This window comes from Lycorma delicatula, chromosome 9, assembly GCF_047948215.1.
Source record: "Lycorma delicatula isolate Av1 chromosome 9, ASM4794821v1, whole genome shotgun sequence".
In the NCBI taxonomy this organism is placed as follows: domain Eukaryota; kingdom Metazoa; phylum Arthropoda; class Insecta; order Hemiptera; family Fulgoridae; genus Lycorma; species Lycorma delicatula.
The window spans coordinates 34,110,063-34,175,758 of NC_134463.1; the positions used below are offsets into that span (position 1 = coordinate 34,110,063).

At 28.8% G+C, this 65,696-nt stretch overlaps 1 protein-coding gene across 1 annotated transcript; it reads left to right on the forward strand.

Moving 5' to 3' along the window:
* Positions 1-9,725: 9,725 nt before the first annotated feature.
* LOC142330453 (katanin-interacting protein-like) lies at positions 9,726-60,743 on the forward strand. The gene is made up of 15 exons (XM_075375694.1): positions 9,726-9,868; positions 14,315-14,511; positions 18,382-18,720; positions 21,203-21,423; positions 26,530-26,727; positions 27,796-27,933; positions 35,504-35,644; positions 40,526-40,761; positions 43,903-44,065; positions 44,848-45,064; positions 46,106-46,264; positions 50,749-50,888; positions 52,346-52,447; positions 54,822-54,970; positions 60,566-60,743. The coding sequence occupies exons 1-15, from the start codon at positions 9,726-9,728 to the stop codon at positions 60,741-60,743; spliced, it is 2,721 nt and encodes a 906-aa protein (XP_075231809.1).
* Positions 60,744-65,696: the final 4,953 nt, after the last annotated feature.

Sequence of the window (65,696 nt, forward strand, 5' to 3'; positions counted from 1 at the left end):
TCATTCATATACTAGAGTCTGTTATTTGTAAAATGACTCAACGTAACACATGTGCGATTTTCTGTTAGATCCTCAGCCACATTAAAATTTCCAACAATTTACGCTCTGATCGTGCGGAAAAAGAGGCTTGTTTGCTGACTCCTTTCATTTCTGAAGATCTTGTTTGTTTCCTGAAGAGAGTGGTTTGTGATGAGTGACAGACTGAATGGTATGCTACCATCAATAATAAACTTCAACCAGTTAAGGACAGTGTGTCACTGTGGGGCTTTTTTATCCGGGTGTAACCGACGTGAGGAAATTATTATTTGCCGTTTGCGAAAAGGGCACACTAGACTCGCTCATGGGATCTCATGACTCGGACAGATTCACTTGTTCAACTAACGGTACACCACATGCTTGTGGACTGTGTCTGTTATGCGGCATTGGATCGGAAATTAAAAATTGGGGCTAAGTCAGCAGTATTTTAGGAAACAATAAGGCTATTTTATCAAAAGCCTTACTGTTTCTCAAGGTCGTGCATTTGTCACTTCCACATCATGTGTTCTATATTAATAACAACCATAAGAAAGATTAGAGTTGATTGCCAGGTTACGTGAACAGGCGCTACTGCTTCTGGTGGGAAGAAGAAAAATCCTCCTTTGACTATGCAGAAGTTAAATATATTCTTCTGTATATTAAGAGTGTGAATCATACAAAATTTACTATAATTAAAAATTATATTCATTTAAATGTTTGTTCCATGGTAGTTTGCTAAAATGCATCTTTATTGAGTTAACACAGAGTACTTTTCAGTAGAAGAGTATCAAAAGCCCAATTAGACGTAGAATGTTGAAATTTTGTATTTAGGACTGTTGTAACATCTAATTGTGCACCTCCCCTTTTAATTGCAATCGACTGGTCCAAAAACGTCGAAAAAGCCAAAAATCCGAAACATTTGGATTTTGTACTTTTCCTTAACTGCAGTAATAAGCCCTCGTTGATACCATTTCAACGATATATTCAACGTATAATAAGTGGTACTTATTTTTATTGGTTCCAGAGTTACAGGCGAATAAAATTTTAATTAATGAAATATTTGGATCTTACTAGGGGAAGGCACATCGGTTCGAATCAGACTTCATCTCTTTTTCTTTTTTTTAACTTTTTTTATTGTTTTTAATTTAAATATATTGATTTAATAACTATTATTAAACCGTGATTGTAAAAAAATTTTACAATAAATAATAATTCAACAATAATAATTAATAATAAAAATATGAAATAAATCAGAAGTTATTAGTGAAATAAAATTTTATGTACTTTTAAAAGTTTGTATATGTAATTTAATAGGCATTATTACATATGTGTATATGTAATAGATTTGGTGAAACTTTTGATTATGTAATATTAATTGAAAATTATAATTTAGAATCGTATTATTTTTGGATTTTCTAGTTTAATTTTATTTAATTATTCTGGAATTTCTGTTTAACTTTATCTTCATTAAAGTTAACTTCAGAGTGACTGAAAAATAGACTCTCACAAGAACATACTCGTATATACTGAGGCATACATGCCCGATCTTTAATAAATTACAAAAATTTATTTTTTAGTTCATTACTCCTCTGATGTTGTCGGACAATATTCTTCCTAAGTCGGGGTTGATCATCATTTCGTTTAATTGTTTTTTGTTGCCAATCATTTAATCGCTCTTTGGTTTCATATAATTCTTCTGATCATAATTTGTGTACTCGTTCTCTAGTTTTCAAATTTTCTCTCTCTTTATATTCATCATCCTCTTTTAATCTTTTTATTCTTTCCTTGGTTTTAACGTCTTCTTTCTCCTTATATTTATCATTTTCTCTTAATCTTTTTATTCTTTCTTTGGTTTTAGCATTTTCTTTCTCTTTATATTTGTCATCTTCTCTTAATGTTTTTATTCTTTCTTTGTTTGCGACATTTTCTTCCTTTTTATTCTTTCTTTGGTTTTAATATTTTCTTCCTCTTTATATTTATCATCTTCTCTTAATTATTTTAACCTTCCCTTGTTTTTGACATTTTCTTCCCCTTCATATTCATTTTCTTGTCGTTTTTTTTTTTAGATATATTTCTTCATGTTATCTTTCTTTTACCTGTATGATTTTTCTTTTTCATTTTTGATTATTCACCAAATAATGCATTAATAAAAACACCGTAAGGTCGAAATTAACATTTGTAACCAGTATACAGGAGTTCACTAAACGGAATAGTTTGATTATTATTTACTTTTATTTATACGACACACCAAAAATCTAAAACTTTTGTTAATAAATATTTGATGTTAATAAAAACTAATATTTCAGCAATTGTGTTACTTACTGTATACTTTATTAAAAAATTAGAGGATCGTATCTCACTTTCAAATGAAATAAGTTTAAATGAAGTGCAGCAAAAATTGTGTATATGTAACTTAATAAGCGTAGAAGGAAGTAATGTGGTGTCAACATCAGATTTTTTAAAATCCAGAAAACTTTTTGAAAGTTTTATTTTTCTTATTTCAGCTTTTATTGAAGGGGGTTATTAGATTTAGAGAAAAATTTACTTAAGACAATTTGTTAAGCTTAATTTGTATATGAATATGTTATTTTTAATTTTTTCTTCGACTTCTAAAATATATATATTCTGTTTTTTTTTTTTTATTTTTGGCTCTAACTCTTTTAATTTTTATTTTTCCTTTACAATTAATATGTAACTTAAAAAATCCTTAATTTTACACGGATATACGACAATAATCTAAAACTTATTTCAATTTTATCTAAAACTGATAATTCTTTACAGTTTACGGTAATTCCCAACTGGCATGAAAGAATTATCATCTGGGTTCGAATCCCGGTCAGGCATGGCATTTTCACACGCTACAAATCAAATCATTCATCTCATTCTCTGAATCAATATCTAACGGTGGACCCGTAGGTTAAAAAAAAAATCGAAAGAAGCACGAAAGGATTCATTTATTTTTATTTTAATGTATGTATTTCTTAATGAAAGCAAAATTATTTATATTTTAGAGCGCCAATTAAAAAACAATCTCAATACTTATTTTAGACCTCCAACTGGTTTTTTTGCGCTTCCAATAAAAGGAGTGGTGATGCCCTCATTTTATTTGTATATTACTGTACAAATTATTTATGAATTTGACCTAACTTATGTTTAAAATTTTTAATTATAGCTTATCACAATACTTTCATTTCCTTTAAAAATATCACAGGAAGTTATAATATTGTTGTTTATTAAAAATCAGTTTATAACAAAAGTAAACGGAGAAATTTGGAAAGTTTTTATTTAAAATTTAAAAGAATTTATAAAATTAATGAAGGAATCTTATCTATTTATTTTTGTTTTGTTTTTTAGTCTGTTAATGTAGTAGGACAATAATTTAGTGTTTAAATTTTATGACCTGTATACAATAGTGTATAATGAGAGATATAAACAAAAAACTGAAATATTTGCATTCACTTATATTTATACTAGAATGAAAGTTATTTATTATAATATGTGCATGTGTGGGATGTCCTTTGAACCACACCGAAATATATATATATATATATTGTATTTATGTTAGTACGATTTAAATATTAAAAACTTTCATCCATTTAAAAATAAAGCATTCAAATTTTCTCTGAATTTATGAATGGCGGTTCTATTTTTACTTATGAGTGTATCCTGTTGAAAAATCAGGAGAAAAATCTGAAATAAAGAAAAATATGTGTTCGATTTCAAAAAAAAATATTCCCGAAAACATAATAAAAAAAAATTATTTTTCATTTCTTAATTAAATTTCTGTTTAATCGGCGTCAAATTGAAAACAAAGCATTTACAACTATTCTTTTCTTTTCATTTGGCATCAATATAAAAAATTAGAGGTTTAAAACGTATTAAAAAATTATTATATTTTAGTTTTCCAATTAGATTTTTTCAAATCGGTTTTAAACATTTTTGTCACACTTTTTTTTTTGAAAATTAACAAAATGTTGAAAACCCGTTAAAAATAATCATTTCGGAATTTAACATTAAGTGACAATATCGATTGTTAAACAATCACATCAGTGAACCATGAGGAATCAACGTCTAAAAAAAAGTAAATGAAAAAAAGAAGTAATAATAAAATTAACAATAATAATAATTATTATTATTATGTTATGAATATGCGAAAGTCTCCAAAATCCCATACAGCTTTCTGGATTCGGGGTCCGTAGGCAGCCGCCGCATATCTTGTTCGTGACCTGTAGTCTTGTACAGACTCAGGCTGACCATACCTAAAATGTGGAACTCAACAACCAAAAATCTATTGTGGACACCACATAACTTCCTTGTACCTTATTAAATTACATATACACAATTTTTTTTTTTAAATGAAAAGTACATAACATTTATTTCATTAACAACTTCTGATGTTTTTTCTTTTTTTTTTGTTATTGACTTATTCATCGTAATTTTTTTTTATAATGAGAGGTTAATAATTATTAATAAATCAATATATTTAAATAAAAAAATTAAAGTTAAACAAAAAAAATTATATGAAGTCTGATTCAAACAGATTTGTCTTTCCCTAAGATGGAAATTTCATTCATTAAATTTTTATTTGGCTACAACTCTGTAACCAATGGAAATACGTACCATTTATGACATATCGTTTAAATGCTCTCAATAAAGGCTTATTACTGCAGTTAAGAAAAAGTCCAAAATACAATTTTTTGGGATTTTGGGCTTTTTTGAATACTTTTGGTTCAGTCGTTTGCAATCAAAAGGAGAAGTGCATAACAAGATGTTACAACAGTCCTAAATCCAAAATTTTAACGTTATACGACTAATATCTTTTGAGTTATGCGAGATACGTACATATGTACGTACAAACGTCACGCCGAAACTAGTCAAAAAATGGATTCGGGGATGGTAAAAATGGATATCCATTGAAATCTGAATACCGAACTTTTTCACGATTACAATACTTTTTTGTACGTACAAGGAAGTAAAAACATCGGTAGCCACGATCTAGTATTCAAATCTGAAGAAAATGAGCTACCTTTATTAGGATTTAAACCTGAGACTCATGACTTCAAAATCATCTGATTTATGACGAGTTTTACCACCATACCATTCCAGCGGGTAATAATTAATACTTATGAAACATTATAATCACAGGAGGTATTATAACCAATATTTACAAAATAAAAATAAAAACAGCTGTTGACCAAAAAATAAGTTCGATTTAGTTAATGTCATTCGAAAGCGTAAAGTTTGCTTAAAAATAGATAAACAAATGAAAACCTGACTGCTTACCATGCCCTGAAAAACGGCCATTTATGTAGGACTGGATAAAACAAATTTTATCTCAAGAAAGGTGGAGGTAGCGTGAATCTTAAAAAATATATGAATTTTAAAAGGTACTCTTTTCTAGGCATCTATCTTAAATTTACTTTTCCTTGTAAAAAAAATCTAAGATAGACGATAACCGTTTCTTATATGATTCTTAATGTTCTTTTGGTAGAAAACGTTTTCATAAGAGTTTTAATAAATTTAAAATTTTAATACGTTATTAGATTCCGTTATCAAAACTCAGTTATGAAGCAACTCGTATTTATTACGGACATCTGATCTGTTATCAATGTGATATATATAAAATTATATGTATATAATATTTTCTGTGAATCTGTTACTCTTTCACGCAAAAACTACTCAACCGGTTGAGCTGAAATTTTACATGAACATAAATTTATACCTGGAAAGAATATAAGACTATTACCGTTACGAAACGTTTTACTGTTTTAAGGTTGATGACCGTTTTAATGGCTGTCATTAAGAACCGGATTATGCTCTTTTTTAAAGTCTGGGAGCACCGTTAGGTATTGTTTCAGAAGATGAGATGAATGACAATTTTTGTAGCGTGTGAAAATGCCATGCCTGACCGGGATTCGAACCCGGGACCTCCGGATGAAAAGCCGAGATGCTACCACTCGCGCCACGGAGGCCGGCGAATTATGTTCCTTAGTGATATTCAACTTTACTGTATCAAAAAGGTAGGTGAAATCGAATTTCAGAGACCACTTGTAGTATTTGAAATTAATTTTTTTATAAAAAAGGTCTTGTTTGATATCTGTTTCGGTTATCAAGAAAAGTAACTTTAAAGGTGCATTGGTATTCCTTGCGGTAACTCATCCAAAATGCTACTGTATGTGCGACGCGACGCGCTACGACTGGCTGCACTTGCCTCCGGTTACTTGAATAAAAACTAAGAAACAAACTTTCATTGTCACCTCCTCGTGGTGTTTGTCGGGTAACGCTAAGAACTGTGAAAAATAATTTTTACTTGTACGAAGCAGGGGTAATTAGCTACTCATATAACTACTACTTTTAAGATGGAGGCAGACTATTCTGAAACCCATATAGTTCTGATCACTCAAAGTTTCGATTCCTGTGCTAACTAAACTGTTACTCTGAAGAATTGATAGTGTTTATAAATTGAACAGACTTTAATTTTTATTTATCAGTATTATTCTCACAAACATGAGAATAATGAATAATGTGGAGGAGGGGCGGAGGGAGCAGAGACCCCCACTGAGTTCGACTAGTTTTTTATAACTTTCATTTATGATAATATTATTATGTTATTTGTTTCCAAACAATGTTCGACTATAATAAATCCCATTATTAATTTACATGATGAAAATAACTGTATTTTTGAATTAGTGAAATCGTAGAAAAAGCAATTTTTCTTCGCGACCTCTATTTAGATGAATCTTTGCCTTTCATCCGAAGGTTTCTCTGTTTAAATCCCAGACGTTAAATTTTTTTAATCTAAAAATTTCCTTTTTTAATTTTTTTTCCTAGCTGTTTGGTGTCAGGAAGGGCATTCGGTCATAAAAATGGTACTAAAACTCTTCTGTTTAAAAAAAGAAAAATCTACATATGACAAAAATTAGATTGAAAAAACTATTCTCATTCTTTTTATTTTTGATTTAGCTCCAAAAATACTAAGACGATTTCCAAAAATTAAAACCTTTTTTCTGTTTATAGATATCTAAAACTAACAGAATTCATAGTAATTTTTTAATTACAAAGCGATATTAATTTTTCGCTCAGTTGCAAAACGAGTGATCATAAAATGTGAAATGAATTAATCTTTTATTTGTAATTTTGAAAAAGTTTTTGTGGGTCTCCTGTACTGTATATAACACGCACATATTTCATTTTATCATCAGTCTATTTCATTTGATTAATTTTTTTTTTATTCATGTTAATTTGCAGTAATGTATTTATTTGATAAAATAAACAGGATTTTAACTATTATTTCGTTTATAACTCCTACTTTTAAGATGGAGGCAGACTATTCTGAAACCCATATAGTTCTGATCACTCAAAGTTTCGATTCCTATGCTAACTAAACTGTTACTCTGAAGAATTGATAGTGTTTATAAATTGAACAGACTTTAATTTTTATTTATCAGTATTATTCTCACAAACATGAGAATAATGAATAATGTGGAGGAGGGGCGGAGGGAGCAAAAAACATAGTTAAAAATACTAAACATTTAAAACAAATCATAAATTTTGTTACATCTGCTGTTGCCGTCCATGTGAAACCTACAAATGAGCGCACTCAGTAACTAGATTTGATATCGCTATCTAGCAGAAAAACGCAGAACTAAAATGTAGAACAAAATGAAATGAGTAACTATTGAAGTGAAGGCTATAAAAATATATGTAGCATAAAGTGTAACGTACACAATTTTTAAAAGGAAATGTGATTCTTTTATAAAATCTTTTGCGTTCAGTTCTGGTTCTATTTCATTTAATAAAATTTGTTTAAAATCAAAGGGTAAAATAGTTGTAATCACGTTTGATAGAAAATTGTATATCGATAGAACACATTACTTCCAACATTTTAATACCAACGTAGTAAAGCCAATTGTTATTTTGTTTTAATATTTATACCCAAATATTTCTCAAATTTAAAACAATGTTCGTGTATTATTCGATTTCAATAATTATTAAATTTGTTCACATAAAGAATAAAGTATATATTATTTAAAAAAATAAATTTGGAAACAAAAAGACAAAGGGATAAGTAATAAAAAAATCTTGTTGGTACTCTATAAGGAAGGAGTTGATCCCGTTGTCATGGCAACATAAGGAGCTTTCAAACGTAAACAGAAGTAGTGTGCGTGTCATTTTGTGTAAATTTGATTCGTTCCTAATATTATTAGTTCTAAAATTATATATATGCCTTTATATAGATTAGAATCGCCATTTTTATAACAGGAATAATGTCCAACCGACGTCCGGTCATAAAGAAGTTTGTTTTATTTTTTTTTAGAGAATTTGTAAAGTGTTTTACTTTTATTTCACGATGTTTATAACTACAACAAAAAATTACATTTTATTTTGCTTCTGGAAGTAAAATAATTTCTAATGTTTAAAAAAGGTGCCAGTGCATCTGGCTATGATTCTGATGGAGAAGTCATCTAATGGGAAGTTACCACAATGGTTAGAGGATTTGTCACTGTATGTATAATGAATTTTATTTTATTTAATAATTATTATGTTAAAATGATTCTGTGTATTTTACTGTATTCGAAGTATTTTATTATTAAATTCGCATTAGAATATCATTAATAATTTTAGCGATTAGTATGTAACTTAATTATTAACGGTTAATTTTGGGGTTGTGATATAAAGGAATGCTTAATAAATATTTTTTTTTTTTTGTTAATTAAAATACTAATCTATGTCTTCCATATTGACATTATATAAAATTATATTAAATATAAGCTGTGACAGTATAAGTAAGACTAAAATTATGTTCAATATTTTCATCTGGTTTGTAGATTGCAATAATTTTTTACCCATAAGCCCTGTTAGTTCTTTGTAACAAACATTCTTTTCCTGCTCATTTTAACTCATTCACTCATTACTTTAAGTAACAACAAGTGGTCCTTGTAATAAAATAATTTTCTTAGAAAGTAATTGAAAGAGTGAATGTTCATTAATTATTTTGAAATGTATAATATTCATTTGTAATAAAAATCTCAAGAAAAAATCTGAAATTATAGAACACATTGAACAAATAAAATGGGGTGGTAATTGATAAGTTGGTATTTCTTCATCACTTCCCCTCTAGCTAATATTCAGAGTTTGTTCTAAGAAAAAATAATTAATTTTCATATTTAAATTAAAAATAAGTTAGATTAAATAAAAATATTTTGACAATGAATATGCCCTACCAGGCTGTAGTCGAACATGCATTCGTTGTCTTCACTTCTTAACTAAATTACATAGCTAGTACAAGTTAATAAATAAATTCAAAATATAAAATAACATAGGGAATAACTCCTTGTATTGTGCTTCTTGACTGATTTGCACCAACCTACATCTATCTAAGCAGATTGTTTTTTAACCAGTAGGTACCTGTACTCTTTATCAGAAATTTATTTTGATCATGACTAGATCCTCCTAAACAAAGATGTTAATGCACCTTCAACATTAATAACAATGTTTGAATATAAAAAAAGCCACCCAGTCCAGCAATTTATTTTGTGCTGCAATGCCTTGTCATTAATAAGAGACCAATTTTCTCCTGATCTTGAAAATCCTGTATGTTCAGGCTCTAGCTCCTTTCAAGAATAGGACAATAAAAATGAAATGGCTTGATTGACTCATTATACTGCAGACATAAGATTCTTAACTATTAGATTGTACCTCTTTAAATAATGGGTAAAATTTGCTGGTTGGAAGAACTTGAGCTCCCATCTGTCATACTTGAATTTAAAAATTATACCATACCTTTGTCAATGACTTCATTCAGCAACCTTTCTGTGTATGAAGAGTTCCTTTCATGTTGCTGTGCTCTAAAGTATAGGCTTGAATCTTCATTTTTAGGACACTGAAAGCAGTGGAATAAAATCTAGAATGGCATTGGCATCAATTACTGCACATCTCTTCTGGTTCTGGGGTTTATTCCTTACTGAGAATCATTCATAAACGAGACCAAATATATGAGACAAAATACAAACATCACATAGACTTGTACCTAGGTTACGGTTGCCTGTATGTCATAAATGACATAGAAATAGCAGTAGAAAAAGAATAAAGTGCTCAGTTTGTTTTAATATTAAAAAAAAGAAAAAAAGTTGTGAATGCAATGTGTATTATTATTATGTACAAAAGATATTTACATAACAGATGAACACAAACAGATTTAGACAAAAACAGTCATACTATCATTTATAATTTTCACTCAATTTGGGATCCATCATTATTAGAAAATAGGTTAAAATATTTTGTTTAAAATGTTTATCTTACTTTATTTTCTATATCATCACAATTCAGAAATTCAGAATTGTCTGCTGTTTTTCATCGATTTCTTATTCTTCATGTTTCATTTTCATAAAGCACTGAGTTGTCATAAACATTCTTTTTTTGTAAAATATTTATAAGTATTCTACAGAAAATATATCAAAATTAGTGATACATTTTGTTATATATTCTGACACTCCCTCTGTACTGTATTCTTTGTAAAAGTAATAGTTGATCTACATTGTCAGCTCACAAAAAGTATTTTGTTTTATTATCTGAATGATAACCAATAAATTATAATTTGGAGTTTAAGAAATAGAATTTTATTTGCTGTGTCATATTAATTCAGTCATCATCATTGTCAACTTTTTATTATATTTTGTCAAATCTTTATGGTAATTTTAGATAATTTAAAATTTCAGAATGATCACACATTTATACAGCTATATATAGAATACAGCCCCCTGTTGGAGCTTCACCTGCGCTATATGGTTACTTGAGTTTCTTCCTGTAGTGGTCAATCTTTTTATTTTATGTTTATTAGTCAAGTAACTGGAGGTAGGTGCAGCCAGTCACACATACAGTAACAGTGGCAGTAGCTGTATTGGTTGAATCACTGAGCCCATATACCTTTGCACACCTTAAAAAAATCGGAATTAATAAATCCAAAAATGGTTTTTAAATATCTATCTGAAAAGCATTTGCAAGCCCAAATCTACTAAATATTTCATTTACTATAGTTAGGATTGAGAAATTTATAATCATTGTTCAACAATTTTTTTTACCTTTCTTCATCCCCTTTCTAGGTGGAATTTCAAAAGTCTAGAAACTGGTTTGTTGATATGAAGAATACTCTTACCAAAAATCACATTGATTTCTTCATTTGTTATTGAGAAATTAAAAAAATAGCAGGGTTTCAAAAAAAAATTCATAAATCAAGTTGAACCCTTGAAACTGAATGAAACTCAAAAAATCTAGAGATCAGTAATCAATCACTTCAAATCCAGCTCACTCACTAATAGTCACTCACAGTTCACAATTCATTATTCGTGCTTCAATCAGCAAATCTCCACTACTACATTATATATTTAGAGATTTTTTGAGATGAAATATATCCCAAAAACCTTCTCAATTATGCCAAAAACATGGGTAAAAATTTTTTTGGGATAGATGGGTAGTTTTTTGTTTATCTCAAACAAACAAAAACCTTCTTCTTAATTTAATAGTATAGATTTATGCTTGTGTTATTAAATTTTTAACGATAGGTTTTATTTCATACTTTGTATTATTTGTTCAGAAATGCCATTTGGAATCTAAATAGTTTAATTTTTACTTTACAGACTGTTAAGACAGAGAAAGAATTATTACTGTCAATAAATAATAACCTAACCTATTTCTCTTTGAAAATTAGTAAAACTTTCTGTTATATAATTCTTCTGTGTTTATATTAACATTTATTTAGCTTTATAACTCAGGCCCCTGAAAATTTTCGAGTTATACTGTATATTTTACGATTTGATTCTATCAAATTTTTATAAAAATTTGAGGTTAAAAAGATATTTAATCAGTGATATTTTTTTAAGTAGTAGTTAATCTTAAAAAAAATTTTACATGCGTTTGTATTTGATTATTAAAGAACCAACACTTTAAAAACAAAATATTTATTTTTTTTTAGCTGTTGACTTTTTTTTTCTAAAGCATCACAATGAAAATAGTTCTTGGTGTTTGTCATATGAGAAGGGTATTAATTTCTTATCAAATAACTTAAAATATTGTAATTTTAAATGTATTAAAGAAAGATCATAGGGCTAAAAGTCACCACTGCCAGTCAACGTTATATCAGAATAAATAATGCAAAAGCTGTGGTTGAAAAAAAATTGAGAAACCCAGATTCAACTCCCATTTAATTAAATGATAAACTAAATCACTAAAATTATATCTTTTTCATATTAAGCAAGACACATATGTGTATATTTATCACTGTCACCTGGTGGACCATGTGACTACTTGGTCCACTATTGATCACTGCCATGTGTTACATGTCAATCATATCCTAAGTATAATCATATCATTTTCAGTTCTATATTATTTTACGTGTATGCGAACTGGTATTAAAATATCTTTTTTGAAATATTGTATAAAAATACTCATTTATCTACAACTGATTTTTTATACTTAGAAAAGAATTTTTTTTTACATTTTATTTTAAAATTGTTTTTCTCTTTAAAACCTTTTCAAAAATGGTTATAAATAAAAAATATTTTAATTTAAAAATGTCAATGTGTGTACTTTAACCAAACATAATCTGTGCTTACTAACCTCTTCTAATAATTCTTCTTTTTTTCTGTTTAGCCTCTGGAACCACCACAAGGTATTATTTAAGAACATGAATGATAATGATATGTGTGAATGTAAATGACATATGGTCTTGTACAGTCCCAGATCGACCTCATCTAATTAACATTAAATGTATACAATATGCATATTTAATGTTCATTAAATCAGGTTAGCGAGCAAAGCGAGCGTAGGTTATGTTTGGTTAGGTTGGTTATGCTAACCCACTGGATTGGTCTAGTAAATTGTAAAAATCAAAACTGAGATCTTAATCCACGTTTAAACTACTCGCATTCATTGTCCTGAACGGGTACCTATACTACCAGTATTTTTTTATTTCAATATTACTAATACGCTGTTTGTAGATTCATAATGCCAGTACAGACTATTAAAATATTTTTTTTACGAAGGAAGATTAAAATAATTGTTTTTACAATAAGATAGGTGTATTCTTTTCTAGCCGATCAACGCGTTCATTATCCTCATGGTCGTGAGAATATTAAATATTTTTCAAATATTCATTAAAGAAAAAAGGATTAGTCATTTTACTTCATTATATTTCTGTTGCCATTGTGACAAATATATATAATAAAAAAATGAATCCGTTTCTTAATAAATATCTTTAATTGACAAATTCATCCCCAAGGGAGCTAAGGATCTACGGCTTAAAATCTTCCCTGAGTAATTTACCCTGAAAATTTGAAAGCAATCAGTCGGTTGGTTCTCGCGTGATACAGACAAACTTTGTTATTTATATACCAAACCCACCGGGTTGGTCTATATGCGGTGAACGCATCTTCCCAGATCAGCTGATTTGGAAATTGAGAGTTCCAGCATTCAAGTCCTAGTAAAGACAGTTACTTTTATATGGATTTGAATACTAGATCGTGGATACCAATGTTCTTTGGTAGTTGGGTTTCAATTAACTACACATCTTTGGAATGGTCGAACTGAGACTGTACAAGACTACACTTCATTTACACTCATACATATCATCCTCATCCTCTGAGTAATACCTGAACAGTAATTCCCGAAGGCTAAACAGGAAAAGAAAGAAAGATTGATTATGGTGTGATAACAAACAAGTATCTTAAATGTTTCTATTTAAAATCTAACAATAGGTATAAAAATAATTAAAAGGATTTTATAAGTATGTAGGTTTTGATAAAAAATTGCGATAACTATTTTTGTCACCTATAGAATTGCGCAGTTTATGCTAAAAAAATAAGTCATTTGTTATGTTATTTTTAAAAAAAAAAAATTCCTTGCCCTAAAATCTCCAATAAAATGTCGAATTCCATTAAAAAAAATTACACCTGAATATATTTGAACATTATGAATTGTAATATAATATTACGTATAAAAACACTACAATAATTTATTAAATTATAAAGGTCACTTTAATAAACATAATTTTACTACCTAATAAAACCTAAATACCTGTCGTCTACATTAAGCTAACCGTAACTATAACTGAAAGCACAATGTAACACTTCAGCACTTATATGACCAACAAAGATCATGAGAATAATTTACATCATTTAAAAAGTCTATTAATCATAAATTTGGTTTAATTAGTTATTTTAAAAAGTAATTAAGTTTCATTTAAGCTAGCCTTATTCAAATATAACACAATATTTCATTTTTCTTATTTTTTTTATTACAACAGAAATTCTCCTCGAGCAAGACCACAGTCTTGGGAACCACAACAGTTAAATGGCAATGGAAGGAATATAAAAGAAACACGACGAGCTATCACAACACCTGGTAGATTAGATTTATCACCAGTTAAAAAAGCATTTCTTGGATTACAATTTGATAATGATGACAATGATGTTATTACTAGAGTTTCTGCCAGAAGAGAAGGTAATTAAATAATAATATATAATGTAATAATGTGCTTACGCATGCGCATGTGTACGTATAGGATATATATATATATATATATATATACAATGTGTCCCATGAAGAGGTATAGGCTTTTGATTTGGTATCACTACCCCATTCCCCCACTGATTCTATTGAATCTTTACAGACTTTTTAACAAAGATTCCTAAAAATGTTCTGTGAAAATTTCAATCATTTAGGATTTATAGAAACAAAATGGCTGCTTTCAAATAAAAACATCAATTCAGGTAAATCTTAATTTTTATTCATTACATAATAGGTGGTAAAAATGATTAAAAACAAATGAATTACGAAATGGAAATAACTCTTAAAATTATGAGAAAGCTTTGTATGAATTAATAAAAAAAATACTTTACTCAGACTGAAATTCATCAACAGCAACACATTGGTAACATTGTTTAATAAATCCTGTGTATGCATTCGTAAAGAAATTTATTGTAATTGGTATAATTTCTTCTTCAATGACCTTCCTCAACTGTTCATTAGTGTTGAGGCTATGGAAGTACACATGCTCCTTTAAATAATTCCACAAGAAAACATCAGACCGTAAGGTCAGGCGACCTCAATGGCCAGTCCAAAATTCACTTCACAACCAATCCAATGATCGTGAAAGTGAGTATTCAGTAGCAATTTAGCTGGGTTTGCAAAATGAGGTGTAGCTCCATCTTTCTGAAAAAAAAGCATATCTAATTTCTGAAACAGTAAAATGAGGCATTATGTGTTGACTTAATATTTCTAGGTGTTTGTTTGCAGTCATTGTATTATCTGATATGTTGTAGGATAATACACCATTAACTCACAGTAGCAGCTGCTCAGACAGTAATGCCTTTTGATTTAAGCTGCTTCTGCTCAAGAATATGATGGTTTTCGGTGTTGCAATAATCACAGTTCTGACTGCTTATCATAACATTAAAGTAGAAAGTTGATTCATCTGGGAATACCTTCATGCCAGTCTGGATCAACTTCATGATGCTCAGTAATAAATGAACAAACCTCAAATTTCCTATTTGGTTCATATTCAAAAATTTTATGAACCAGGTGGCTTTTAAAAAATTTACTTATACCTTTTTGCTATTCTTTGGACATTGATTTTGGCACATTAGTAAGTATCTAAAGCGACATTTCTCACTGAATTATGTTTACCTGGAGATCGCGGTAATGAAGCACACACCTTTTCTTCTTTTCCTTCATCAGTAGATTGGCTGGATTTTATAACTACACTGACAGTTTCCAACAACAAACACTTTCACTTAGAAATTGACATGTTTGTTGGTGGATGAACATCAGGAAATTCAGCTCTAAAATATTGTATGGACTCTGCTAAATTGTGAAATGCAATGGTCCATGCACAATATTTAACTTTTTGTTCAGTTGTAATTCCCATTTTAAATTTTTACCCAGGAAGCAAGATTATGACTAATTATTGACTTCTTTTATTCAATTTCAACAGCTGTTTAACAATACATCATCTGTTTTTAATCATTTTTACCAGTTTTGTAGTGAATAAAAAATGTGGTTTATCTGAAGTTTGTTTTTATCTAAAAGCTACCATTTTGTTTCTATAAATCCTAGAAGGTTGAAACTTTCACAAATCATTTTTAGAATCTTTGTTAATAGGTCTGTAAAGTTTCAATACAATTGGTTGGGGAATGGGTGATTGATACCAAATCAAATGCATATACCTATTTGTGGGACACTCTGTATACATATATAAATTCCATAGTTGTATATCAAAATGCCAAGCCTACACAGATTGTAGGTAGTATTCAGCTATCAAATGACTCTATCACTTAGTTCACCATGAGGCTGTTTGTGATAGTGATATTATTGTTACTCAGACACATAACTATTAAAAAAAACTGGGATAGATGTAGCAAAGCAAAACATATTAAATGACCCCTCTCTGTTGTTGAACAGGATGTTATTTACACTACTTAACTCAGTAGTAAAAATGTGTATATGATATACACATACATAAATGACATAATTATGTACTTATAATTTGAAAATCTGTTAACATTTCTTACTATAGGGCTAATTTTAAAAATTAAGTTTAAACTTAATAAAAGAAAATAATGAAACTATTTTAATATGTAGTATGTAATAATTTAATTACATTCATAATATTTCATAGTAATACATGCATAAGTTATATCAATATCCAATTTTTGAGATCAAAACAGGGCTGTGCCAAGGTGATGGGCTCTTGCCACTTATTGGGGCTCAAAAAATGTTCCCAAAAGTAAAAATAGGCCGAAAAATCAAACCAAACTATCTTTGTTTCTCTGATGACTTGGCACTACTAGCAAATGACAATGACGAAGCTGAATTCCAGATATTAGAACTTCAAAACATTACAAATAAAGTTGGCCTCAAAATATCATTTGAAAAGAAAGAAATTATGTCCCAAAAACCCAACACGATTAAAAGAAGTAAACATAAACAGTAATAAAATCAAAATAGTAAGCCAATTTAAATACCTCGGAGAAATAATAACAAAAAACCTCAATTCAAATAAGAAGAAACAAAATAGCTAACACTCAAAAATTAACCTGTTACACTTACAATAAAAAAATTCTGATCAATAGATGCAAAAATTAAGACACTATAACACAGTTATAAAACAAGAAGCTTCTTATGCAGCAGAAACACTCTTCCACCTGAACGAACAATCAAAGACAGACAGACTCCAGAAAATCAAAAGAAGAATTGGAAGAACCTGCATCAGTAAAAAGTACCATAAAGATGGACAGTGGTGGATGTGCCCAACAAAGTCATGTACAAAGGGTTAGAACCCATCACTGATAGCATGCGTAAGAGGAGATGGATTCTTTGGACATATCATGAGGATGAAAAATTCAAGACTTCTGAAACGGCTAGTACAGTAATCTTGACTCAAAATTAATCTTGACACCAACACAGGATGCAAATTAAAGAAATAAGAGAGAATCTGAAGCAAATTGGCCTTACACTAAAAGACACCACAGATAAAAATAAACAAGAAAATAAAGAACAAAAGCATATTTCACACTCACAAGAAAAAACTCATAACATGAACATTTTTAGAAAGGACACAAAGATTAGAAGATATAAAAAAAAGTACTGGGAGGACCATAAGGCTTAAACATTCCCATCAAAAAGACTTGGGTAATGAAGAGACTGACTAAAATGGTCATAAAATATAATAATAATAATAATAATAATAATAATAATAAATATCCAATTAAAATTATCTTATTTTACAATTAATAAAACAATAAATTTAATATTTCTGTAAGATAATTAAATAAATAAATATTTTATTCAGATGAGAACATATTTAATTTTTTTAAATCATGTCAGAAAGTAGTAGATATGATCTGGTACTATACACATAAGAAAAGGAACTGCTGTTTCTTAAAAAGGGAATAATACAAAGGAATCCATGCTAAAACCTTGACTAGACATCAATTATTCTCTAAAAAATGTCTAAAAAAATTAATCTTTATAATCTTGATTATTATTGAATGTAATTTAGTTACACATGAGAGGCAAACTTATTATAGTATATTTTTATTAACAGTTATCAGTTTTAAACAGATATTTCATATAATAATTATTGAACAAAAAAATCTGTTATTTCAAAAAAAATCTTTGTTTTAATTTATCTGACTAGAAGTTAAAAATCAGTAAACTCAAACTTAACTTGAATTTTTGTAATTAAACAAAGAACAGTACATAAATATTTAATTAGTTTTTAATGTAGTTATCTTCATCTGAATAGCCAGTTAGATAACTTCAATCAAAAATAAGCAAATGCTAAATCATATGTATTATTTTTAATTTTAGGGTCGGCTAGATTTGGTAGAAGAGCTGTTAATAAAAGTGCCACCTCGATAAACAAACAACAAGGATCAGGAAACTCATCAAACTGTCAAAACGACCAACTTTTATCACCAGAACCGTTTCAAGATGATCAGTTATTATATTCCTTACTTTCTCCAGTATCACCAAATAAAGTAACATCACCTTTATCGCCATCTCCATCATCAAGACATGATATACAATATAATAATACAACTATTAATTCTGCCTTGCCTCCTAATGAAAAATCACTTGAAGAATCGTGGAATTCTTTAACTTTTTTTAATAGAAAACATAGAGGAAGATTATCACGGAAACTAGGAGGTATTGTTTACATAATTCTATTTCCTTTATTAAATAAAGCTTATTCACATATACATGTTTACTAAATTCTCTATGTATATTTAACTTAAAAATTTCTGAACTCTGCATAATTGTTTTGATAAACCATAATTTTTTTGTGGAACAAATCCATTTTTATTTAATAATTATTAAAAAAATTAATATAATCATCAATTCATAAAAAAATTTATCTTTATTTTACCAGTTTTATAAATTATAAAGAAAAATATCTGATACTTATTCATATCTAGTTTGTGTTAGATGTAGAAGTATGTATATATTATCAGTAATAGATAAAATTAAAATATCACTAATTATTTTTTTTTTAATTCTCTCACATTAGTTAGTGCTTTCGCAGTGTGCACTGCTTCAGATACGTTAAAAAAACTATTAAAAAATATAAAATTTAAAAAAAATGATGTGTTACTCCTTCTATCTTTTATTTTACTGAAATTAATGTATTACTGTTAAATTATATTTTATATTCTATTAAAATAAAAACCACCTAGTATAGAATATTGAGATAAGACATATCTCACCTTAATTTTACCATGAAAGTACTTCACAGGATCCTGCATTCCCAATTATGACTGAAGTAACTAAATTATTTCAATCATGACTGAAGATGTGGGATCCTGAGAAAATACTTTCATGATAAAATTACAGTAAGATATGTCTTATCTCAGTATTATGTAGTAATTGGTTTTGATTTAATAAAAATTTTTATATGTATGATATTTTGTTGATGTATCAAAAGATAATTCAATCATTTTCATTATTGTTGTTTGCTCCATTATATTCTGCCATCTTATTGATCTCTATAATTTGTGGATTTACTTTGACTGTACTGACATTCAGTCTTATTTTGATAATAAATTTCAGTTTGTATTTTTGAAGACATATTAGTTCCATTTAGAAATTCTGATTATATATTCTTTATTTATTGTTTTTATTTTGATTTCTATTGTGATATTGTTATTGTTTTTATTGTGAGTTTCATAATATACATACTGTGTTTTTGTATTTGTTTTAAAACCTTTTGAAGTTTTGAAAATAAATAAAAATAATAAACAATTTGAGTCATCTAAAATAAAAGGGCTCTTATACTGAAGGTTCCATTATAAAACATTATTAAAATGTCAGTTTTTTAAATGATACTTCAATTCTGTATTATTTTCTCAACTTACATGATATAAATTATGTAGTAAAATTATAAAACTGTATAAGTTGACATTTTTATTGTGGATTTCACAAGTTAAATTTCATAATTCAACCTAAAAACCATATTAATCTCTAACAACCAGATAATTTTTTATATATTTTTTTCTTTTCTATTATGAAGGATGGCTGAAATGTAATGCTCAAGTTTACATGTAACTTGTGAATGAAACGAGTTAATCAAATTACACAAATGTGGCATAAAAATAGATTTTATTACTACAAAATCATTTATTTATTTTTCTACATAGTCACCATTTACAGCTATACATTTCTCTCAACAGTGGACCAGTTTTCTCATTCCATCAATGAAGAATGCTGTTGATCTTTCCTTGAACCATGATATTTTCTTTCACTGTGACTTTCAATTCATCATTAGTAGTGAAATGAATACCCTCAATATCCCTCTTTAATTTTGGAAAGAAATGAGAATCGCAGGGTGCCAAATCTGGTGAATATGGAGGTGTGAAGTAAGTTAAAATTTTAATTTCACAAGACCCTTGGCAGTTGCAGCTAAGCATTATCATGTAGCAGAAATATTTGCTCCATAAATTGTAAAACAACACACACATCTCCTGAGGTGTTTTAAAGGCACTGAAAGGAGTTGTTTCCACTCTTTACTTCTCAGTCACAGAAACTGGTCGATCACTGCGAGGTTTATCCTCAATTATTGCTTTACTAGCTTCTGAAGCAGAAAATGAGAGTGCATGGGTCAATGAGTTTTGGAATATTGGCAGTAGGGAAATGAAACTACAAGATAGCAGCACCTATCACTTTGTGTAGTTCTGTTGTTATATTGTTATATTCCAGTGTGCAAAATATTTCAGCCACTCCGAGTAGTACTTATAGAAATAATTATGGGAATTCTTCTTTTTGGTTTTCTGTTCTGCAATAGAGCCTTGCTGTAACCTGTAGCTCCTTCATTTCTTTCATGCTCCTTTTTGCGTGGTGACAAAGGTGTTTTCTTCTTTCAGTGAAATATCAGATTCTTCCTTTTTTCTCTTCTTGAACATCCTCCTATTGAGATCTCAGCTGGTTTTCTCTGTTATAAGAAAGTCTGGGACATATACTAAAATAATAAATGTATGTACTGTTGTAAAATGTGCATGCATACACTGCGTAAAATGAAAAAGAGATAAGTCTAAAAAATTTAAAAAAAACAAAAAAACATTTATTCACTTAGCTGTAATTTTTTCAGAAAACTCAACTTCTGTTATCAATGATTTACCAAGTGTTTCAAAACAAGATTTTTTACCAACATCAACAGCTGCTACTACCACAACAGCAGCAACAACAGTGGCAACAACAACAACTATCCCAATTCAGATTGATTTTATTATACCAGAACTTCCAAAAGGTAAAGATTTTGTAATTGACATTATCTCTACCTGGGGAGATCGACATTATGTTGGTTTAAATGGTATTGAAATATTTGCCATTACAGGAGAACTTGTACAAGTTGATCAGGTATGTAAAATAAAAGCTTTATTGTAAATTTTGTATTTAAATGTTAATTATTATATTAAGATATATCGATTTCATCTTTATGGGTTATCTTTTATTAATCAATTTTAGATAATGAATTTAGGAAACGACTTTAGAAATCAGTTTTAGAGAGTGTTTCTAAAGGTTTTGGTAATATTTCAGTAGGTGATAGTGGGCGCCAAATTTTTACCTCATTTTAATCAAAGAACAGAAAGACAGTTTTAGTTACACATATGGTCGTACATTGATTCCCTACCTTTCCACTTGGTAGTGCCATTAGCAAAGACGATGACTTCTGAAGAGAAAGCTTTCTATGTTTTACAGTTTGTTAAATCTGAATCTATAGTTACAGTTCTTATGTTCTGTAGAACGTTTAATTATGATTCTTCAAGTCACATTTTGTTGAGTGAACATTTGTTGATAGCATAATCTGTTTGAAATAACTGAATGTCTGTGTAAAGGGAGGAGTACAGAACGACTGAGGTTATCTAAAGAGAATGTTGAATGCCTCATTGAATCTTTCTGGCATAGTCCCAAAAAATCTATTGGGAAGGCCAGCTAGAGGAACCAGCAATGCTGCTGATGACTGCGTGGAATGTTTCAAGGAAATGCCTACATATTCATTCTTTGTTTATCTCTGTTAGAAGATTTGAATCCTGCCAACTTTACCAACAAAATGTTGCAGCATGAAGATGATTTTCTTGATCATAACATTTCATCGTAGAAAAGTTATCACAAAATCTCTGTCTGGGGATCAGAAAATCCCCATGAACTGTTACAATGCAAAAGAGACTTCCTAAAATTAAATGTTTTCTGTGTGATATCCCGATGGCAGTTTTACAGAATATTCTTTTTCACTCAAAGTAATAGGAGTTGCTTTTAAGGATATGCTTGTACATGACTGTATGCTCACTTGCAAGATGAACTAAAGAATTTTATTTGGCAATAAGATGGTGAGTCTTCTGACTGGCATAACTCTGTATGGAATTAGTTGCATGATGTTTTCCCTGATTGCTGAATGGTTGGCTTGGACTCAATGTCAAAACTTGTTTGCGGTGGTTTCCAAGGTCACTGAATCTGACTTCGTACAAGTTTTTCCTTTAGGGTTTTATATAAAGAATATTTTATTTATATTTTTGCTACCTGCTGAACTACCTGATTTGAGGAACAGAATTGAAGCAATTGTTGCTTCCATTACTCCAGACATGCTCGCTACAGTATGGGAGAAACTCTCCTATCGGTTGGATGTGTGCCGAATGATGAAAGGTCCTGTCACATTGAACACTTGTAGAAAATACATGTAAGAGGTTGCACTTTCATTTTATTTGTGATTAATTAATGCAAGCCAGAATTAAGAGATCTTAAATTAGTATTAAAACCCTGATATTCTTTTTTGTATACTGTATAATGAAAATTCTGAAATGACTAAATTAATTATATCTCACTTCTGATGGACTTAAAATTTCAGTGTTGTTTAACTTAAATAGAACTACAACTATACTGAATTTCAAGTTCCTATGATGTCCTACAAAAATTTGGAATTTTAAAAGTATAGTAAATACTTCATTTCCTTGTCTGATTAAGTATTTAATGCCTCATATGTAGAAATTTTAAATCGGATTTCTTTAATATTTAATCAGTCAAGAGATATTTTATTAAAATGTAGGCCAAGATTTATACATACATATGTGTATTCCTTCCAGGTTTTTCAGTTAAAGAAAGCTATGAAATGTCAAGATTTGCAAAAATCTTGTGTCCAAAATTTTGACTGATCAACATGCTTCACCTTATAACTATAGTTGCTGCAGCTGCTATATATTTACTTCCAGGAAAGTAAAAGAAAAAACAATAGACAAATTAAGTCCTCCTAAAAATCCTAATCAGTTAAAAAACTGATTATGATCAAATATTCAATCAAACCCAAATTTTCGTGGATTTTTTGGATTAATAGCAAATATATTTAAAATATTTAATAATGATTATTCGTACTGCATTTTTACTTCATACCAGTTCTTGAGTAGCCAGGATGTGTTGTCACTTTTTTTTTGTAGCATCTGTAATTGTATTTTGAGGTTAGCATGAGCCAGTTTTTTTATAGTAACTTATTATTCATTTGTTTTTCATAGAATCAGTAAAACTAATTTTAATTAATAAGCAATGATTTCATTTTTTATTTGAATTCATCTTTTGATTACACTGATAGACAAAAAAAAAAAATTTTATGTTTCTCTAAGTGTGGTACAATTTCTTGAATTGCAAATTGTATAATAACCCACTGGGTTGGTCTAGTGGTGAACTCAAATCAGCTGATTTTGAAGTTAAGACTTCTAAGATTCAATTCCTGGTAAAGGCAGTTACTTTTATACAGATTTGAATACTAGATCATAGATACCGGTGTTCTAAACAAACATCCCAGGAATGGTTGACCTGAGACTCTACAAGATTCATAGACTCTTCATCTATATTTGTACATACCATACTCTGAAATAATACCTTACGGAGGTTCTAGAGGCTAAACAGAAAAATAATGAATAGGTTACAACATCATCACACCAGATTAAAAGAGGGTAACCAAATAAATTTTGGTTATTGTCAAAAATAAGTTGCAAGAAATAAACATACTATAAAATAAATTACACTAATCCACAGAAAAAATATTTTTTAATATTTCTCTAAGTGTGATACCATTTCTTGAATTACTTTTTTGTGTACATTACATATTTGTAAATACAATTTTTCTATTACCCTTAGTTTTAAATAAATTAGGGGATCAAAAAAATTAAGGGAAATATAGTTAAAATTTGTAATATGTATAATTTTGCATGGCCATACCTGTGTTAGAATGATTTTGCTGATGCTTTTCTTTTATAAATAGCCTTGGGTACCTCCCGAATTAATGTCCAACAGTAATCGGCTAGCAAGTTAGTATTCCATTTCCCTTTATAGCGGCTTTCCATCACTGAAATGTCTTAGTGGAAATGTTCACCATGTTTGTTACTTACATCTCCAAGGTTGTCTGGGAAAAAATCCAGATGTGAGTGGAGGAAATGTATTTTCAAAGACATATTACATCCCATAGCTCTGTATGAAGTAAGAAGTTGATTAACAATATTGTGGTAATTGTTGGTTTTTTGTTTGCTGAGAAAAATTTTGCAAACGTCTTTAAATGAAGCCCAACCTGCACTTTCTACTTATTTAACATTGTGTTAAATACATCATCATTGACCAACTCTCTTATTTGAGGACCAACAGATATTTCTTCTTTAATTTTTCCTTCACTTACATTTGGAAATTTCTGCCTGATGTACAAAAATCTGGAACTATCCTTCTTCATTGCTTTTACAAAATTTTTCATTAGTCCCAGCTTGGTATGGAGAGAGAGTAGAAGTATTTGTTTGTGTTTAACTAAACGCTCATGAATAATATTTTTCCCACATTTGGAGTTAAGTTTTCCTGTTTTTTCCACTCTTTGGTAACATATGTTTATCCCTAGCTTGGCTGCCCCACTCACAAAGAAAACACATGTACATAGTATAGCCTAACTGCATGCCTAACAAAATCTATAGCTTTCAAATCACCACGTATGTTCCAATTATGTTTTTCATAATTTATTTTTTCAAGAAAGTCTTTCATCACATAATATATCTCTTTCACGTTAATATCATAAGTGATTGGTATTGAAGGATATTTGTTACCATTGTGTAGTAGAACCACTTTTAAACTATACTAGTTCGAATCTGTGAAAAGGCACCAGCCCTCAGATTTATGAACTTGTCCTAAGTGCAACATAAGCTTATTAATATTTGTGCAATAAATCAAATTATTTTCATCAATAAAATACTGAGAAAGTTCTTTTTGTTGGCTTTGAAAGCCCAAAATTTTTGTATTTTTTGAAGTAAATTTCAACCTTGCAGTCTTAATCCTAACAGTTCAGCTTGAGTTTTTGATAAATTTAAATCCCTATGGATTTTAATCCATTTAATTCACCTTGTGATATAAGATGTGGCTTATTGGAAGATAATTCAAAATCAAAATCATTGTCTTCTTCAGTACCGCCTGATTCTTCATCGCTGCTTTTAAAACATACATTCACAGGTGGCTCAGGAACTGGAAAAATTTCACTGTGAGGTACAGGTCTCATTGCAGATTGCAGTAAAGGATATTTTACAGTATGTTTAGATTTTTTAGAAATTCCAGACACATTTGTTAAACAAAAGTAACAATTGGTTATATGATCCTTTGATTCACAACAAACCATAGATACACCAAATGGCAAAGCTCTCTGTGTACCTTTCAGCCATCCTCTTAAATATACAGAATAATTAGAGCATATTATATGAAGAGCCCATGTCTTATCCTGATCACCAATTTTACACTGAAGTACAAATGATGTGCTTTTTTAATTAAAGGTGTAATGTTTTTTCTATTTGATTTTACAGTAAATTCACCACATACATAACAAAAGGCATCCACATCATTTACACAATTTCGAGGCATTATGACACTGCACTGTTAACAAACTTAAGAAAGCAATAAGACTGAAAAAAATTAATTCATTCTTAAATCCAGTGCTTAATACAAACAACACAGCTGTGTTTTCAGCTACATGTTTTGACCTGCACAGACATGATTAATCTTGTCCATGAAGGCTCACTCTTCAATATTAGGTATGATGTCATAATATGTGACTATGATATGATTTAATTCTTTGTCTATTGTTGTTTATTTACAGCTTACAAATTATGTTAACAAAGTTAAACAATAAAAAATGACATAACAAAATACAATATAAGAGCTTAAAATGCTAACTATACGTTGAAAAATGAAAAAAAATCCTTTAATTAAAATTTAAAGATTTTTCAAAAATGGTGGATGATAGAAAGACTCTCAGATCAGATTCGTTTTCAGCATCAAAAGACAGATTAAAATCATGTATCGCATGTTAGGAAACAAAAATTATGTTCATCAGTGTATTAAAGTGGATATCCATTTTTCTTACTAAAATATAGGTAAAAAGCATTTAACTTAAGGATTTCTGAATTTAATTAAGATTACAACAATAATTTATTTTTATTTTTCATTTTACAGATTACCGCTGATCCTGCAGACATAAATGTATTACCAGAATACAATAAAGATCCAAGAATTGTAACAAATTTACTTGATAGAGTTAATCGTACAAGAGATGATATGCATCTATGGTTAACACCATTCACAGAAGGAAAACATCATTATTTACATATTAACTTTAAACGAATTGAAACAATTGCTATGATTAGAATATGGGTTGGTATTAATTTGTTTCATTATTTATAATTTTAAATTTTGTTACTCTTTTTGTATTTTTCCTCTGGATCCCATTCCAGTGTTATAATAAAACTAACTTTTAAATTATTTCTGCTCCATTTTTTAAAAAAATACAAAGTTTAATGTTTATAACAATAATTTTATATTTATAAAAAATGTTTGTGTAAAAACGAAAATTCTTTTCTTTTTTTGTTTAAAAAGTTTGGAAGTGAAAAATTTCATTTCAATTCTCTCCAAGGAAAAAACCAACCTCTTTTACTCTGTTGTTTAAAAAACTGTAATTATAAATATATAATATAAAATTTATCTTATACACTAACGATTAAATTTCAATAATTGTAAATTAAAAAAAAAAAAAAAAAACAAATATTTTTACCGACATAGATTCCTTTAATTTATTTTTTTAAATTGATTTGCCAAAATTTTTAATATTTGCTTAGTTTTTGTTTTGTTTATCTATGAAACTCATTTGATTGCTAGGAATGCATTCTTGCTTGTTACTATTAAATTTTTAACGTATGTTTTTATGTAAAATGAATGTGCTTTATTATTGTTATAGGATTTTTTCTTATTTGATAATTAAAAATTATAATTCAATAAAGTATTTTACTGAAATATTACTTAGAAGCAAAAATGTATATATATAGAAAATTAAAAAAAAAGTACTATGAGTAATAAAAAAATTCCAATGAAATGAAATCATAGGAGTTATTCATATTTATGTTGCTATAGTATGTTCTGGTCAGTTCTTAAACACACATGCAGTTTTTAACTTAACTCTAGTGTTTGGTTGTAGGAGAGTATTGACAGCCTATAGCACACAATTACACAAAGTCATAGATTATATTTTCTTTTATGAGCATAGCACATACTGGAATGTAAGGCACTTTAAGGTTGCAACATATGTATTGTTCTCCATAGCTAGGTAAGTAGATATGTTCAATCCAGTTTGAGTGTAGTAGGTTATTAATCAACTATTATATATTTATATTTAGAGTATGAGTTGTATTATATTAATTTTCTTCAACAAATTATTCTAATTTTCAGAATTATAACAAATCCAGAATTCATTCATATCGTGGTGTGAAAGACATTAACATCAAACTGGATGGAGTGTTGATATTTCAAGGAGAAATTGCAAGAGCTTGTGGAGGTATTCTTGGTAGTACTGATGCTTTTGGAGATGTTAGTATTGTATGGGTATTTTTATTCTTAATTTCTCATAATTAGAACCAAAAAAAATACTGTAATAAATCTTTGATGCAGATCAATGTATTTCTCACAAACATTGCGAAGAACTAAACAGTAAATGATAAAAGATCAGGCTATAAAACTTTTCTCAACCATTAAAATAAATAGCCATAACCAGATAACATTAACCATTTTTTAATCATAATAAGATAAATGGTTAGTGCAGGCCAATTAAGAGATAAAGAGTTTAAAATAATAAAAGAAGAGGAGAAAGAGAAGAAAGAAATAGAAAGAGGAGAAATATTTTATAAAATTATTACACATCATTTCAAATCCATTCTTATTTGGCTACTGTTACACACACACAAGCGCGCACGTGCGCATTTTTTTTTGGATTTTACTTGTAAAAATAAACAAAAAATATCCTTAGGAAAAATGGCATTTTCTCCTTTGTTCTCCCCCTGTCCACCATTTTCTTATTTTTATATAAAAATTTATATCTCTAGTTCAGATTGACGAATCACATTAATATTTGGTAAAAATCTTTGTAATAAAGTTTTAAAATTATCAAAAAATCAGAACTTGAATACCTTCACAAATTACAAAATGGTGGCCATGCTTATTTTTCAATCTGTTATACCTTCATAAATATTAATTTTATAAAAATGTATGTTATACTAAAATATTAAGCTTTTTATTTTTAACAAAATGACAGTTTTTTTTAAATCTGTTATCAAATAGCTGAATTATGGCAGGAAATTAATGTTGTAATTTTGTGTCCGTTTTCATCAGACCACTTTGTTCAATTTGATTAAATATTAATTGTTTTTATTTATTGTTAATACTAGTATTGTAATTTAGTATCAAATTAAGTAATAATTTTCTCACAATAATAGATCTAATATTAAAAAAAAATAAAACAACTACCTGTGATAATCTTATTTAATTGTTGTAGAACATTAGGTGTATTTTTTGTTTTTTTAATGAACAGTAAACATTTCTTAAACGTTATGAGATGTTCAAAGTGTTCACCATTAGAAATTACACAAGTCTCTAGTCTTTTTTCAAACAGATTGTCTTAACTGTTCAAAAATTCCGGAAGTATTCCTAATTTTTTGAAATCCATTTTGGATCCTTTGTTGAAGATCCTCAATGTTTGAGTAATGGGAGTTGAATAAACAGTACGTTTCAAATGGCCCCATATGTAGAAGTCAAGAGGGTTTAAGTCAGGTGATTGGGCAGGTCAGTGGCTCCCCTCGGCCTATCCAATTTTCATGGAAAGTTTCATGCAGTAAATCTGATACCAACAGACTGAAATGTGCTGGAGCTCCATCATGGTGAAACCACATATTTCCTTTTTAATTTTAGAGGTAGGTCTTCCAATAAATATGGAAGATTTTCAGTCAAATGAGCAAGATAATTTTCTCAATTTAAATGATTTGGTAGAATGACAGGATCCAAAAGGTTGTCATTAAAAGTGCCCATATGTTCAGGGAAAATTTTTATTGATTGCTACTTTAGAAGGTACCATGAGGATTCTCATTGCTCCAGATATGCCGGTTTTGATAGTTTTTAACACCATTCCTGTTGAAAGAAACTTCAGCTGTGAATCTGTAAACAGAATCCATGCTGAAAATAAACAGTCTTCAATTAATGTTTTTTGAAACCAGTTACAGAAAACCGATCTACATGAAAAATAATCGGCAGTCAGCCCCTTAATGCGCTGCAAGTGATGTAGGTAAAAACAGTTACCATTTAAAATCCGCCACACGGTCATGTGGCCCATACCTTTTAGTATTTCCAGAGAATGTGCACTTTTATCAGGGGATTCTTCCACAAGATTTAGAACACTTTTTTCTAATTCAATAGTCCTAGTACTCCTTGGATTACCACAGTCATGATTCCTTGGTGTAAATGAACCTGTTTCCCTATGTTGTATGTGATGTTTTTCAAAAGTTTTTTGGCACACATCAGTAAGGAAACCTATTTTCATTCAGTCTTTTGTTTCTAACCTGTTGCAGTTTACTAAACCATACATTAAATTCATGTCACACATTTCTGCAAAAGAATATTCAAACTCCATGATGATCAAAAAACAAAACTTCAAAAATATGAATGTTAAACAGCACTCGCAAGTAAACAGTCAGTTTAAATTATTTGAAAATCATATGGTTTTATTTTTAAATAATGTGCATTACATTTTACATTGTTAACGAGATCAGCAGTAATACTCCCTGTGTAAAATTATTCAAAAGTGAAAAATTAATATCAATTGGTTTATTATTCAATATTAAATTTTATTTTGAGAAAATTATTACTTAATTTGATACTAATTTACAATATTAGAATTAAAAATAAATAAAAACAATTAATATTTAATCGAATTGAATGTAAAGTGGAGGACATGAAAACAGACATACAATTACAACATGAATTTTCTACCATAACTCGGCTATTTGATAAAACTAATATTTATGGAGATATAACAGCTTGAATAAAATAAAAATTGCCGTCATTTTGTAATTTGCAAAGGTATTTAAGTCCTGTTTTTTAATAATTTTAAAACTTTATTACAAAGATGCTTTCCAAATTTTGTTTCAAAATTATAAAACTATGAAATCCCACCATTACTTTACGGGTGTACTGTACATATGCGGGTGTTTCTAAAATGGTAGGCTGGCTACATTTTTTCAGATCCTAATTGTAAAACTACACAAAAAATATTCTTAGGAAAAATGGTAATTTCTCCTTCGTTCTCCCCCTGTCCACCATTTTATTATTTTTATATAAAAATTTATATCTCAAGTTCGGATAGAGAAATTACAATAATATTTGGAAAGCGTGTCTTGGTAATAAAGTTTTAAAATTGTAATTTCTCTATCCAAACTTGAGATATACATTTTTATATAAAAATAATAAAATGGCGGACAGGGGGAGAATGAAGGAGAAATTACCAGTTTTCCTAGGAATATTTTTTGTGTAGTTTTACAAGTAGGATATGAAAAAAATATAGCCAGCCTACCATTTTAGAAACACCTGTATATGTACAGTATACCCGTAAAGTAATGGTAGGATTTCATAGTTTTATAATTTTGAAACAAAGCATGCTAGAAACATGAAATGTTAAAATGAAGAGAAATTGCTAATGTGTTTGATAAATAAACAAGTTCCAGTGTTAGAGGTGAATTGCCGCATCAAGCCTGTTAACCATGATTACAGTGCAAAGTAAGGTGGTTCTATGTGTTTTGTTGTTTGCTAAATTTGAGTTAGTTATATATCATAATACCATAAATATCATCATGTGTCCAACAAGTAACCACTAAAGTTAACATTCACTAATGGTATAGAATCTTGGAGAAGCGAGCAAATTACTGAAACACAGACATGTCCAGAATGACCATCAGTGTTTGATGAAAATATTGAAGCTGTACAAAAAACTTATACGTGTACTCCAAAATAGTCAGTACAGCAATGTTATTGCTTGTGAAATTCAGATTTTATGAAATTTAATCACAGGACAAAATTAAAATTAGTCGGAGCTCTTCTACATTTTACGATATTCATGTAGGCGTAGCTAAATGAAACATTTCCTCTATGATGAGTCAGACAAGAAGGGTGAATAGTCCGGCTTCCATGGTCTCCAGATTTTTGTTTGTGGTAATGATTTTTGTTTATGTGGTAATGAAAAGACACTAGTATCTTCTCTTCAGTTAAGAAATTTAGACCTTTTAAAAAATAATTACCAAAGCTGTTTCATTTATCACAATAGATGTTCTCTAAAGCATATGGAAAAAGGTCAAATGTTGAATGTTGTGTTGGTATGGGCAGGGCAACTAAAAGAGTGCACATCAAAAGCTACTGATCTAGTATGAGTCTTGTTCAGAGAAGTGTTTCTGTTTAAAGTAAGAGTTTCTCTATATTTTGACAGTACCTCATATCTCTATCATGCTTGGTTCTGAAACTATGACTGTTTGAAACACCACCATTATTTTATGTATACTCTCTATAGATTGTTAATAGAGTATGGGAACCCTTAAATAACCTTTCCACTGAAAAATTAAATTAAAAAAATGTTTCTACTTGAAAAATCTATTTTCTGGTATGAGGCCACACTATTCTCTGTGCACCCATGGAAAAAAAACTACTACAATAACCGTAACCAAAATGGTGGCCATTTAATGATTTTCACAACTAGTTTCAAAAAGTGGCCTACAGTGACTTTTAAATAACTGCTCAACAGTGAAGTAGTGATGAGAAAAAAAGTAAAAATAAAATATATTAAAGTGGTATGAAATCACTAATTGGTGTATACTGTAGATCACTTTTGAGACTAGCTGTGAAAAGTTTTGTCATTATGTACTAGTCACAATTTTGATTAAAGTTATTGTAGCCTGAAGTTTTTTTAGTTATTTTTTTTGTTTTTTAATGTCTTATAAATTATGTCACTTATTCTGTCTTTTCCATTTGTAATCTTCAACTTCCTTCAATGGGGTCCTCTGGGTGTTCAGGCTATGATGGTCTCATATAAAAAATAAATAGATAATTTTAAGCTAAAAGAATCCACTAAACTTCATTTTTCTGTTTTAACCGAGGTATTTAAGGGTCCTGTACTTTATATGTTAGTGAGTTTTTATTTATTTTACATTGAATTATAACAATAACAAATCCATTGTAATGTAATGCACATATAAAAATATATTATAGTTCTTAAATTACTAAAAAGAACTCATTTAATTTATAAAATCTCATCTATTTAAAATAAAATATTATTTTAAGAAAAAGATATGTTATGATTAATTTATTTGAAACATATATAACAGAAATATTACTGCATGTTGTGAACTTGATATACTGTTATACATCAATTACTACATACTTGGTGTATGTAGTAATCATTCATTCTGGCAAATTTTTTATACAAGTTTGTCACAAATTTTATATTTTTTAAAACATTTGAATTTTAAGTATGTTATTCCCTCCATAAAATCTGTGAGCATATGAATCCATGCAAAATTGAACAAGTAATCATCAGAACTAGTATAAAAGATACTATATATGGTCATCTGTGTAATTTAGTAATTAAACTGATTTTATAATAATTTTTTGAACTTATTTATTAATTTTTGCTGGTTAGCAAAATAAACCATAATAGTTTCAGGTGCATGAGTCACCTAAAAAATTAAGGCACTTTCAAAAATAGTATATAAATTTTTAACTATAACTTAGCATGTCATTTCTGGCTTACTAAGGAAAGTGAGGCACAAAGGAGTTTCCCATTGCTCTGTTACTAAACCAAATATAATGTGGCATATCAGTGCACAAAGTTCACTTAAGTGCAGTTTACATCCAGCCCCAAAAGTAACACCTTGATCTTGGTATCATAATTGTTAACAGTACAAAGAATGTCATTATTACTAGAGACACAGTTGTGACAACTTTTGACTTTTAAAACAGGTGGTTTTTTTACATGTCTCACAGCCATAAGAAAGAGTAAGACAGTTATGTAATGCAAAAGATTAATAATAATCTTTCTTTCAGCTGTGAATCTTACAGTTTATGCAGTATCTCTAATCATCTATTAATAATGATATTAATGATAAGAGCTTTAAAATATAGGAAAAGTTTTCACAACAAAATGCTGCAACACAATTAAGAATCAATCTAGGATGTAAATGTTGATTTGTGATAAAAATCTGTAGTGTATCAAAAAAAAAATAATTTATATTTGTGTAATGTAATTGATTCCCCTGTGCCTTCTGAAATATGAGTAAATAGGAAGCATTATTAGTAATGGTAACATTCTAATTTTTTTCTTTTATTTTTTTGCATGATGATTTCACCACATAACCTTGAAGCTTGTGCATGGGTTATGGAAATGGAAAGAAATATGTACTGTATGAAAAATGCCATGCCTAACCAGTATTTGAACCAGATGAAAGAAACTTCCAGATGAAATGCCAAGATGATACCACTCCACTATGGAGATCAGCAGAGTGGCGATTATCTTGGTTGAAAGTTTTACTGAAATTATCTCTTTTTAACATTTCTTTATAATAACCCAACATTGTGTTTCTTTGTTTCTAATATTTAATGAATTTTCAAATGGAGATTTCTTCACAGAACTTCATGTGAGACTTTAATTAATAATATATGAGCTTGCTTACAATCTTAGATATCAAAATTTGAGACAGAAAGTAAGGTGAAATTTGACGTAAAGTGCTTTTTCTTAATTTCTCAAAACTTACAACTCAGAAAAATTTGAATATATGTAGAATTAATAAAGAAGTACTCAATATACAAGTAATTTGTAACAATTATAATAACTTAACATTTTTTAACACTCTTATCAACACTGGACTCCTTTTTTGAGTGTTTATCAGGAATTAATAAAATAAATACATTTTTCTATGTGTAACTATTTTTTAGCCAAATTTGACTATCTAATCAGTGTAAATGGCCTTTGATATTGTTTTCTCACATCTTCAGGGTGAAAGAATTAACATTTTTATATGTTATGTGGTAGGGTTGTATGACATTATATTTAACAAGATTCAGAGTTTATGGGGTTCACATATTTAATTGGGTGGCAAAGAAAACCTATGAATTTATCAACTGATAAAATTGATTTATCACAAGAATATAAGTTGAGTGTCCTGGGAAAAGTTGCACTAACTTTGGAAGCTACTTCAAAGTATGAGTATATAGATTATAAAAAAAGTTGATATGAACTACTTTTTTATAACTTATCATTTATTCTAGGCATTGATTTGTACTAATCTAATAATCTTTACTGTCATAGCTCGATAGTTTGAAATCACATTCAAAATAATTAAGTGTTATTTTTTCATAATAAAATGTTTAATGTTTTATCTAATAAAACATAATTTTAAAGAATTGAAAATGATTGAGATATTAATGATAAAAAAATAATATCACTGCCATCTTAAAATATAATATTGCCACATTTTTTAAAATTTTTTAGAGAATGTTGATGTAAATATTTATATCAATCTGTATTCTATATGCTGTGTAATGTGCTATTAGTACTGTATGCTATTAAAATTACCTTATATATGCTAAATAATACTAAGATATCCCAATTTATTAAATATGAATTTCTATTTAAAAAGTAAAAATATATGATAATTAAGTTAGATAGAATATTTATTCATGTTAACTTACATGCCTTGAGTAAATTTTTAAGGTTGAATCTACTCTATATAAGTTTGTTTCCTTCCAAACAACAACTTTGGTAATAATCCCATGATACATTGCCTTAAAATAGAAACAGGTGTTGAAAATCATAAAATTTCATATCTTTCCAACCTGCTTATTTTCTCTCCCCTTTCTACATCATTGTAATTTCAACTGAACCTGTCGCACCTCCAGTTTCAAATGCCTTGTACCTGTTAATTTTCAGGATGTTATTCCACGTGTTGATTAATCATTTTAGGGGAGCAGTTTACTTAAGGCACACAAGGGCTAATTAAATAAGTGTTATAATATTTAAAACAATTACATTGAGTACAAGTAATGTATTAGTGTTTTATTATTTTGTTACCAGACAATATTGTTTACAACTGATGAAGATATTTTAGAGAAAGTATCACAACATGATGATTCATTTAGTAGTGTGATGAATATAGTTAATAATGAAACATTTATGCCAAAACAACCAGAGAGACCGTTGACTGCTGATATAGGAGTGAGTATAGTTTATGTTTTCCTTTTTCCATGATTATGGCTGATTAATACTTCATTATACATTTGTAGTGAAATTAATTTAATTTCACTACGTTAATTAATTTCATTAATTTTGAAATTAAATTTTGTTATTTCACATTATTTTCTGTATTTTTAATAAAATTATTCTTACAGACTAAGTATTTTCTATTTTGTCTATGCTAGAGTTTTTTTATAGGTGTTTCTAAATCTTTCAAGGGTTAATTTAAAAAAAAAATCCAATTATCAAAAGTATAACTAGTATAAAAATACCATAACATAATTATTATTAGATCTAATAATAATCTAGTTTATTATTAGATCATTATTGTAATCTCTTAACAAACTAGATTATGTAGTTTCTAATAGATTAGTTAACATAGATGTAGATTAAATTTAACAAGAAAAATCCTTTGGTGGTTGTTGGTCCATTTAAAAAACCAACAAACCCTGGAGCTTGAAATGACTTTGACCAGCCTTGTTAGCTGAAGATGTATCAGGAGATACATCTGATAACAAGTAATAATCAGGAGATAATCATAGTCAATCAGGAGAACAAGTGATAAAACAAATCTGTTCAATTATCAATAATACGATTTTTTGTGCTCAAGTATAAGGAAGAAGGTAAATCATTTGCAAAGGTTTCACCCTCCTTAATACACAAGTGCATTGTTTCAGTTTGGGGCTCTCTGAAATCAGTTAAAAAAATTAGTGGGGTCCTGTTGACTATGGTAAATGATGGCAAATCATTTAAAACAGAGTCAAAAGCTTCTGGTCCTTAGTTTCATAGGGAAGAATGAAGTGGTAATGGAGCCATATAATACCTTATATTCCAGCAAAGGAGTGATCTTTTGCCATAATTTGCCTGGTATTGAACCATTAGAAATATTGAAGAACTGTCAATACAGTCAGCCATGTCTGTTCAGAGGATAATGCGGAAGGGGAATGGTGTTGATTTGCCAACATCCTCACTTATTATAATGTTTTCTACGGTCCCAGCAAATAGGAATTTGTTACCTATCTGTCCATGGGTGAATATACATACCAAACCCCAGATGCTGCTTCCAGTGTGTCAGGGTTTTTGTCACACCAAAATTGGTTACACAAAAGAACACATTTGTGCACGGCGCGGCTGTACAGGACATGATGATAGTGCTTGCACTGAAGCTGAAAAGTGAAGCTAAATTGTAAGGTTCAGATTTTGCAAGGTCTTGAGAATTCCCCCTTTATAAGGAGAACAGACTATATTAAGGATTATTACTGAACAGAAAGTATCCTCTCCTATGGCTCGTCAGGAATACAGAAAGTCCCTCAACATAAGGAATCCTGCACAGCCCAGTGCTAGTTTTGTCCAGCCTCTTTCTAACAATCCACAAAAACAAAAAGAAAGCACATCATGTAAAGAACTATCTAACTAAAACTATCAGACCAAGTAAAATCACTCATTTTGCTATTACAGCAATGACTACAAGCAAGAAGAAGGATATTTTTGGTGGAAAGACCTGCTGTTGTTCACCAAAAACGATTTCAGTCAGTACACCACTCAATACAATTCCTGCTACACCAACTACACAGCAAACTACTAAGATCCCACGAAGGGATCTACAAAAAAGTTGTCATCTGATGCAGTATTTCCGACCTCCCAGGCCTCCAAATCCCCACCACCATCTCGAGATCTCTTAAAAGATATAGTAGCAGATGAAGTGCCATAGAAATGAAGCACTTCCTTAAAGTCTAGACACTAAAAATAAAATCTGCAAGGAGTGTTTTAATGGGAACAAGCTAATTTTATGTGTACAAGTTAACTTGAATGTTTGTGGTCTCTGTTCTCGGCATGAGGGTATCAAAATTATACTAAAGAAAGAAAATCCTTTAATACTGTGCCTGCAGGAAATCACCTCTATCCTCAGATTGATAGCTGATGGTAAAATGTCTAAAAATGTTAGACATGCTAAGAGTTCTTCTAATACCCGTTGGGGAGTCGATCGTGTATACTTGTTGCACTTCTACAGTACTCTGGTCCGTTACCGCTTAGACTACGGCTCCGTGGCTTATTCATCGGCACAGGTCACCGTGCTGAAGATACTCGTTGCAGTCCATTAAGTCTGCTGGTGAACAGTGGTAAGCTATTTCTATGGAGTAGGCGGAAACAGATTATATGCTCCTATGTAGCTCGAATTAAAGCGCAACCAACTCATCCAACCTTTGATGCGGTATTCTCCAACATGTTAGTCGGTACCAGGAACAGTCAAGATCTACTGCTCTGCTAGGCATCAGAGCTCGATGCCTTTTCTCAGGTCTAGATATACAGTTGCCTCCAGTCCTACTGTTGCTCCATGTTATTACCCACCTTGGCGGCCTTCTCTTGTTAACTATTGCTTTGATCTATATCAGTGTAATAAAAAGAACACAAATCCAGTTTTTCTGCGGAACAAATTTTATGGTATTGTAAATTGTTAAATTCCGGATGCTACAGTTTATACAAATGGCTCTAAAAACGATGATTCTGTTGGGTAAAATGTAAGAATGGCATGCTACCATCAATATAATAAACTTCCAGTTAAGGACACACACTTGCATGTGTGCACATAACACACACACACACACACACAGTTATATATTTTTTTCTTTCTTTTATTATAACAGTAAAAATAAGACACTGCACCAATATGAAGCTTTTTTTTAATATTCTGCATTAGATATATTAAAATTTTATTACGTATACTACTTTTGACAAATTTAATTTGAAAATGTAGTATTTTTTAAGAATTATTTTTTTTCAATAAGTTTGAGACAGTTGCTCTAAGGTGGTAAAAATATATAAAAAATTGAATATTTACATTACAGCAATTCATGAGGACTAAAAAGTTTATGCATAGAACTCATGCAGAAGTATTCTATAAATAATCCTGAGTTAGTTTCATATTGATTTAGAATAATCTGTAACAAGTTTCATAACTGTAAATACATTATTACTGTTTTCCTGAGCATTCAAAACATTATGAGAAATGAAAAATTTCACCAAATATGAAATTCAAAGAGTGATTTAATTTTTAAATTTAAGACTTTTCCCTGTTCAGATTTTGTTTATAGGAAAAGAGTGTGTAGTGAATCAATGTGAGTGAATCAAATGTAAGAAATACATCATGTACTTATGATATGATCTTCTTATTGCAGATAAAGTAAGATTAATGCCAAAAAATTAACTTAAAAAAATATTTAATTCTTGAATAAATTTATTACAAAATAATAAACTGACAAATTTAAATACTTTTTATAATGGAGTATAAGGTTAAGGTAGCACAGGGTAAGGTTTTCTTAGCATGAAGGAAATTTATTATTTAGTTCACACAAATCATTTATGTTTCAAAAATTGTTTAATGTTGTAAAATATCTTACTTTATTTTACTTAAGCGGGTTTCCTACAGACTGCTCCACAACTTGCATCTTGATCTTCATATTTTCCTGTCCATCCGGTCAGGCTCCGCCTTTCTCTCCATCTCTCTCTTCTCCAACACCCTCTGCACACACACACACATTCTCTCCACGTCTTTCTGAATCTACCTCTTTTTTTTCTTGCTCCAGTACAATAACCTAACATCATTTTTGGCTACCTCTCCTTGCTCATCAATTAAAAATGTGTCCATGCCAAACTAATTGATTTTCTTCAGTTCTTTTAATTATGAAATTTGTCGTTTTTACCCTATCTCTAATTATTTCCTTTCTTATTCAATCCAGTTTTGAAAGTTGGCATGCTCCACAGAAAAAATCCATTACCAAAGCCTCTAAATGCTCCCTATTCCTTTTGCTTACTTGCCAGCACTCTGAACCATAAATCACAATAAGTTCAACTACCACATTATACAACATCTGTTTAGTTCTGATTGTTACCTTTGATGACTAGAGAATTTTGATAGGGAATTTTCCATTTATGAGTTTAATCTTTCATATAAAACTTGTTCCCTGTCTAGTCAAGGGACATCATGCTATTCATAGTATTTTATCATTAACATTTATATTTCTTAAACAAAAATCATGTTCAGAGAAGCAAGATCAAATGTTAACATCAAGATTCTGCTGGAAAATCTTGATTAACTGCAAAAACTGAAGTAAAAGAGTTACTGAAACTCAAAAGAATAGATCATTTTCCCTTGATGAAATACATAACTCATTTGCTCAGATTTGAAGATCTTTTGTGTACAAAATTGTCTGTGAATACCTTGGAAAAAATTGTAATAAATGAGACTGCTGTCTGAAGAACAAAAGGATAAAAATGGTCTTGATATTTCTAAATCTGTGTTACCTAGATTGAATTTTCTTAGCACATTGTTTTTAGTTATGAAGCATTGATCTATCATAAAACTAGTGAATGTAAAAGCCAATGTGAAACTGTAAAAAAATTATTGACTTACTATGAAATACTTAACTGTCTTCACTGTGCAATAACAAAACAAATTACACGGTTCATCAAACAGCATTGCTTTATTTCATAATAAAATTTTTCCCCCATACTCTGCTGCAACAATTGAAAACCTGCATTACAAATTTGGCCAGGACATTTGTACTATCTTTTTAACATTTAAAACAACCAAATGTCTAAAACGTTGGTGTTTTTTTTAAAGAAAGTAAAGCAGTTTGTTACTTAATATGTATATGTATAAAAATTTACCAAAACTATAATTTTTTATTTTATTTTCAAAATTCTCAATTTTTATAATTTAGCTGTATAATGTAATGGTTTGTACACTTGGGTAATTATCATTTCATCAGTAAATTAATTTGAATCTAGCTAATAAAATGATCTTAATGTTTTATTTATTAGTTTTATTATATTATTACTGAAGAATCTAATTTTACATTTCAGGAAATAAGACCAATGACATGTGCTGGTGTAAGAGAATCTATGTTAAATAATGGTATTATAGAAACAACTGGAGCTATATTATGTATAGATAATTTAACAATTAATATATTATGTAACTGGGGGCATAAAACAATGATCGGATTAACAGGAGTGCAAGTATTAGGTGAGACAGGTACTCCTGTTGATATCAACAATTTACGGTGTAGTGATACACAATGCACCTGGAATGTAAACAGGTGAGTAAATTAAACCTAGTACACATAAGTTATATTGCTAAGAAATTATTATATTATTATCATTATATTGTGCATTTGTTAAGAATTTTGAAATCATTCAATTATCCAAATGTCACACTAACAGAAACAATTATAAAATCACCTGAAATATAACAAAATAAAAAAATGTTCTAACTCCCTAATGTACCACAACCATGCAGCCTTGATATATGCATCTTAAACAGAAATGTGTATTTACTGAAACCTATAATTATGAAATCAATGTAAAAAAATATCTTCCATATTTTAGGATAGATGAGTGAGTAAGTCACCTGATATAAACAAGGTGGAGAACAAAACAAAAAAAAAAAATACAAAAATAGATCAAACTAAAATACATAAGATACAATTTCACAAACCACTAACTTATCAAAAACAAATTGCACAGAAACTGGAAAAAGATATATAAAAATTATTTAAGATGTGGGTGGTATACAGATCTGAATTAAAATAATAAATCTCTTATAATTTATGGTTCAAAACATCTGAAAAGTAAAAGTTTTGGAGAGTAACATCTTAGAAAAAAGAATGGTGTACGCTCTAATAGCCATGACCAAGTTTAGTGAATTGGTTCTTACAGATCATCAAAGACAAACAATGTTGGTTGTAATTTTCCTGCACTTTGTTGATATTTATGAGTAACAATACTAATCAACAATGTAAAAACATTAGCTTCTTCAAATAGAAGGGGGCAATAGTAGAGTAATGTCTTCATAACCAAGGGTTGTACAAAAGACCTAATATGTGGCTGAGGTGTTTGACTTTGTGGTGAGGTGTTTGAAGTTAAGACAAGTAAAAAATTTAATTTTACATTAGATTAAAACTAAATGTATTTAATAATTACAAAAAATATCAAATTTTAAAAAGAATTTTGTTAAATAATTATTCGATTATTATTTAGCAATTAGAGGTTTGATTATTTTATTTGTCATAACTAGCATTTATACACAGATTTTGTTTGAAAAAAAAGGATTTTTTTTTATTTTCATTTTTATGTGTTCACTGAAGTACACACTAAGTATTCACATTTTCTTCATTGTTTAGTACATTTTCTGATGAACCAAAGTCCAAGCACAAATTACTTGATGCTATGTAGAAGTTAGATTGAATTTCAGAATTTTTCTGATTTATTTTCATATTAATATAAAAAAACTTTTTTTCATTTTGACCTTCTGACCTTTTCCCATTTTGATTCTTTATTTAGTAGATGATATCTCACAAAATGGTTTTTATATTTGGTCTTTCAAATTGAGCGCAAAAAATTAAGAGATTGTGGTGGCGATGTTGATTTTTTAAAAAGATTTTTCAACTATCACTTCTTTTCAGCAATTTATGAGAAATCATAAAAGAATGCTAGATGTCTCAACAACATTTACAAATCATAAAAGTTTATTATCAAAATATGGAATCTGTTGTAGCTATCTACTATGTACTTTGCAATATTTATGGTGTGCATAATCAGCCAAACATAAGCACATTTCATCGGTTGGTTTTAAATTTTGAAGAGAATTTTCTCTACTTGATTTTGAAATATCAATTCACAAAAGAAATGGAGGATTCAAAGAGATTATTGATGCTGTAAGTGAAAGTGTTCATGAAAATAGAAATTTATCTGTTTCACATCGTTCACAAGAATTGGGCCTTCTTTGACAACATGACAAATTTTACATAAAGATTTTGTCTACGTCCATATAAGATTCAACTAACTCAAGAATTTAAAGTCATGGGACCATTCTTTATGTAAGTTTGTTGAATGGACTATAGAACAGCTCAAAGTAGATCCAAAATTTCATTAAAAAAATAAACTTTTCAGATGAGGTCCATTTTTGGCTTGATGCTTTATAAAAAAGAAAAATTCATATGTGGGGTGATCGCAATCCACAAATGATTCAACAGCAACCATTACATCTGAAAAACACCACTGTTTGGTGCGGGTTACAGGCTAGTTGGATCATTGAGCCATTTTTTTTTTCAAAAATGAGCAAGGAGATGCTGTGATAGTAAATGGGGAATTCTATAGAGTTATAATTTGTTATTTTTTGTTTGCAAATTTGGAAAATTTTGATTTGACTAAAATGAGCGTTTCAACAGGATGATGTCACATGCCATGCAGCTCCTGAAACAATTCAGTTATTGCATCAAAAGTTTGTCAGTTAGCCACCAATCTCATCTGATTTGACTCTCTTAAACCTTTTTCTCTGTGGTTATGTTAAGTCACAAGCCTGTAGCAACAAACCACTAATGATTGATGACTTGAAACAAATATTTGACATGTTATTACTGGAATTCAAGCTGATTTCTGTGAAAATCACATAAAGTTTTGTTGATTGACTTGGCTATGTCAGGAAAAACCATGTAGGCCATATGAATGATATTGTTTTTCCAACATAATGTAACATAAGCTTCAAAATAAATAAAAAATTTTGGTTGATATTACACATACTTTTTTTTTATTGCAACTTTACTTTTTGCGCTAAAAATGAAAGACCCTTTACATTTTCTTGATATTTTAGTTGGCCATTATCACTTTTTCATACTCTTTTAGATGTTTGTTAAAAATTGTAAATTAGACTAAAATTGTTTCTTCAAGACTTACTCTTGCTGACTGAATTTCTCCAGAATAACTATCAAATTTCAATATATATAATTTCATTGTTGACATTTTGTTTTAAATATTTACATTATAAATAATTTTTCAAGTGTTTGCTTTATGTTTTTTTTTTTGAAAATATGTTAAAGTTAAGCAAATACTGTAAACACTTTCTGCATTCATCTTATACTCAAAATTATTTTCAGAAATTGTTTTGATTAGTTCAGGATTTACATTTTCTGTCTTTCTTTTGTTAACCTTCAAATGTTTGCTTATTTATTTTTCATCTTGGATCAGAATCTTATAAAACAACCTACCTCATATATAATGCCTGCTTAAAACTAAGAAAATTAATTTCTTTCAGTAATATCTCTAATAAAATGTAATTATGAGTTAAGCACATTTAAATCAGAAGTAAAGTTAGCCGTAAAAACTATTACTTTCAGTAAATGTTTTTGATATTACATTGTACTATATCATTTATTTAATCTTATGTGTATTTTTTGTTTTAGGTTATTAGATGGTGTAAATGAAACTATGGATCCAGAACATATGTGGTGCATACAATTAAAAAGATTGCCCATTAAATTAGTAATAACTTTTAAAGGGCCAACTCATATTTCTTCAGTTATATTATGGAATTATAATGCATCTCCAGAATTATCATACTGTGGTGTATGTAATATTTTTTATTAAACATGGCCCATCAATAAATATATATTTTATGATTTAAAGTACTATGAAATGTTTATATCGGGCAATACAATGCTTAAATAATTTTGTATGGGGTGTGTGTTTGTTAACCTCTATTTTGCTTAATGTCTTAAGAAGGTGATAACATAAAAACTTAAAATTTGGTAAAGTAACTTCTATATTGGAGAAAATTAATATATATATATATATCAACTGGGAAGTGAACAGGTAGATAAGAGGTATCTACAAATGTCTAAGATCTCTGTACAAATGTCTAAACAATTAATTTTTTCTTACCTGTTTATATTGTCTTTTTACATAATTAATATATTGTCATGTTATGTTAAAAGGGTAAAAGTATTCAAATTTTAATTGCATTCAAGGAGTAAGTGACCTTTTGAATTATCTGGTATATTGTATTCAGAGATATAAAAGAAAGTCTAAGGATGTCATTATGGTAATTTAACTTTGAAAAAGAAGAAACAACCTTTTTTTCTTTTAAAAAAGCTTGAAATAAAATTATAGATTACTTTAAATCACTGTAGGCTTTGTTAAAGGATTTATTTATTAAAAAGTAGAAAAATTATTCATGATTTTGAAAGGCATTTAATTTTCAATAAAAGTTACTGTTTTTCATCATTTTAACACTAAAATACTCATGTACTTTAAAAAAATTAATTACAAGAAATTAAAAATATGATTAATAAATATATTAAAAATATTAAAATAAATAAATATAAAAATTGGATTTTATTTTGTGACAGGTGAAACAAATTACAATTACTGTTGATGGAAGAGATTTAATAACAGACCAACTACCTACAACATCATCAGACGATAACTGTAGTAATTATGTTCTAACTAGAAGAGCACCTGGTCATTTACATTATAATTTTGGTCAAGTTATACCTCTAGTAATGAATAAAAATTATGACTCAGGGCCTAGTGTGCAAAATTATAAGCATATCTTATCACCAAGAGGTACAATATTATTTTCAATAAATTCTATTTCAATAACATCTGAGTATGTTTTGTAAAAATGAAGCTACTTGCCTTAAAATTTACCTAAACTATCATATAGAAAGACAGCAGACAATTTTCATTATTTTAAAATATTTATGTGCAGTTTTCATCATACAAAAAAAAAACAAAAAAACACCTGGTTATAAAGATATAAACAGTATCTCTTATAGCAAGTAATATTTTTATGAAATTAACCTCAGGGAAAATTTAGTTGAGTAAGAATAACTGAATTATATATATTTTAATAGCAAATCAAGTACATGAACTACTACTCCCTTGAAATTATGTTAATATTATTTAAAACACATTAAATTTAGTAGCATGTTTACTAATAGTTGTAATAGTAGTAATATTCATGGTAATATACTACTTAATAAAATACTTCATTTAATATTTACTCATACAGTTGGTTGTTAGTTTGGTTGATGCATTATCACCTGGAACATATCTAATGTTCAAATGATAAGAAGTGGTTAACTCATCATTGCAAGCAAATTGTTTTCAGCTGATTTTCAAAATTTAGGTTCCCAGGTTCAAATCCCATTAAAGGTTAGTTGCTTTTATTTGGATTTGAATACTATACAGTGGATAACTGTGTATTTCAGTGGTTGAGGTTCAATTAACCACATGTCTCAGGAATGGTCGGTCTGACTCTGTACAAAACTACAGCTCATTTAAATGTCATATACATATCATTGTCATCTCATTGAGTCGTTGGGGTGAGTGTTGTGTATTGTTCACTAGTTGAACAGATTACAACATACACATTAGCAAAAAGAAGAAAATGATAAAAAATGTTTTTTTAATAACTAATTTTTAGTAAATTTTTGTTGTGTTTAAACTTATTTCATAGTTATTTATAAAAACAATTAAATTAAATGTTTATATATATATATATTCTGTATAAATGTTTATATACAGCATAATTCAATCTATCCTTAAATAATAGAATCAATTAAGAAGTTCCTCACAATAACTAACGATCATCTGTTAATTTAGATACTGAAAATGATGAAGAATATGAAAGTCCTGAGTTGCCTCGTGGTTTTGTCTTCCAATTTCAATTATTATCAACATGGGGTGATGAATATTATGTTGGTTTAAATGGTATACAAATGTTTAATGCGAATGGATATAATATACCTCTTACAGAAAGAAGTAAGTATATCAGTTAAAATAAATAAGAAAAATTAATATTTTTTATGGATTAGAAAAACAGAATTTAAAATTTTAACTCAAACTTAGCTTGTTATCACATATTTTCACAACAGTTTCAACAAACTTATTTAAAAGCTTATATTAAAATAATCAAAAAAGGTTATTATATTTGGTTAAGTTAATAAAACTACCTGACTGTATAAAGATTATATGTATATAAGATGACATTAAAAAGAAACTGATTATGCTATTCAGTGTCAGTATTAACTCTTTTTATTCTTTGCCATTATAAATTAAGTTAATACTGACTTTCAATATTTTAATGACTATTAATAGTTGTCTAGTATTGATGGAGGTTGTAGCTTCAGGGTTTAGTGTACAGATTGGCTGATTTGTGCACACAGTAACAATAGCTACAAGCAATTTGGTAACATTATGTTTTGTTTGTGCTTTTATTTCAGATGTAGTATTTCACACACACACATGTGCATGCACACACACACACAACACACACAACACACAACACACAACACACAACACACACACACACACACACACACACACACACACACACACACACACACACACAAAATAGTCTCACTTATCTTACATTCCATCGCCAAGAACTGCAAGTTGAGAGCATAGTCAATTTTTTGTTGCTTGTGACTCTGGCATCCCCATCTACATGATAATGACTCATGTATCTGTCATTCAGTACAGTGCATTTTATCATTGTATCCGGATTGGTTTACCCTCTGTTACTGTTCATGTGTATGTGTCTGTGTGTGTGTGTAGTAAGGGTAATGATTTGGAACATTTTTTATTTTCTGACTTTGAATTTTCTTTAAGTAATTCTCACTTAAGATTCTCTTTAAATAATTCTCATGTAACATTCTCTCTAAATAAGTTTGAGTCTGAATTCTCCTAAAGAAATTTACTTTAATCTCTCTTAAAATGATTCTCACTTAATTCACATAATTTGCAATTGCCATTCTGAATTCTCATGATTAACAATTGCTACTTTAATAGTGTACACATATTTGAATTCTTCGGGGCTCCAGAGCCCCATTAATATTTTTAATGGACTTTAGCCCGTTAAAGTTGATTTTAAAATTCAATTTTAGTACCCTCAAGGTAATTTATCAATTATCCATCCTTTTCTTTTAGAATCATCCTTTTGTCATAATCAAACAATTTCTTTGTACATTTTATTTACTAGATTTTTAGTCTTTGCTTCTCTCATTAGTTGATTATAAGATACAGATACAGATTCAGTTTCTCTTTCAACTATTTTGCATATAACATTCATATCCAATGTTTCTGAATTTGTATAATTCAAAATAAACCTTTCATCTTAATCATACACTTACCTTTTAAAGTTGTATAACTTATAGGGCCTGTTGAAACAAATTCAGTTATATCACCTTCTCTAGTACATCTGTCCACTCATCAAGCATACAAACGGTCTCTATTGTATTTTCACCATTGTCAATATATATAACTGAATCTGTGTCATAGTACACTATATTCTCACAAAGTCTGTCCAACATATCATACAACCTCATTCTCACATTAGCTGTTGTGAAAGTAGCTACAAATTAATTAGTAGTTTTAGGATCTTCTATAAAACGGTCTTTAAAATTGTGTGTTATTTGTACTATATTATCATTTAGTAAAGTCAAGTGTGTTTTGTCCAGTTTTTCACGTAAAAATATATCATAAAGTTCCAATACATTATATACATATTTAATTTGATTCATGTTTAATCATTACTCAAACTTATCCCAGAAACTATTCAGGCAAATCTTTGACACAGCTCCTCTTACCAGGATTTCACCCAATTTTTTCAATATCTAGTTCTGTTCCCATTCTTTAATATTGTGTACATATTCTTCTTCTGTTTTGTAGTCAGCCTGCCAAGGTTAACCTTGATAAAAGCTCTTATGCATCCTTTCAAGAACACGTTTGATTGGATTTTAAACAACCAAGCCTCATACACTACTAATATTTTGTAAACGTTTTTTAAATCCTTACTGATTTCATCCAAGTTCCTTATTGACGGTCATCTAAGTTCCTGTGATCTCCCTATTGCTATTTGGATGAAACCAAATAGCACTATTATTTTTAGTAGTACATTTTTTTCTTAAAGGAAACAACAACTTTTCTTCTTTAACTAGAAGTACAGGTGATACCAGTACTTCCAGTTAAAGGAGAAATTTTTTTTGAGAAAGTACTTCACATTTTATTTATTTAACCACACTTTCTCAACTGATTTGTTCTTAAAAATATATCATTCATACCTCTCATCTTATTAATATTGTTTATAGTATCTGGCTTGTAACATTTTACACAGTTGTGCCAGTAACATCCGTGATATTGATATGATAAATAGTATTTGTTATTTTATTAAAACCATCTACTTTAGCTCCACATATATGTAAAGCTCCATTGCTCTTGAGAACACATCTCCTCAATTTAGTGCATACTGTACTCCAGTAAATAAATCAACTGACTGACTGCTAACTATATTTTTCTTTTTTGTCTGCTTGTATAACAGTGTTTGATCTTGATGTGATGAGACCAATTTTTGTAGCTGATGTTCTTACTAAAATATTCACAATATATTTTAATTTTAAACTTTTGTTCCATTTCTTTATTATACAAAAGAAAGATTTTTTTTAATACAATTTTTTAATCATATCTATTTTATTATACAGAAGAAAATTTTAATAGTACAACCACTGCTAAAATCACTTAACTTAATCTCTTTCGTTGTCAAGTACGTAAGACTTTTACCATAAATCGCAACGTTAGACTACTATACATTTTTAACAGAAAACAAACAGAAAAGATTTCTATTCTTGATGTAAATTTCATCTACTCTTTTAATAATAAAAAGAAATTAAGGATTAAAAAATAAATAAATAAAGAAATGCACTTAAATATAAATAAGGAAAAGAGAGAAAAGTAAAATGAAAAAAAAATGTAGCTAAAAATAATTATGCCATGGTTGTTAAAAATGTATAATAAATATAAAATGATGCAAATAAAAATTAAAACTAGTGAAAGAAAGTTTAAGGGAATAATTATTCCAACAAAAGAAATAAGAAAGGTTATAAGACAATTATTGGGTAGAAGAGAAAGAGAGAAGCAAGAAAAAAAGCCCAGAAAGCCTTACTAAAATTAAAAGCACTTAATTAACAGGAAAAACAATAGTGCAACTGGTAGAACAAGAAGAATTAGAACTATAGGCAAATACTAAAACAATTAAAGATTTAGCAGAAAGAACAGTAAAAAATTTACCACAGATTCACTTTTAAATAAATTTTGTACAGAATAATATTGGCAAGCAAACAAATATTAGTGATATAAATTATACAGAAGAATATGAAGAAGTAGATTTATTTAAACCTTTAACAGAACCGCTTTCAGATATTTTATTAATAAAGATAGTATCTCTATCTTAGATAGATGAGTAGAAGATACAGAAAAAGTTGGAGATAAAACCTTAGTTAAAAAATGACTTAGTGGTTCGAATAATACATATTTACAAACCAAGTTTTCTAACTATAAATTGGCAAATCATCACGGTGTAAAGCCAAAACTTATGACTGTAATTAAATATAATGAAGGACCAAACCAAAAATAAACTAAATAATTTAAAAGATTCTTTAGATAAAATCATAAAAAGATGTAGAAATGAATTTGTCATTTTTCCTTATAAAAAATAAAATTAGCTGCAAAATAGATGCAAAATTAGCTGATATAATAAAAAGTTTACCTGGGATTTTAGAAGATATTAAGCACGATAATTTCTTTTTAATGAACTGATAAAATGCAAGATTTTACAGGAATTTTCTATAAAGAACAAATGATAAGATATTTAATTGATAATTTTAATTTTACACAATATAAAGAAAATAAAGCTAATAAAAATATTATTGTAAATAAAGATATTTTTGGAATAAAGTGTGTAACATTTTAAGCATTAATGTAAGAGTAAAGATTTATAATAAATTTGTGTGTCAAATTACTTTGTCAGGTGTAAATAAAACTATTGGGCACCAATATACATTTAAAAAATATGTAATAGCAATTTGAAATGAACTTTTTTGATTTTTCCTGGTAATTTGATTACAATTTTATAAATAATTTATTAATTTAAGTAAAATAAGCTAATTTTTTTAGAGCAATAGAAAAAATAATTTGCTTCCATTGCTATTAGTAAAAATTTTAAAACAGATGGTGAAAATAAAGTAATATTGAAACAGTGAGCTATATCATAGTTATTGCTTGAGCTAATTTGGACTGTTTAAAGTTACCTACTGCAATAAAAGAATCAACATGTAAGCATCTAAACTAAACCCAATGATTGCACCCCTTTCTCCTCAATGGAAGAGGGAATAAAATGCATTAATAAGTTAATAGCGATAACTTATTAATGTTGTCACTAATAATATTATTATTGTCTTGTTTGGTTACAGATATAAGTGCATACCCACCAAGTGTTAATATATTAAATGGTATTGAAAATGATACAAGAACTGTTGATAAATTAATAGATGGTGTAAATGACACATCTGATGGAAGACATATGTGGTTAGCACCAATACTACCAGGAGAAGTAAGTATTAAATTCTATAAAATGAGATATATATATATATATATATATATATATATATATATATAATAAAATAAAATTGTTTTTATATATTGTCCATAATAAAAATTGATAAATTTGAAAATAAATAAATTTTTTATGAGTGACTTAATATTATTGCAGAGAGATATTTTGCAAATATACAAACTATTAGATGCCTACCTAACAAGACAGGCAATTTGATAAACTGTCATTTTCTATTATGTAGCCTGAAAACTGTTGCATGTATATGCTTAATTTGTTCTGTGCTGAAATCAAGTTTTGCAGTTTAATTAGAACACCCTTTGTGTAGTATGTAAATATCAAGCCTATTTGTATTACAAGTAGTCCTGACAACCCACCAGGTTGGTCTATTGGTGAACTCATCATCGCAGATCAGCTGATGTCAAAGTTGATAGTTCTAAGGTTTAAATCCTAGTAAAGACAGTTACTTTTATACAGATTTGAATACTAGATCATGGATACTGGTGGTGTTCTTTGGTGGTTGGGTTTCAATTAACCACACATTTCAGGAATGGTCAACCTGAAACTGTACAAGACTACACTTAATTTACATTCATACATATCATCCTCAATCATCCTCTGAAGTAATACATTATGGTGGTTCTGTAGGCTAACAGAAAAAAAGGTAATTCTGACAAAACAACATATTTAAGTTGCTTGGACATTCTTTACTATAGCAATATTAGTTGTAACAATAAATTATGTAACACAATTCACTGTTAAAAAATTCAGTACACATAACATTCTATATTAAAAATAATCATCCCTTCTATAAAAATGCAAAACCTATAAATCAATAAATGAGCGACACAAAAACTTAAGTAACTTAAAAAAGTGAAATTATTTATTTTTTTTTTTTTTTGGAAAAAATTTTTGAAAAGTTGATTAAACAAACAAATTGAATAAAAAGGTTCAATTTTTGTATAAATAAGGTGAGGAATCTCTCTTTATTCCAAGCCAATTTTACAGTTCCAATTTAAGAATTTTCAGAAATTAGTGCAACATTTACTCTCTTATCTATGAATTAAAGTTGTTAAGAAAGACTTTCTTAAAGAAGAGCAGTAACAATTTCATTTTTAACAGTGATTTACTTACTATAATGCAGTTTCATAAGCTTAATAAGTAGTACGTCTCACAAAATTCTAGGACTCTTCCACTTTTGTTTTAAAGGTTACCTTTTTTCAAATTTATAACCTAAATTTGAGTTCCAGTTGTTCAATTTGTAAAAAACAAACCAGTTTTGTATAACCAGGGACTTTTTTTAATAAAATGTATATACTTTTTATCCTTGCGGTGTAGTAGATTGAAGCTAATTGCAATTTTTAATAAGTTAATTAATGGTTTAATTAATATTACATTAATTTAATTATTCTAATTAACATTATTTTACAGTTATACTATAACTTCTTCTTTTACAGCTGAATAGAGTCTATGTCACGTTTGATTCTGAAGTTACAGTATCTATGATAAAACTATGGAATTATGGGAAAACACCAAGCAGAGGAGTCAAAGAATTTGGGGTTTGTTGAAAGATTTATTAAATTTTTTAAAATAACTTAATGTTTTAAGTTTTTACTCTACCTATTTACTACTAATGGTACTTGGTAATTTTACTAATTTATATGAAAAATATTTCAAATACATGGGGCTTCATCATCATTTATGAAATATTATATCTAGTAATATATTAGAATTACATGTATAAACAGACATTTGGCACTGAGTTAGATATTGGTTACAGTTAAGTTTACAGTAAAAGAATGTGTCAACTTAATAATTTACACAATTTAATTAGATCAAAAATTTATCTCTTCATTCATAATTGTATGCTGTATGCATAACTCTATGTGGGTATTTATTTGTACATTCCGGTGTAATGTTTTTTTATAAATATTCAAGTTTATTATTATTTTTAATATTTCTACATATTTTCCTACATTTGTTATCGTTTTTCAGTATAGAAAAATAATCAGCAACATCTGAAAAGTTCTTTCATTTAATTTTTTTTGCAATTAAATTTACAAAAGATGTTTGTTTAAATGACCTAGTGTTTAACCAGTTTATATTTGTTTACAATTTTATAGATCTCAAATGTTGAATTTATCAGGTAATGTAATTTTGCTATAATTAAATATTTTATTAAATTATTTATTGGTTTATAAAGTATACTCATAAATTTTTTTCACTATTTTAGACAAATTACTTATAAAAATAAGAATAAGATAATTAATGTCTTCTCGGTAATAATATCTCTTAGTTTTGTGCTTCTTGTTTTTCTTCTTTTTTTTAAGCGGAGTTAATAAAATAATTATTTATCTTTTATTATTCTTGTATTTAATGCATTTTCTCTTTATGTACCCTATGAAAATATCATTTTATCCATTTTAGCTAACCATAAATTAAATTTTGATTTAACTGTGTGTAATTTCGTCCAAATAAATTAATTTCCAGAGACTGTTCAAACTATCTTTATTACTGGTTAAACACAAGCCATTAATACAGAGTGAGCCAAAAGATACATAACCTTAAATTCAAAAACATTACAGATGGAAATTTAGTTTTTTGGTGGTGGGTAACCTTGCAGTAGAAGAATAGCACATGTTATCCCCTTTTTGATGACAGTGGTGAATAAGCTGTGAGCAGTCAAACAAGCATTTTTCCTAGGCTCAGTGTGCATTCATTGTTGAAACTTACTTTTAATCGCAGTCATTCTTAAAATGTCAGGAAGACTTTAGGGTAGCTTTTCCTGAATCGCGGGTCTGTCAATCATAAAATCAATGATTTTGTGCACAGTCGCTTGTTTTAGAAAAACTAGTAGTGTGATGAATGTAAAGGGTCTGACATACAGTTTTAAATGATAAGTCCTTGGAAAGTATCCACTTATCCTTGGAACATTCACCAAGAAATTTGATACGAAAACTTGTGTCAATAAAACGGAATATCTTAAAGGAGTATCTTAAAGGAGTATTTGCAAAGCCACAAAGAAGCTGAAACTCCATCCATATTGCATTCACATTGTGCATGAGCTTTGAGGACCTGATAGGGGAAAAATCTACATTACTGTCAATGATTTTTGTGTTTTATTCACAGCAGTGTTTGGGTGTTGGATTATTATTATTATTATTAGATAAAGGATGGTTTCACTTAAGTGGCTATGTAAACAACCAGAATGACAGATTCTGGAGTTCAGAAAACCTTCGCATTTTCTACGAGACAAGTTACATTCACAGAAGGTTGGAGTTGGTGTGCGATATTGCGGTAAATATATATAGTTTCAATTTTTTTCATGGAAACTATAACAGGTGAAACCAGGACATCATGCAATTCATGGTTAAAGGCAGATGAATGAGACTGCTGGCTGCAGCAAGAGAGTGCCATGGCACACACAGTAAATAACACAAAACTAATGTTGGCAAGTTCTTTGGGAACACATAATTTCTCATGGATTGTGGCCGCCTAGATTGCCAGATTTAATCCCCCCCATTAATTTTTTTATTTGGGAGATCTAAATGTTAATGTCTTATAAGAAATAACCTCACATAATCGACCAATTCAAGTACAACATCGAAGACAAAATATCCCGCATAAGTGCAGCAACCATCTGAAAAGCAGCAACTAACGTATGATGTTGAGGCATGTGTAGCAGCAGATGGAGGGCATTTCCAGCATCTATTGTGAGAAAAATAAATATAAATACTTTTTGTTCATCTACAAATTGCAATAGAGTATATTATGTTAATAAAGATTTTCTAAGAATATTAATTATTGGGTTTCGTATCTTTTAGCTCACTCTGTAATTATCACATCATTTTTAAAGCTAATAAATACATGAAATATAAAATGTACATTTTGCTGTTATGGTATCATGTTTATCAATAATTTTTTTTTTTACAGATACTAGTAGATGATCTGCTTGTTTATAATGGTGTTTTAGACACAGTTGGTATTGGGCTAGGTAGGAATAATAAACATGTTCCTTATAGAACTGTACTATTTTCAAATGACAGAGAACTGGCCCGACGAGAACGTGGTACACAAGTTGCGTATGTATCCTTCATATTTATTATAAATTTTTTCTTGTTTGCAAATTCTTTTCAATAGTTTGGTTAAAAATCTGCAAATATTTTTTGATTTTAATTGCTACATTTGACTAGTTTTACTTTAAATCAATTATAATTTAAAATGAAATCCCATATTTTAAGCCAAGACTAAAAACATTTTTTCAAGACTGCTGCAGCTGGGGAAACTATATAAACTTCAATGAATTTAATTCTTTATTCCCAAAGTATTTAGAATAGATATAATTATTTATTTTTAAATTTATTAAATGCCACTCAAAAGGCAATTAGTTTTTTTAAAATCCATAACGTTTTGTACACTTCATTTCAGACATACCATCGTATGATTTTAATACCTTTCACATCTGAAAAAGACCTACTTAAAACTGAATTTAAGTGAAATATAAATAAAAATGTCAAATTAGATGATGGATACAGATAATTGTTAATTTTCAATCTATTGCAATAATATGCTGTTGAACACATTTAATATTAATGTATAGTGGTAAGAGTATAACTGACTTTTCAATCTAGTGATAGTCTGGTTGATCAAACCATTTTGTAACCTAATGTGTCACTGTCCAGCTAGGTTAGCTGATACTTTACACATTTACAATGAGAGGAGAACTTAACTTTGACTCCCAACCAATTACCTGACTTAATATTAAAAAAAACCAGGGATTTTTAAAATATTTTATTAATTTATAATTTAGGTTATGTTTCCTCAATTCCATACAAAGAATTATGTATTTTCTTTAACACATTGAATAATACTGATATAGGAATGCGTAAAAAAAATATTCATTGTACAGATCCAACTTTAGCAGAAATAAATTGAAATATATACTTTGGTTTTTCATCTAGGCCTTGTTTTATTACTATGTTCTATACATGAGAGAATGTTTATGAAATTTCAAAATAGCATTTTGCATGTTTTTGTGTTTAAAATAGTTAGAAAATTCATTGAACAGAAAGTGGTAAAATTATATATTAAAAAATCATAACATATATAATATGATATAAATCTACATATATTAGGTCACTATTATCTTATCAAATGTTTACAGTTATTCTTTACATCAACAATCATATCTTCATGTACCACTTCTGAATCTTATTTATTTTTTTAAATTTATCATCTTTGTTATTTCTTCATTATCAGGATAATTAGCTGTCATCATTCCACCATCAAGTAACAGACATTCATTTACCTGTATTTCTACTTATTCTATCATTTTTAATCTGTCCAGCTCTTAATAACAAATTCTGAAAATTTAACATTGTCAAAATGATTGGTTCTACAATGATTACAGTTGTCAGTAGCCATTACTTTCAATTAACTCTTAGATCTTTTTGAAGTAATTCATGATGTTTTTAAAGGCATTATATAATATATAAACAAATCTGATATATTATTAGTAGTGCATTCCTTTAATATTATTATTAAATGTTCAGTTGTTGAAGTAGTTTTCAGTATTTTCATAAGAAAAGAACTAAAAGTTTTCTATATTGAAAATTGAAAATTTTAATTGTTCCTTGGCTCACTTGTTGAGATTTAGAAGTAATAAACGATTAAAGTTTACACATTTCATTCATATTAATCTAAACAGTCATAGACAAGACTTCCTGCTAATTAAAACTTGACAAAAAATAGAACAGTATTTATAATTATTAAATGCTTAAAATATTGAAATACAGTAATCATTTTTTTTTATATCCATACTGTTTCTACTCTTTTATTTTGCATGTATGTTTTTAATTAATATATCTATTTATAAATTTATCAAATAATTTGAGTAAAATCTGTTAAATAGAAATTTTAGTTGTTAAATGGGAATAATTTGCATTTGGAAAATCTGCACTTTTGAAACAAAGTTCTACATAACTAAAATTTCAGCCCATTTCCTGAGAAAAAAAACTAAAAAATATTTTTTGTAAAAGAAATATTGGTGCCTTTAAAAATTTGAATCAGTCCAAATAGAAGTTTAAAATATATTTGATGGAAATTATCTTCGTTTTAAGTCTTACCAAAATTTTCAAAATAAAAATTTTTTATAATAAAATATAAGAAAAAATTTATAGAATTTAAGATTCTATTTTATTTCGATACAACTCTGAAATTTTGATTTAGAAAAAGTGTAAGTATGTAATCTTAGGTTTATAAAGAGAACTTAATTTAACATTTTTTTATAATTGATGTAACCCTTTGAAGTAACACTGTATAACTTAAGCAATGATGAATTTTATGTTACTCTATTTTGCAGATGGCAAACTTGTACAAAAGAATTGTCATTCTAGCAGTTGAAAATAACTTTGACATTTCTCAAACCATTCCTTTGTATTATTAGATATTTCATTTTTTTAAAAATAAGTGTAGAGACTTATTTCATACATAAATGTTTAAAATGTGAACAATGAGTTTCAGGTAAAAATCTCAGTCTGCAGTTCCCAATAAGTAAGCATTATCCTGTTTGATATATTTTTTGCTAGTCTGTGAGTATACAGAATCAAAGGCAAACCAACTGTTGACCACAGTAGCTTTGAAGGACACAAAGGAATATATTTAACTCATTCATTCTGAAAAATCTTTGTCAAACTTTTTCTTGCAATAGTTACTTTTTTTTGTATACAAAAAGTTAAAATTGAAGGCTTACTATCTGATGGGAAATATATTTACAATATTTTTTGTAGTTTTGATCTTTTGTTGTTAAAAATAGGTTTGAGGTGTTGACCAATATTTATTTGACCATGGCAAAACCAAAAGGAGAGTAATGCATGTGTGTGCATATTATTGGTGTTCGTTAGTTTCATTCTTGAGCCCAAACTTCAGGGCTGATTTTGACAAATGAGGTGTCATTCATTGGATTCATCCTGATATTCCAGGTGATGCCACTAAATGATTAATATGGCAGATGCTAGTTGCCATAATGTTGAATTCAAAATTTTTACTATTTTTAATCACCAACAGTATCGTTATTCAAATGATAGTTCTTGACAAAAGGATTCCAATTATAATAAAAACATTAAAAATATAAGTAAATGACAATAAAGTAGGTATTCAGTTAGTTTTAAAAAGCATGTGATGCATCAAGCCTTGAAGGATGGACGAATCGAAAACGTGAGCGATGTAGGGCACACTAGAAGTTAATTAAGAATAATCCTACAGGGGTTTTTGAACCCTTTTTCTTAGTGAGCTACAGAACTTTAAAAATTAAAAAGTAGGAAATAAAGTTAATTAACAAATAAAACCCTGACTATGACATATGGAGTAGAATTTATAGCTAGTAATTGAATTAAAACATAAGAAAAAATTGTTCATAAGGAAAAACTTTAAAAATATCCATGTAAAAACCATTACAAATAGATCTATATTTGATCCAACTACTTGTGTGTGTATAGTTGTAGGTATATTTCAATATTTGTATCATAAATACTTATTTTTTTATATTATGCCAGAGTCAGGGGCTTTAAAAGTTTAAGCTCATCCACAGAAAGGTCTTCAACTCAGGTTTATCATATATAATAATTTGTAATACTAATATTATAATAAACATACAAATTATGTGCATGCAAGTAATTATGAAGCATGTTTTTAAAGTAAAATATGTTTTGAAATAAAAACAAAACTGAAGTAATATGATCAAAACTTTCGCTTAAAAACTATATTTATTTACTATTTTTGTACATAGCTGCCTTCAATTTCAACACATTTTTCATGACATTTCACTAGCTTCTTCATTCCCTCTTCAAGAAATTCCACAGCCAATAACTTAAACCATGCAGTAATGCCATTTTTCAATCCATTATCATTGTCAAACTTTTGTGATGCAACCCACTGTTTAAGGTGAAGTCAGGGCTTATGGGGTGGATGATAGATTTTCCAAATGCTTAATTGTCTTATTTGCTGTGTATGGCTGGGCATTGTCATGCAAAAAAAATCCCATATCACTTGTTTTATAAAATGCTTCTAAAACTTTTTAATGTTTTGCAATACATGTCAGCAGTAACAGCAGTACTATGATCGCTAAATCCAATCAGCAACACCCTTCTTGTTTAAAAAGCTTATGGTTACCGTTTTGTTAAACAAGAAGGGTGTCTTGCTGATTGGATTTAGCAATCATAGTACTGCTGTTACTGCTGACATGTAAAAAAGTGCAAAACATGAAAAAGTTTTAGAAGCATTTTATAAAACAAGTGATATGGGATTTTTTTTTAAACCATAAGCTTCTTTACCAAAAGTAATACCGCCATCGCATTGACTGCTGCTTTGTTGATGTTCAATAAGAAATCAAAATTTCATCTCTGATAACAATGTGACCAAACAGTTCATTACCTTGATTTTCAGAACGTCACAAAAATTCATACACTGCAACAAAACATTTTTCCTTGTGTGATTAACATTTTCAACACCCATCTGCCACATAATTTTTCAGTTAAAAATGCTAGTTTTCTTGAACTTTTTCACTCAAACATCTGTTATCACCATGAAAATGAAAATGTTACAAATTTGCCTGTGAATTCAGCTACAGAATTGTTTTTTACATCAAAAATTTTAATTACTCCTTGTACTTCCGCTGCAAGATCACAAATTGTAGCACTCATTGTAAATGGATGAATGTAAAGAAGTGATAACAAAATGACTGTTAGCAACTGTTGTTGCTAACAGCTGACTATTGATTGAAATAACTTAGCTACACAAGCACCATTTGTTTAAGCATGTATGCAGGCGGGAAATTCAGAATGAACCTTACTTTAAAAACATACCTCGTATATATTAAACATTGTACTATTTATAACTGTTCTTACATGAAAATCTAAGAAAGGTTTCCTTTTTGATTACAATGAAGAAGCTTGATGGCTCACTAGGATGCCTGGTAGTAAATTAAAATAACTGAATATGGAATGGTGAAAATATTCGCATCGCATACAATCATAAAATTTTAGCATAAAAACTTCTACTACTTTAGGTAGCACATAGGGTCCTTTTTTAATAAAACTAACAACTGAATTTTATCATGACATTCAAATGTGTATTGATATTAGAGGTTAATGAATAAGAATTTTATTTTCAACAAAATAGTTTTACCGTCGTACTGCAAATGAAATTATAGCCATGTTAAAATAATTTTTTAATCATTGTCATCAGGATCTCCAGATGATCTAGCTCGTAACAGATTTTTCCTCTTAGTTTAGTTAAGAAGTCAATTTTTTTAGAATATATAGATTTTTAACTAACTGAGAATTAAACTGAATAAGATTTCAAATTGAGAACAATCATTAAGAAAACTGAACCCAGGTGTCGTGAAGAAGCTAAGAATCTGCGCTTAGGTTACAGGAACTTGGTTTAATCATCTACCTTGAAATTATATATTTATGTGATCTGAATATATTTCTAATTTGAATTTTCTGTTAATAATAGGAACAACAAATTGTGAACTACAGATTAAGTAGATTTTCCAGGTGCACATCAGGTATTACTAATGCCATTAATACTCTGTGAAAGGTATTAAATATTATATAAAATGAATAAAAATAATCTTTGAATAACTATTTTTAAACTATATTAGCTTTTTCCTACAGATGCAGCCATTTTGGTCATGAACTTGATTTAATTACATCATTAGACAACTCAAGAACAACTTCAGGAGGATCATTAATATCCGCAGATCAATCACAAAGGCCACTGACATCATTATACACTCCAACACCTTCAGTATCTGGAGTAAATTCTAAAAATAATGACACATTAGGATCCTGACAAAGGAAAAAAGAACTGCATCTAACATGTTGGAATAATAATTATTATAAAAGAAAATCAGAGAAAAATAAAAACGATAACTTAATATATAAAAGAAATGATATTGCTTTTTAAATAATGTTGTATTTAGTAATTTTTATATACATATAATTTTATTTCCTTTCTAAGACAGCAGATTTAGGAATTTTTATTTTATTTTAATAGTTGTTATAAATGTTAAAAATATATTTTAAAATAATACACGTACAAAGATCCATATTATTATAAAAGTAATTCAAACATTTATAGCATTACATTAATGTAAATAATGAGGCTAAATGATGTTGTGATTGTTGTTGTTAAAGGGAAATTTAAGTAGTAACTAAAAGTAACACCCTTCACAGATTGTGATTAAAGAAACGTAATTCAAGCAGAACAGTAAACTGCATATTTAACTCTTGGCGTTACATCCTGGAAAAAATGTGTAAAATAACTAACTAGACTGCAACTAAAGCCATGTTTCCTTACAATCACAAAAGTAAGCAGTGTTGAATACAGTTTCCAGCGTACTATTGACCTTTAGCAGCCAGCGGTGACAATCTACAACATTTAAAATGAATTTATTTGAAAGTAAGTAGATTATTATTTTTAACAGTTTTAAAGCATTATCATGTTTTGCCATGTTGTTCAGTAAATAAATTTAAAATCATAATCATTTTATTGTTTTAAAATTTGAATTAGAAAATTTTATATTTTGTACCTAAGAGAAAAATAATTTTTGAACTTTCTTGAAAATGTGTAGTAATGATTAAATCCATCACTTCTTTAATTAAGTATTTTTAAAATACTTTTTTTTTATAAATTTTTGATATCCTTGTTTAATAAGAATAACTCCATTTAAAAATAATATTAAATAAGTTTTGTAATAATAATTTCATTTGGGCTGGTTTACAGTAATAAAAATAAGTAATCTTAATTCTTGTTTTTATTGAAAGGAGAATTTGATAATTATTTGCAATAGCAGCAGATGGCAGAATTAATTAATAACTAAGATATGGTAGTTGACAAGCATAGCTTCTCCACACATTGTTGGCACTGCATAACTGAAGGGAGAAATTGCAGAGTTTGTTCCTCTAGATAGACGGAGTTAATAAGAGGTTGGTAGTTTGCCCTTTGCAGATAGTCTTTGTACTAATTGTCCTTTGCTTTGTACAAAGGAGCCAGCAGTCGGGAACATAGCTTTTCCATCCCCTTTGTGTGATTCTTTTCATGACATAAAAAAATTAGTTTATTTCTTATACCTATTTTAAGGGAACAACTTATACAGTAATTAAACACTGTCGTTTTTTGACGACTCAAGATATCATAATAAAATTCAATAATGTTTTTGGAAACTACAATATTTTTGCTTTAGTTAGTTCAAATGTAGTTACACAACCACACAAGATGAACCACATGCTGGATGTCCAAATGAGAAAACATAACCGCATTAGTATGCCTTACAGTTAGGTACTGATATAAACAAAAGGAAAGTTTTGATTAGCAGGCACCACTTCTAAAACTAAATTGAATGATGCAGATGTTTATTCAATCACACAATTACAAGAGAAAGATGCCTTCCATATCTCTACTCCTGCGTTACTGTTAGTTTTTTCCCACTTGTCAATCAATCATAATTTTTTTTTAAAATCATAAATAGTGCAAGGTATGAGGAAGATATAAACATATGATTGATTACTGCCTAGTTAAATGTGGTAATAAAAATGCAATAATGCTAATATTTCTGGTAAAATAATTGCATTCATGCCTTCTCAGTGAATTAATGACAAGATTCGTACAGTATTTTTAACATAATTCCTTTGTCTTAAGTAAATCACAAAGCATTAAAATAAAAAGACATGAAATTAAAGGCAAAATAAAGTAATTAATTACTTTTAGTTGGAAATTGAACTGTTGAACTTTGTGTAAGGCACATTACAGGAATTCCAACAGGTATGTTTACAACTTAATTTAAAAAAAAATTTCAAGGAATATAAGAGATCTAAAAACATACCTACATGCACACATGTACACTATCTTGAATCTGGGCAATAAAACTGCCAGTTTAAATAAAAACACCATTTTATGTTCAGTGCATAGTGTTAAGATTACATTGTGTTGTTTACCCTTCTCATTATTTCTCTTAGTCTTCTAAAACAAATCATGGAATTAAGTTTCTTAAGAATAAAACAAAAGATGAAAAAGTATGGTCTTAATTTTATATTTACCGGGTTATCTCTTCAATTGTATAACAGTACATCATCTCATCTGATTATTTTTTTTTTTTTAGTTACATAAAAACCAAAAAATAAACTCTTTTTGATTAAATACTGTCAGATAAATATAGTTATAAACGTAAATTATTAATAACATTAAATTAATAATAACAAGAAATAATTTTTTATTTATTTAGTATTTGGAATTTCACAATAATTATGGTTAAATAATATTCTGTCATTCTTATAATAAGCAGGATTCATTTTAAGCAAATATCTATTCATGCAACAGTTCTAACTATTTTCCTTTCTTAAAAGTCATACAGAACAATGTGAAATTTATGAATCAAGAAATTTACTTTTAAATATACACAATTAGTAGTTGCTTAAAATATATTTTGGTAGTTACTTTCATTATTATATTTATTTTTCTTATTTTTAGCAACTAAGTACTATTATCTTTTATGGCCACATAGGATCACTTTAGTCAGTCCAATATATGTGCCCTTTCTATTGTTGAAAATGTTTATCTGAGCTTTTTCTTGCGAGTGTGAAACGAGTTTTTTTTCTCTATTAATTTTTTTTAATCTGTGCTGGTGTAAGTCCAATTCCTTCAGATCCTCTCTTATTTTTCTTATCCATCTGCATCCTGTCATGGCCTAGACAGGTTTTTGAGTCTAGATTGCACAGTATTAACTGTTTAGAAGTGAATTTATGAGTCTTGCAACCTCATGATATGTCCAAATAATCCTAGTTTCCTCTTACGCATAGTGATACCTAACTCTTTGTAGATGACTTGTCATGCACAATCCACCATTGCCCGTCTTTCTGGTACTTTTCATTGATGCAGATTCTTCTGATTCTTATTTCGATTTCCTGGAGTCTTTGTCTTTGATAGTTTGTTCAGGTGGAAGAGTGTTTCTGTTGCATAAGTGACTTCTGGTTTTATAACTGTGTTGTAGTATCTTATTTTTGCGTTTACTGAAAGACATTTTTTATTGCAAATGTACCAGGTTAATCTTTGAGGTTTGGCTAGTTTATTTCTTTTTATTTGGCTTGAGGTTTTTCATTTAGGTTGTTTTTTATTGTCTCTCTGAGGTATTTAAATTTGGTTACTATTTTGATTTTATTACCATTTATGGTTTACTTTTAATCATGTTTGATTTTGGGGCATAATTTCTGTCTTTTCGAATGATTTTGAGATCAATTTTATTTTGAAGTTCTAATATCTGTGATTTAGCTTTGTCTATGTTTTTTGCTAGCAGTGCCAAGTCGTTGGCAAATGATTTTGATTTTTCAGCCTATTTTTACTTTTGGGGGGCATTTTTTAAGTAATTTCCTTATTATCATTTCTAGAGTACAGTTGAATAATAGCGGCGAGAGCCTGTCACCTTGGTGCAGTCCTGTTTTTGATCTGAAATGGTTCCAAGAGTTCGCCTCTGAATTTAACCTTCAACTTTGTATTTGTGAAGGTCAGTTTTATCATGTTTGTTAATCTGGCATGTAATCTGAGGTGACTTAGAATTTTTGGTAGGGATTCTTCGTGGATGCAGTCATAAACTTTCTTGAAATCTACAAATGTTATCACCATACCTCTGTTTCTTTTACTGTTGTAATCCGTTATTAGTTTGAGACTCATGATCTGGTCTGGACACTACTCCAGGATCTGAAACCTCCCTGGTATTCTCCGTATACTATCTTGAGTTGTGAACCAATCCTGTTGAGGATAATTCTTGAAAGAATTGTATATGTTGTGTCTAGGAGTGAGATTTGCCCTGTAATTTCTGGTTTGTCCCCTTTTTTAGTGCGGGCTGTTGTCCAGAGTTGTGGTAGTAGTTATTTGATCCAGAGGGCAATTTTTGCTGATCTCCCAGCATTTTTCCAGATCTCTACAAAAGTCTGATTTTCTCCTGCTGCTTTATAATTCTTCATCTCACCCAGTGCTTAGTAGACTTCTTTTATTATGGGAGGTTTGATGTTTTCTGGTGGTGCTGGTGTTCTGTCTGTCTGTTCTGGAGTTCTGTCTGTTCTTTGCAATTTAGGAGTTTGTTGAGTTATTTAGCTAGGATTTCTGCATTCTCTTTATTGATATGGGCCAGTTTACAGTTTTCATTCTTTATTAGTATAGGGGGGTTCATATTTTTGGAGGTTTTGTAGCAGTAATCTCTTGACTGTGTTTCATTGAATTCTTCTATTAACTTTGTCTTTTATTATTACGTTCTATTAACGTCTTTATGCCTTTTATTATATTATATTGTATTTATATTTTTCAGTGTGTCTGTCTTTTATTTTGTCGTTTTATTCTCCTTAGTATTCGGATGGTTTTTTTATTTGTTTTACTAAATTTTGTTGAAGGATGTTCCTGATTTTTGGGAATGGTGAAATAGCCATGCTTGACGTTTTATCAACACTGTTTTGTCACATTTGCTGTTCCATCATTTACGTTTTTTACAAAATTTTACTGGGGCTAATTCTTCTGCGATTTGTTTGAGGTTGACTATTTGAGTTTATCCATAATTATTTTTTTTTTGCTTTTTAGTCATTTTCATTATTAATTAATTGGGTAGGGTCCACTTTTCTTTTAGTTTTAGGGGCTTGGTGCTGTTACTTTCTTTGGGGAATAAATTTAATTTTGACCACATAGTGGTCTGTTTGTCCTGTGGTGGTGTTTGTGTTTGTCCTTGAAGACATGACCTAGTTGCCATGCCATTCTCCTTTA

Bases quoted from the DNA above. Each gene is read 5' to 3' on its own strand.
- LOC142330453 (XM_075375694.1), top strand. From the start codon at position 9,726: ATGGGTAAAATTTGCTGGTTGGAAGAACTTGAGCTCCCATCTGTCATA. The intron at 26,728-27,795 runs GTTGGTATTAAT...TCTAATTTTCAG, and splicing joins TTGCTATGATTAGAATATGG to AATTATAACAAATCCAGAAT. The intron at 40,762-43,902 runs GTGAGTAAATTA...TTTTTGTTTTAG, and splicing joins TGCACCTGGAATGTAAACAG to GTTATTAGATGGTGTAAATG.